This window comes from Pinus tabuliformis, chromosome 4_2, assembly GCF_031772625.1.
Source record: "Pinus tabuliformis cultivar Carrire ecotype Pingquan chromosome 4_2, CPIR1, whole genome shotgun sequence".
In the NCBI taxonomy this organism is placed as follows: Eukaryota; Viridiplantae; Streptophyta; class Pinopsida; order Pinales; family Pinaceae; genus Pinus; species Pinus tabuliformis.
The window spans coordinates 831,119,184-831,191,272 of NC_142304.1; the positions used below are offsets into that span (position 1 = coordinate 831,119,184).

The 72,089-nt window shown below is 38.6% G+C and overlaps 3 protein-coding genes across 3 annotated transcripts; 1 reads left to right on the forward strand and 2 right to left on the reverse strand.

Annotated features, from left to right (window-relative positions):
• Positions 1-37,015: 37,015 nt before the first annotated feature.
• On the reverse strand, positions 37,016-40,335 carry LOC149172256 (uncharacterized). The gene is made up of 2 exons (XM_089426248.1): positions 39,912-40,335; positions 37,016-37,758 (listed from the first exon to the last, which is right to left on the reverse strand). Exons 1-2 carry the CDS (start codon positions 40,333-40,335, stop codon positions 37,016-37,018), a joined length of 1,167 nt encoding a protein of 388 aa, XP_089282374.1.
• Positions 40,336-41,890: 1,555 nt separating this feature from the next.
• On the reverse strand, positions 41,891-42,538 carry LOC149172257 (uncharacterized). The gene has a single exon (XM_089426249.1). It carries the CDS (start codon positions 42,536-42,538, stop codon positions 41,891-41,893), a length of 648 nt encoding a protein of 215 aa, XP_089282375.1.
• Positions 42,539-50,780: 8,242 nt separating this feature from the next.
• Positions 50,781-61,197, forward strand: LOC149172258 (serine carboxypeptidase-like 20). The gene is made up of 14 exons (XM_089424279.1): positions 50,781-51,031; positions 51,202-51,347; positions 51,669-51,742; positions 52,631-52,753; positions 53,005-53,107; positions 53,212-53,249; positions 53,354-53,455; positions 55,416-55,493; positions 55,611-55,826; positions 56,641-56,706; positions 59,182-59,306; positions 60,361-60,474; positions 60,571-60,616; positions 60,766-61,197. Exons 1-14 carry the CDS (start codon positions 50,889-50,891, stop codon positions 60,847-60,849), a joined length of 1,458 nt encoding a protein of 485 aa, XP_089280405.1. The 5' UTR covers positions 50,781-50,888; the 3' UTR covers positions 60,850-61,197.
• Positions 61,198-72,089: the final 10,892 nt, after the last annotated feature.

Here is a 72,089-nt window from a genome sequence, read left to right on the forward strand (position 1 = left end):
AGGACAAAACGGAAGCTCCCATCCTCAGCCCTGAAAATACCCAGCAAGGAGTCTGCAAACCCAAAAAAAAGGAAGCCCTCCGTGTGGTTTTCTCAGATCCAGACATTCAGGCCTACAGAGACCACATGATGGAGCATGCAATCATCTGTAAGTTTATGGGTTTGTGGCCATCAGAAAGAACTCTTTGCCAATGGATCAAACAGCACTGGCGACCAAAAGGTGATGTCAAACTTCATCTCGGAGCTAAGGGTTTTTTTACTGTTGTCTTTTCTAACCTAGAAGATAAGGATAGGATCTTCGATGGAGGGCCTTATTTCCTTTCATCAGCAGGCCTCTACATGAGGCCTTGGAAAGCAAACTTCGTTCCTGAGAAGGAAACTTTCACCCAAGTCCCTGTGTGGATTCGCCTCTTCTCTTTACCTATCGATTACTGGGGCTTAGCTACACTAAAGTGCATAGGAGATCGACTTGGCACCTTCATTAAAGCCTCGGAGGCAACTATGCAAAGGAAGTACACCTCCTGTGCCAGGATCTGCGTTGAAATGGACGTCTCAGGTGCCCTACATGAAGGACTGTGGCTAGAGTTCAGAGATGAAGATTACTTTCAACCTATCGACTACGAACAGATCCCCTTCCGATGTAGGAAATGCCATGAACACGGTCACCTCGTAAGGGAATGCCCATTAATCAAACCTGTTGAAGAAGCCAAGCCTGAGCAGCCGGCCCAGAACCGGGAGGTTTTCAAAAAACCTAAACCACGACAAAGGGCCTACAGGAAAAGAGTAAACAAAGCAGTGACAGACCCCAGCATAACTCTTAACCCCTTCAGCATTCTGGACTCAGAAGCAGACTCAGAAGGAAACAACAAAGAGACAAGGTTACCAGAAGATCCTCAAAAAACTATGACAGACCATCGATCAACGGATGCAGAGGAAACCACCGAAAATGCAGTAATACAAATGCATGAAATAGCAGATGAACGAGATGAAGACACAGACATGTTAACAAGCGATGGGGAAGACCTAGAACTCAATGAAGTTCTAGAAAAAGAAGGGGTAAACCTGACAGAAATGGAAAAACACTGGAGAACACAAGGGCTGGAAAATATCCCGGAGGAAGAAATAAAGAAGATTAGTGACCTCTTGTTTAGTCAATTTAGTGTTATCTAAATTGCTAGTATTTATTGTCAACCCGGGGCTCGTAAGCTGATGAAGTGAAGGTGTACTATATGTACTTAAGTAACCTCTTAGAGTTTTTCTTATCGTTGGGGGTGTTGTTGCGGTTAATTATGTTCCTAGATGGAATGAGAATTTATAAACAAGTGAGTGATGGTGTGTGTGTAAAGTGAATTCTAAATGAGTGGAAGTGTGTGTTGAGTGATTTCTAACTATTTGCTTGAAAGGAAATACTTGGAAAGAATAAATGAAATTGAAATGACTTGAAATAAACTTAAAAGCAAATGACCACTACCAATGGCACTAGACACCGTTCAAGTTGTTGCTAATAAAAGGAAAAAAGAGTCACTTTTAAAACCCAAGAATGAAGATTATCTCTCTCTAACTCAATGCCTCGAAGCACATGTACTGTGTAAAGCACGGAAAGAAAGTAGCTTAAGTGGAATTATAAAAGTGAGAAAAATATGCTTGAAAGACTAATGATAATAATTTGCTATTTCTAATTCTCTACTTCAGCCATATGTACTATGGGAAGCATGATTAGAAAGTAGTGAGGAAATAGTCTAGGAAACACTTTAAAATCAAAACTTCTACTTCAAAGACTAGTGGTAATGATTTACTCTTTCTAACTCAATACTTCAAAGCACATGTACTGTGTAAAGTAAGGAAAGAAAGTAGCTTAAGAACAGTCCAAGAAGCACCCAAACAAGCTGCAAGTTAGTAATATTTTGATCTTAAAAGATATTAGCTTATGATGAAGATCATTCATGTATGTGAACAGCTCTTTGAGAAATAAGATTAAAAACTAACTATAAAGACAAAAGCAACACTTGAATTGTCAACTTCAAATACCATTAGCTGTAAAGCAAACACAACACATATAAAAATAAATCCCGGGCTAAAAGAAACCTGCAAAGAAATAACACTGATCAGCTGAAAATAAAGGAAAACAAGTAAATGAAACTATACATGCTTAAGGAAACAAATAAGAAAATGATGAAATACTGCACATGAAATACTTTACAAAGGCTGAGATGAGCAAGGGCCCTCTGTTCATTCAGCCACAAGAGACTCAAAGATCTGGAAACTTCAAAACAGTGCTATATTGATTCCTCCATTTGCAAAAAGTTTACAAAGTAGAGTGCTGGAATAGCACTAGAAAACAGAGTTCACAAACGCTTCTAAATTCAACACAAGTGCAGCAAAAATACAACTAATCAAAAGTTCCTTGAGCGTACGCAGACGCATCAATTTATAGGAGTTTCTAAGTTATCCTATGCGTACAGCTAGTTAACAGAAAAACGATAACAATCATGCGTATTAAATGGCTCTTTGACACATCACGGCTGCATAAACGAGTGTGGTGGTTCCTGTCGTCATGGATAATAAATCCCTGTTGGATTGCGTCCCCTGCCATCTTTAGAACATGGACAAATCACCATTGGAGATGACGTGACCAAACAGCTTTCAAACACCGTTAAACCACTTTGAGTTGACTGTGGTTAAACCAGCTTTGACCATGGGTGAAAGTGACGTGGATGGTTGGAACAATAGGATAGGATCCTCGACCACACTGATACCTGAGTACCCATGTGGCCCGTCTAGCAAACCGACACGTGGATCATAGTGTTTAACAAAAAGGCTGCAGGATCTTCAGATAGCTGCGGGATCATCAGATAGCTGCGGGATTCCTGCAAGTAAGTCAAAAACTAAACAAATAGTCATCCATTAGCAAAACTTACTTAATCATGCCTATTGACACTGAATGTAATGATCTGAGAGGTTTTATGGTGAAAATGAGGCAAAAGTGAAGGAAAGGTAAGGAAAAATGGAGGAAAATGATAGACAAATAGGTGTAGAATAGAGGTTCTACATACCCCCACTCCGAGGGTATTGCATGTCCTCATGCAATGAAAACACAATTCAGTCCATCTGCTGGGATGCCTCAGCTAGGACATCCAACCTCCTTCTCTTCCTTTGTGTAGAAACATTAACCTTTGGCCTTTTGAACATGCATCTGAATTTCAAATTAATTAAGGCTCTGTTCAGCCTTTTGCATCTCTTCTTCAGTCTGCTGTGTTTCTTCTGCCACATGCTCATGTGAAGATAAGTATTATCTTGGATTGCCTTGGCAATATCAGCTTGCTGCTTCATTTCTTCATTCCTCTGTTTAATGTGACGGTTCAACACTTCAAGTTCATAGATTTCTTGTTTAAGTAAATCTATTTGCTGCTCATGAGGTATAACATTACTTGGGCCAGTAGTGTTTTGCTCCAATGTCTCATAATAGTTGTACACCTCTTGTTGAATTGGGTCAACAATTGGTGACTTCCTTGGACTACATTCTTGTTCAATTTCAGTTTCAAACTCCGGCTGAAATGGACTGTCTTCTCTTGGAGGAGTAGCTGCCTCACGTGATGATGGACTATCCTCAAGGTCTACTTGTGTAGCACCCTTCTCAGGTGTGCTAAGATCAACGAAGAGTGTCCTTGTGGCTTTCCTTTTACTTTGCAATCTACTACTCCTTCTTACAGTGGCAGCACTTTGTATTTCCTTTTGTGCTTTTTCCTTTGGTTTTTGACCTTTTACTTCCTTAGAGAGGGCCGTTTTCTCATGGAGTTTAGCTATCCTCTGTGCTAAAGGCTGGTTATCCTTTTCTTCACCACTAGAATGTTCTGGGGTCTGATCAGTCTCTCGGATTATGAATTTCCCCTTATCTTGTTTTTGTTTCTTTTTGTCCTCTCTTTTCTTTTTGGCAGCTTCCTTGGCAAGTTCAGCGAGGGTTTCTGAGATGGCCTCTTGAGCACTGTCTTCAGTGGGTTCAATCTCAGGTTCAGGATGATGGACTTCTATTTCTTCTACAGTTTGTCCTTCTAAGACATCAGTCTCAGAGATAGAAGACTCTCCAGGCTCTGCAAAATGATTCCTTACAAGGAATTTTTCCCATGTGTCTTGTTTTTCTTTTAACTGTTCTTCTATTAATAGTTTTACAAGACCATGGTGGCAGAGGTAAGCTTCTACATTTCGTGGATTTCGTTGAGCCATGGAACACATCTTCCTAAGGCTTTGAAATAGGAAATAAGGAAGATTTACATCATGTTCTCCTTGAAACTGCATCATAATTTTACCATGATAGACATACAACACTCCAAATCTCCCTTCACAGGTGAAAAACTTTTGTACTAATAACAATAGAGTTTTCCATTCTTCTTTAACATGGGAAATTGGAATGCCTTTGGTGAAAACACTTGTGTCCATACCTGGGTTTTTGAAAATCCGCTTCTATTGTTGATCCTGGACTGCCCGGTTTTTGAACCAACGTTCACCGGTTTGTGGAAGAGAAGTAGCCCTTGCTATGCTTCCTTCGCTGACTGTAACTGTTAAATCTCCCACCTCTGCCTGGCTGTCCTTATCCTTAAATGATCTTGCAAAGGCTTTGGTTACTTCCTTATGGTAGCCCTTAAACTTTCTGATACATTGTAACCAATTGGCTTTTTGTAGTGCCTCCTCAACCTGAGGATATGCCTCCAAGAATTTCGAACCTTCCGGTTCAGCCCTCAGAAGCTTTCCCATCGACTCTTCAGCTCTGTTTAAACACAAATTTGATGGTGACCCTACACGGTAACTCCGTAACTTCACACAGTAATTTCTCGGTCTCTGTTCAGATTCTGTGGAACAGAGGATATACGGTGCATAAACAGTCTCAGACACCGGGAATTCACAGCTTGAATTTAGAGTTAAGCAGTGGAATTAGCGTGGACACGGTAAAAATAGTGACTAACAGTCGTAATACGACTGTATCACAGGTTTACGGGCTATACGGCAGAGGGAAAACAGAGGATGGTAATCGTAGTGAGTGAAAACGAAACAAGGGAGATAATGGCGAGGAATAGGGTGTTATGAACATAGAGGGTTTTGAAATGATGAACGGAACGGCTACCTTCTTCAATTTCGGATATGGAGTGACACATGGCTGTGGAACGAGAGCTGAGAGACGTAATGCGGTAGGTTACGTCATTAGGGTTCAAGACCTTAATGACCGAAACAACCATATGTAATTTCAAAACCCGTAGTTATTATGAACTGGTAGACGTGGAGGATTCGGAGATTTGTAGTCGCATGGGAAAAAGAGAACGGGTAATCATTACGTTTAGTGGCCAATAAAACATAATCCAGAAAGTTCGCATAATGAAATAACCATAGGTTTAGGACTTTGAACATACCTCGGATCACATTTGATTTGGCTTCTGATGATTTACTAACCTTTTGTAAACTTTTATTGCTAGCATATGATCTTTTCTCCTGGTCTTTGATGATTCTGAACTGTAAATATTTTCTTCAGACAAACTGTGTTTCTTGTGCAGGTACAGAAGGCTGCAGGAAAGCTAATCAGCTGCAGGATTGTCAAATGGCTGCAGAAACTGCAATGAAGTCTTCTAGCTGCATAAAATACTTTAGTTGCCTAAAAAAACTTTATTAATGAAGTGAAATGGAATGAATGAATGAATGAGTGAAAAACAGTGAGGTGAAATGAAGATGGTAAGATGAAAGAAAATGGTGAGATGAAATAAATGGAATGGAAATGAAGGAAAGAGAGAGAATTTTTTTTTTTGGAAAACATGAGGTGTCAGGTGACCCTGATTTTCACCTTATGTTTTCTGCATGAGACTGCCAATCAGAGATTGGTTTTCAGGTTCATACATTTATTCATTTTTCTTTTTTTTTCTTCTTCTTTTTTTCTCTTTTTTTTTTTTTTTTTTTATTGAAATTGAAATTGAAAGAAACAGAGATTAGGCTGATGGAGGAGAAGAATTCTTCTCCACCATCTTCATTTCAGAATCGCCTTGGAATAACTTAACAAACTCCTCTCTTGAGAGTGGCTTGTGATAAACTTTTAACCGGTGGCCATTCACAATAAAGGGAGTTTGAAGTTCATCGATAGTCTTCACTCTGACTGCTCCATTATTAAAGACTTCATCAATCTCATATGGCCCAAGCCAATGAGTTTGAAATTTTCCTTTGAAGTCCTTAAATTTTGAATCAAACAAAAGTGTCCAATCACCCTTTTGAAACTTATTTTCTTTGATATGTCGATCATGCCATTTACTTCTTTGGTGCTGAACTAGATCGGTCCTTAGAATTGCATCTTGTCTCATTTCATCTAGTTCATTTAACTGGTCCATTCTGTGCTTCTGGGCTTCTGATAAGCTCATCCCCAATTGAACTGCTGTCTTGAAGGTCTTGATTTGGAACTCAATGGGGAACAGGACTTCCTTCCCATAAACAAGTTCATAGGGAGAATGTCCTGTAGTGTTCCTCCATGTAGTTCTATAGGCCCATAAGGCTTCAGGAAGCCTTTCTGCCCAATCTCTTCTATGAAGATGAACAGTCTTTGTGATGATGCTTTCAAGAACTTTATTTGTGGATTCTACTTGACCATTCGCTTGCGGATGGTATGGAGTAGATGTTCTATGCTTAATCTTATATTCCTCCATCAGCTTTTCCACCATTCTTGATGTAAACTGGCTTCCCTGATCTGTTACAATTTCTCTTGGGACACCAAAACGAGTGAAAATATCCTTGAAAAGAAATTGAACAACTGAATTTTCAGTAGCAGAAGTTAATGCTATAGCTTCTACCCATTTGGTAACATAATCAGTACAAACCAGTATATATCTATTTTGCTTGGAGGGCGGATTAATTGGTCCAACAAAATCTAGAGCCCATTTCTCGAAAGGTTCGATGCATACCTGTGGTTGTAGAGGCATTTCATTTGAAAGAGTTGGTCTCCCAGTTCTCTGACAACTGTCACACCTTTTAACATATTGCTTTGCATCCTTAAAGAGAGAAGGCCAATAATATCCTGATGAAAGGATTTTATAGGCAGTCCTCTTATCAGAAAAATGTCCGCCACAAGGTTCATCATGACATGCCTTAAGGATGTCAGGCATCTCATCCTCTCGTACACATCTTCTGATCATCAAATCTGGCCCTGTTCTGAACAATTCATTAGAAATCCAAGAATAAAGTGAACTATCCTGAATGATTTTCCTTTTCTCATTAGGAAATAAATGTAAAGGTAATTTTCCAGTAACTAAATAATTAGCAATATCAGCATACCAAGGGGTTTTGGTAGTTACTGCAAACAAATACTCATCTGGAAATTTGTCCTCTACCGGAGAGTCCTCATTAGTGTTTTGGATTCTGGACAAGAAGTCAGCTACTGTGTTCTGCTTACCTGGTCGATCTAACACAGTTATGTTGAATTCTTGTAAAAGCAAAAGCCATCTTGTAACTCTACCATTAGTGACTGGTTTGTTCATGAGGTATCTAATGGCAGAGTGATCAGTGTGGACAAAGGTTTCATAGCCGGTTATATAGTGTCTAAATTTGTTTATAGCATGAACAACGGCTAGAAACTCCTTTTCAGTAACAGTATAATTTAACTCAGTAGGAGTCAAATTCTTACTCGTGTAATAAATGGCATAAGGGATCAAATCCTTTTGTCCCAAAACAGCTCCTAAAGCTGTATCTGAAGCATCAGTAGAAATGTGGAAAGGGAGTTTCCAATTTGGACCCCTTAAAATGGGTGCTTCAGATATTCTAGACTTTAAAGCTTCAAAGGCAGATTGACATTCAGGATCCCACTTAAATTCACAATCTTTGGTAAGTAATTTGAAAAGAGGGGATGCTATCTTTGTGAAGTTTTCAATAAACCTTCTGTAATAACCAGTAAACCCAAGAAAACTTCTAACATCTCTTTGGCAATTTGGAACAGGTAACTTAGAGATGACTTCTACTTTAGATCTATCAACTTTGATTCCATCTCCTGAAATATGATGTCCTAAAACAATCCCTTCAGTAAACATCATAAAACACTTTTCATGACTTAAAGAAAGATTTGTTTCCTTACATCTTACCAGTACTTTTTCCAAATTTGCCAAAGCTTCTTCAAATGTATTACCATAGACTGTGAAATCGTCCATGTATACCTCTACACAATCATGAATCAGATCTGAGAAAATTCCTAGTACAGCCCTTTGAAATGTGGCTGGTGCATTGCATAAACCAAAAGGGAGTACTCGATAGGCAAAAGTTCCCCAAGGACAAGTAAAGGTGGTTTTGTCTTGATCTTCAGGTGCTACCTGAATCTGATTGTAACCACTAAAACCATCCAAGAATGAGAAATACTTTTTACCTGCTAAAGTGTCTAAATCCTGATCAATAAAAGGTAGAGGAAAATGATCCTTTAAGGTTGCCTTGTTCAATTCTTGATAGTCAATGCAAACTCTCCATTTACCATTCTTTTTGGGCACTATAACCAAGGGAGAAACCCATTGGCTATCTGAAATGGGGTAAATGAAGTTTACCTTGAGCAATTTCTGAAGTTCTTCTTTCACAATTTCCCTAAGATTTGGATTCATCCGTCTTTGTGGCTGCCTAATAGGTCTGCTGTTTTCTTCAATGTAAATATGATGAATACAAGTCTTAGGGTCGATTCCTTTCATGTCGGTATATTCCCATGCAAAGGCAGTGGAATGTTTTTGCAACAGTTTAGTTAATTCTTCTTGTTGTAGTCTTTCCAAGTTTTTGTTAATGTTTAATGTTTTTCCTGGAAAGATTTCAACTGTAGAACTACCAAACTCTTCCATTGAGAAGAGAGACATTTGTCTAGAGGAGAGATATTCAATATCTGCATCTAACTGGAATTGTGAAGAGTCATATTCTAAAGGTGCCTCAAAATTTTCTAATGTATTTAGAATTTGACTATCCTCACTGATTTCAGAGATGGTTAGAACAGGTTGAAGAGTTTCCTCATCATCAATCCACTCATCTTCTCCTATTTCTGTTATTGCCTTTGTGGGAGGATACAAGTTGAATTTCTTGGTAGAATTACCATCTGATATGTACATGTCTCCCGACCTACAACTTATGAAAGCATCAGCTGTGGCCAGCCAAGGTCTTCCTAGAATAAGAGGATGTCCTCCTAGATTGTTCTTGGGAGTCAAAATCATAAAATCAACTGGATACTCCCAAGAGTCTAGTGAGACTGGAATGTCTTCCAATACACCATCAGGTTTAATGATTGATCTGTCTGCAAGTTGCAGCAAAGTAGGTGTAAAGAGAAGATTAGAAAGTTTTAACTGATCCATGGTCTGTCTACTCATAATGTTGATGGCGGCTCCTAAGTCAATCAAAGTATTTGGGATTTCAACCCCATTAATATGGGTTTTAACAATAGGGCTACCGGGATCTACATATTTTTGCATGGTAATTTTACCCATCATAATGTCTGCAATTTTTCCAACTAGATGTATCCTTTTTGTGTCTCTGGTTCTTTTTATTGTTTTTTTCAAACTCATCTCCTTTATTGTCTTTGCTAGAATGGGAATCTCCTTAATGGCTGTTAACAAGGGGATCTTGATACAGACATTTTTCAATTCATCTAGAAAGCTATAGTCAGGCAACCAAATCTGCTTCTCCACTCCTTTATCAATTTGCAATCTTTCAGGAAAAGGAGGAATAGATGAAGATGTGGGTTGCTCTACTAAGGGAGTTGATTCTTTTTCTTTTTCTTTAATGCTTGGGTTTTGAAGGGATACTTCAGAACCTTTATTGGCTTTGAGAGATTCTTCCTCAGAAATGCTTGGTTGTTGAGCACTTGTAGAAGGTTGGTCTAAGATTCTACCTGATCTAAGTTGGACCTCATTGAGAGGGACAACCATATAGGTAGGGAATGGTTGACCTTCCATAAGTGGTTGACCTTCCATCACATAAGCATTTTGAGGATTCCTATTATTGGGGTTTGGTTGAGGTTGAGAGGGAAGTTGATTTGGCCTCTGCTGAGATTGTAACAAGAGTTGAGAATTTTGATTTTGTGGAAGAGGTTGTTGTTGTTGAGGGAGTGGTAATGACAATTGTTGACCTTGATTTGGAAATTGGGGAGCTTGCTGATTCTGAAAGGATTGAGGATATTGATAGAATTGGGCAAATCTCCCATAAGGATTTTGCATTTGCATGCTTTGCAACCATGCTTGAAAAGGGTTTTGTGGTTGTGACCAAGGTTGTTGCCAAGGATTCCAATTTGGTGGGGGCTAGAAATTCATAGAGTTGTTAAACCCTTGATTTTGCTGCCCCTGCCAAGGTCTCCTTGCAACAAAACAAAGAGATTCAAGCATACTTGGATCTTCTTGAAAGACTGCTTTGAGGCCAGGGATTGAAGGACATTCCTTGGTCTCATGAGTTTCTGAGCAAATTACACAGGTTTCTACAACTTGTGCTTCCAAGGGACATTCCCTTAAAGCATGCTTCTTTCTACACTTCGGGCAAAAAATGGTCATAGCCTCAGCTTCTGCCTTTTGTTTATTCTGAATCTTAAGGGTATCAATTTGTTCACTAAGACTCCCTAAGATGTCAGTTTTAAATTCATCTAGCATATTACCGATTTCAGCCCTACTTACTGATCCTGTTGCAGATTTATTTGCCCTAAGGAGAGAAGGATCTCTAGGCCCTTTTTGAGTTTTTGATTTGCCTCTTGAGAGATGGGTACATAGTTCTGCTATATCACTAAGAGGAAGTTGAGAAATATCCCCTTTCCCCATCATGTTTAAGATATCTATCCACTCATCCCTAATGGCTTTTAATAAGAGGGCTTTTAAGGTCTCTTCATCCAGGGTGCTCATTTTTGCTCTTTTTAAATTATATTGAAATCTCTCAAGTAAATCTTCTAAGCTCTCATCTTCTTTTTGCATCATTTTAAAAACCTCATCCTTATGATTAGTAGGCATACAATAGTCCAAATACCTATCCAAAAAGGTTTGTTTCATTTCATCCCAGGTCCTAATTGACTGAGTAAGTAACCCCATGAACCATTTCAAAGCTTGATCTTTTAATGTTGATGGGAACAGTTTGAGTTTCTGGGTATCATCCAGATAGTCATAAGTTTGACACACAACTTCAAATTCAAACAAGAATGTTTCAGGGTCCTCAGTTCTTAATCCATGAAAATTTGGGAGAACGGATGGTGATATGTTTTTCATGGTGGCTCGGGAGTCCTCATCAACAATGGGAAACCCAAATGTGTTATCCCCATCTCTATTTCCACCAATGGGACCTCTACCTCCTCCATTGTTATTGTTATTTCCTCCTCCTCCTCTACCTCTACCTCCTCCTTCTTCTTCTGCCATGATGATTCTCCTAGGGATTTCAAAATCTTCTGGTTCTTCTACAAAGGGTGAATGAGAAGAGATTTCTCCTTCCTCTTCAGGTGAGTCTATTTCTTCAATTACAATTGGTTGTCTAGTGGGAGAAAGAGAAAAGTCTCTCCCTAGTTCAAACTCAATAGAAGGTATAGGAGAGTCAACTCTTGGCTCTTGAATTTCAGGACTAGGAGTTTCGGTTGGAGATAAGGGAGGTATATCTTGTCTATCTCTTGAAGCAGATGGACTTGTAAAAATTGAACTTCGAGCTCTAGCTAAAAACCTTCCCCTAGAATCTCTAGCTCTATGCATGTCATTTTTTATTTTACCTTCAAGTCAAGTTAAATAGTTCCTTTTCTGATCTTCCAGTTCACTCTAGGTGCAAGAAGAGAGCATACTTAAGAAACTATTAGATTAATAACTTTCTCCTTTCTGATCCTCCAGATCACTTCAAAGTGCAAGAGGAGAGCATACTTAGATAGGTTATTATCTTCTTTTCTTGAAGTTTTTTTTTTTTTATTTTTTATTTTTTTTTCTAAGAATATGGCTACTTAATTTCACTTCCCCGGCAACGGCGCCAAAATGTTTAGTCAATTTAGTGTTATCTAAATTGCTAGTATTTATTGTCAACCCGGGGCTCGTAAGCTGATGAAGTGAAGGTGTACTATATGTACTTAAGTAACCTATTAGAGTTTTTCTTATCGTTGGGGGTGTTGTTGCGGTTAATTATGTTCCTAGATGGAATGAGAATTTATAAACAAGTGAGTGATGGTGTGTGTGTAAAGTGAATTCTAAATGAGTGGAAGTGTGTGTTGAGTGATTTCTAACTATTTGCTTGAAAGGAAATACTTGGAAAGAATAAATGAAATTGAAATGACTTGAAATAAACTTAAAAGCAAATGACCACTACCAATGGCACTAGACACCGTTCAAGTTGTTGCTAATAAAAGGAAAAAAGAGTCACTTTTAAAACCCAAGAATGAAGATTATCTCTCTCTAACTCAATGCCTCGAAGCACATGTACTGTGTAAAGCACGGAAAGAAAGTAGCTTAAGTGGAATTATAAAATTGAGAAAAATATGCTTGAAAGACTAATGATAATAATTTGCTATTTCTAATTCTCTACTTCAGCCATATGTACTATGGGAAGCATGATTAGAAAGTAGTGAGGAAATAGTCTAGGAAACACTTTAAAATCAAAACTTCTACTTCAAAGACTAGTGGTAATGATTTACTCTTTCTAACTCAATACTTCAAAGCACATGTACTGTGTAAAGTAAGGAAAGAAAGTAGCTTAAGAACAGTCCAAGAAGCACCCAAACAAGCTGCAAGTTAGTAATATTTTGATCTTAAAAGATATTAGCTTATGATGAAGATCATTCATGTATGTGAACAGCTCTTTGAGAAATAAGATTAAAAACTAACTATAAAGACAAAAGCAACACTTGAATTGTCAACTTCAAATACCATTAGCTGTAAAGCAAACACAACACATATAAAAATAAATCCCGGGCTAAAAGAAACCTGCAAAGAAATAACACTGATCAGCTGAAAATAAAGGAAAACAAGTAAATGAAACTATACATGCTTAAGGAAACAAATAAGAAAATGATGAAATACTGCACATGAAATACTTTACAAAGGCTGAGATGAGCAGGGGCCCTTTGTTCATTCAGCCACAAGAGACTCAAAGATCTGGAAACTTCAAAACAGTGCTATATTGATTCCTCCATTTGCAAAAAGTTTACAAAGTAGAGTGCTGGAATAGCACTAGAAAACAGAGTTCACAAACGCTTCTAAATTCAACACAAGTGCAGCAAAAATACAACTAATCAAAAGTTCCTTGAGCGTACGCAGACGCATCAATTTATAGGAGTTTCTAAGTTATCCTATGCGTACAGCTAGTTAACAAAAAAACGATAACAATCATGCGTATTAAATGGCTCTTTGACACATCACGGCTGCATAAACGAGTGTGGTGGTTCCTGTCGTCATGGATAATAAATCCCTGTTGGATTGCGTCCCCTGCCATCTTTAGAACATGGACAAATCACCATTGGAGATGACGTGACCAAACAGCTTTCAAACACCGTTAAACCACTTTGAGTTGACCGTGGTTAAACCAGCTTTGACCATGGGTGAAAGTGACGTGGATGGTTGGAACAATAGGATAGGATCCTCGACCACACTGATACCTGAGTGCCCATGTGGCCCGTCTAGCAAACCGACACGTGGATCATAGTGTTTAACAAAAAGGCTGCAAGATCTTCAGATAGCTGCGGGATCATCAGATAGCTGCGGGATTCTTGCAAGTAAGTCAAAAACTAAACAAATAGTCATCCATTAGCAAAACTTACTTAATCATGCCTATTGACACTGAATGTAATGATCTGAGAGGTTTTATGGTGAAAATGAGGCAAAAGTGAAGGAAAGGTAAGGAAAAATGGAGGAAAATGATAGACAAATAGGTGTAGAATAGAGGTTCTACACCTCTTCATAGCAAGACAACAAGCAGCGCTAGACAAGCAAAAGAAGAGATTAGGAATCATGAAAAGCACAGGTAACCAATCCAAAAGTCTTTTTCTTCATTCATTAGGACGGAAGCAAAACAAAAAAAGAGGCAGAAGGACGAATGGAGAGGTTCTTCATGATTTGGGTATCTTTATGATCAATTCAGGCAAAATGAAGGATTTACATGCCTTCCTGTCCTACCAATAACCTCATCATCATCAATGAAAATCATCTCCTGGAATACAAGAGGGCTCAACAGCCTAGTCAAACAACGACTTCTCAAGAGGAAGTTACAACAGGAAAAACCAGATATTATGCTCATTCAGGAAACAAAATGTGCCACTGATCAGCTGGAGAACATCACCAAAAAGCTAGGAAAATCTATCAAATACATAGAATCAGCCAGTCACGGATGGGAAGGAGGCATTGCAACCCTCTGGGATTCCAGAGTCATTGAAATCACCTCTATGGAAGCTACCAGATCTTACATTGCCACAGAATTCCAACTCACAGGTAACTCTGAAACCTACCTCTGCATAAATGTCTATGGGCCTCAGCGTTTAGAAGATAAAACTTCGTTCCTCAACTCCTTAATGAAGTTAAAGCTAAGACACCAACATTCAAAGATCATAATGGGAGGGGATTTCAACATGATTACCACCCTCCTGGAAAAAAAAGGAGGCCTCCGGCGACTAAACAGAGACTCTGAACTCTTTGTTGACTTCATGGAATCAGCCCAACTGGTCGACATCCCCCCAAAAAATGGGCTCTTCACATGGAACAACCGAAGAGGAGGGGAGCACCGGATAGCCTCTCGTCTTGACCGCTTTTTGATCTCAGAAAACATCTTGCTGGAAGGAACAACAGTTGACTCTGATATCCTCCCCTGTGGGGGATCAGACCACTGGCCCATCGCCCTGGAAGCTGCTTTTCTTGAGACCCCCAAAAACAGGCCATTCAGATTTGAGAAATTCTGGCTAATGCACCCAAACTTTTCTGATCTGGTGAAGAAATGGTGGGAAGAACCCAGAAATATAAGGGGAACCAAAATGTTTAGACTCCAATCCAAACTAAAACACATCAAACTCAAAATCAAGGAATGGAATGCTTCCGAGTTTGGTAATATTTTTCAGGAAAAGCACAAGATAGAAGACAGCCTAAGTCAAATTCATAAGGATTGGGCTTCCGGGATTAATAGGGAGAACTCAGATGAACAGGAAAAGATATTAATGCAGAAATGGCAGCTCCGCTGCCAACAGGAAGAAATCCTTTGGAAACAAAAGTCTCGTATCCAATGGTTGAAGGAGGGAGAGCAAAATACAAAGTTCTTCCATAGATCAACGATGGATTACAGGGGGGCTAACAAAATCCTGAAGCTGACCAATGCTTCTGGAGAGGTCATCCAAAATCATAATGAGATTTCAACTTTGCTCACTAGTCATTTTAAGCAAATTGCCCAGGAATCCCAAGAAGATCGATCGGAAGCGAGAGAGGAAATAATTCAGGCCATTCCCCAAATCATCACTCCAGCACAAAATGCCTCTCTGTTACGAAAAATCTCAATGGAGGAGGTGGAGGAGGCTGTTAAAGGCATGCCAAATGATAAAGCTCCGGGCCCTGATGGTTTTACTATAAACTTCTACAAAGCCTGTTGGCAAACAGTCAAAACAGAGGTCTGGGAAGTAGTTGAAGATTCACGACGATCAGGCTCAATACTTAAAGGCTTAAATTCTACTTTCCTAGCCCTTATTCCCAAAGAAGAAGAAGCCCTGACTCCAGAAAAGTTCAGGCCCATAGCTCTGTGCAACGTGATTTATAAAATCATCTCCAAAGTCATCGCTAACAGGCTAAAACCTATCCTCCCTGACATCATCTCGGAGGAGCAGTCAGGATTCGTGGAAGGCAGACAAATTCTGGACAATATCCTCTTGGCGCAGGAGATGATACATACTTTGCAGTCCAGGAAAGTCCCCGGCATGATGATCCAGCTCGATCTTTCAAAAGCCTTCGACAAAGTGAATTGGAACTATCTGGAGGCCACTTTAATGGCTTTTGGTTTTGATAACAGGTGGACCAAATGGATTCTCGCTCTTATCAAGTCAACAAATTTCTCTATTTTAGTTAATGGCTCCCCCTCGGCCACCTTCTCTCCTTCCAGAGGCATAAGGCAAGGAGACCCACTGTCCCCCTTCCTTTTTGTGATCCTCATGGAAGGGCTTAGCAGATATATTCACAGAGCCAAAGCAGAAGGGAAAATCAATGGTTTGCGCCCTTTCCCCTCCACCCCTGCAACTACTCACCAGCAATTCGCAGATGATACTATGCTGCATGGATCTCCAACTGTCAAAGAAGCCAAGGCTTACAAGTCTATCTTATCTCTTTTCAGTAAGGCATCAGGTATGGACATAAACCATTCCAAATCGACAATTTTTTTCTTTAACACCCATGTATCTATTCAAAGTCATCTCACCAGCATCCTAGGCTTTAGAAATGGCTCTTTGCCCTCGAAATATCTGGGAGCCCCGCTCACCACCAAGCCCTGGCAAAAGGTCCATTGGGAAAGGCTCATAGCAAACATGGAAAAACGATGCAACCATTGGACCCTCAGGGCACTCAACTTTGCAGGGCGCCTTGTTTTAACTAAAGCCATCCTGCAGGCCATACCTCAGTATATGCTTTCAATCCTCCCGGCGCCAAAAGCCATCCTACAGAAAATTTGATCCATCCAAAGATCCTTTTTATGGAGTGGCAGCGTAGAGAAGAGGAAATGGGCTCTTGTGGCCTGGGAAAAGATCTGCAAATCGAAACCTGCTGGAGGGTTAAACCTAATAGACCCTGATACTAGCAACAAAACTGGGGGAGCCAAACTATGGTGGCGCTGGCTGAAAGAGACAAACCTCCCATGGGCCAGACACTGGAAGGCGAAATATACTCCTCACTGTAGAAACCAAGACCTCATAAGACTCCAAGAATTACCGGAAGGCTCTCCAATCTGGAACCTAGCAAAAAGAAACCGTAACATAATTCAGGACCACAGCTTCTGGGAGATCCGAAATGGGGAATCAGCCCTCTTCTGGGAAGATGCCTGGCAACAACATCCAAAGCTTGAAAGCCCAGACCTTGCAGATTACAAAGCAAACTGTCATAACAGAGGCAAATCCATTGTTCATCATTACTGGACCCCAAATGGCACTGACCAAGATTGGAGAGAATGGACCCTTCGAGATACTGAAAACTCTAATGAGGAAAATAACAACATACAAGACCTGATTAAAGTCCTCCACAAACGGAAAATTAGGATAACCACGGAGGCGGACAAGCTAAGGTGGGGTATGAAGGGCAATGGCAATTTCACTCTTAAAGAAGCCAGAGAGCAGATGGAACTCACGGAGCAGGGGGAGACTGTCCCTTGGTACACCCAGGTCTGGGATCCCTTATTCTGGCCAAAAATTCAAACTTTTCTATGGCTCCTTATGAGGCGCAAGACGCTCACATGGGAGAACCTGCGAAAAAAAGGCTTTGAAGGCCCCTCCTTTTGCCCTATGTGTAATCAAGCAGAAGAGACTATGAATCATTTGTTCAATACATGCGATTGGGCTAACCACATCTGGCAAGGGATTGAAAACATCATGCAGCAAAACAGAAGAGACATGGACTCCATCCAAAACACAATCACCAATTGGCCAAGTAACTACTCGGAGAACCCTCAAATCAACAGCATATGGAAAGTTCTGCCTGGTTTTATCACTTGGACAATATGGAAAGAAAGGAACAGAAGAATTTTCCAAAGTGAACACAGGAATATAGAACACCTGAGAATTACCTTAATGGAGAATATCCGCCAATTGATTCTGGTGAAAAGCAAAGTAGACCCTTCCATCCAAATTTCTGCGGATGACCAGAGAATCCTGAAGGCCTTCAATATCAGCTACGACCAAAGCCAAAAGACCCAAGCGAAACAGCAGAACATCAACAGCACTCCTACGGATTGGACTCGGCCACCTGAGGGCTTCCTGAAATTGAATTTTGATGGCGCTTCGCGAGGTAACCCGGGACCAGCTGGCATAGGAGGCCTCATTCGAAACCAGAGAGGTGAAATAATACATATCTACAGTCAAGCGCTGGGCGAGGCCACTAACAATGAAATGGAATTCGCTGCAATGGAAAAAGGCTTAAAAATTCTTCAAAGAAACCAGACAGAAAATGCAGTAATTGAGGGCGACTCTGAGGTTGCCATTTTGATGGCAAGGAAAATCTATGGGGGAACGCCGGCAAGCAAGGCTACCAAGCACTGGCGCCTAGCTATGGTCACAGAGAGCATAGGGAAACTGCTCGGGAAAATGAAAGGTCTTGTCTTCCAGTCGGTAAGAAGGCAGGCTAATTCGGTTGCCGACCACTTGGCAAACCATGGGATCGAGAACCCAAACGGAACGGTGGACAGCTGTTGGCATCAAGTTGAGAGTAATCAATTGAAAGAACGGTGCTCTCACCTCGCACGAATAGATTTGGTGGCAGCTGACAAGGCAGAATGCCAGACCGTCTAATTCTCCACCATAAAAGCATGGATTGGTCGACGGGACGAGAGACATCAATACACAGCAAGCTCAGAAGGACAACAGGCCTGAGGGGAATTATGTGCACCGCAGGACACAGTAAATTGTACACTAACTTGATCTGGAGTGACATAAGCCGGCGCAGTTTCACAGGACAGAGGGACACTTGGCACTTCCAGATCCGTGCAGGAGGAGGTGATCGAAAACATTCTCAATCATCTCAATTCCCCTCCACTCCTCCGAATCGCAGCATTTATGTTGATCGGACATGCAATTTGCATGTCACGATCCGCTCCACCGCCCAAAATCTTCCCGCTATCAACTATATATCAACCCTTGTAATCCCTTGGAGCATCAACTTTTCGGTGCTCAACAGCCAGAGACCTTTGAATTGTATTCTCTCTCAGGCAAGCAAGGCAAGCAACAATCAAGAGAGTGCTCCCATGGCAGGAGAAGGATGCCGCAACCAGTCTGCAAACAACGACCTGCGGCTTGCAAAGGAAATGTACGAGCGGAGAACGTCTGAAAGGAACAAACGGAAGATTATAGACCTGGAGGCCTCTGCTCAGGAGGAAGAGAGTAAACTCTCTGACCATCAGTTAGGCCAGGAAGTTAACTGGTTGCAAGATCCGGGGACGACCAGCACCCGGGCGACCCAATTCGTCCGCACCCAAGCTGAAGCGTGGAGAATGAAGACCATCCTGGCTAAGGCCATGGATGTTCAAGCGGAGCAGGCCGAGCAATTGAGAACTCTTCAGCAGTTCGCAGCTACAATGACAAAGCAGCATATGGCGGTGGTCCAAAGCAGTGAATTCAAACTCACTGCTCTGCACGAGGAGGTAGACACCATAAGCAGGAAGCTCACTGTCCTGATCAAGTTGCTCAGGAAAAACATCGAGCCAGACAGTAAGCCTCCAGAACCTCATCGGGGTGGTCCGTCAACGGGTAATCAGGCCAGTGCCATCAACTGCAAAGAGGTGCACCTGGTGCCAGACTCCTCAAACAATTTCTGATCAGCCTTCCCGGTCCCTCAGTTGGACTTTGTCATGTTTGTTCTGTTTTTATTCCCTCAGTTATGTGCTCGCAATTTTTGGCCTAAGTCGCCCTGCGCGGTGTACCTTTCGGCAGCACTCTGTTTCTCTGTTTCTATCGTTTTCAAACCGTTATCAGCTGGTAAGGCCTGCTTCATAGCGGCCAGTCATCTGCCTCGGCAGAATTTTTGTAATATATGTTTCTTCTGTTAATATCAAAGCTTATTTACACAAAAAAACACATATGAACAGGCTATTGGGGATTGAGCCAACCATCCCACCACCTCAAGTGGCAATTAAGAGGGGAGTGGTGTGGCCTACTCCGTACATGCAATTTGCATGATCCAAAATGGATCTAACATAGACTTCTAAGTCTATGAATTTTCCTCACAGAGGAAAAATGAAAGTCATTGGATGATTTTGAAAGTCATTGGATGATTGTTTCATTCTGAATCCAACGCAATTTGAATGGGTCAAAACGGACTTCGGACGAAGGAGTTATTGTAAAAAGAAGATTTGCCCAATGTCCTTAGAAAAGGAGGAATTTCTTATTAAATTTGGCCTAAGGGTTAATATTAGCCTTGTGCGATAAAAAACTTTGTTAAGCGCTAAAACCTTTATAAAGCGCGTTTTACATTGAAAAGCACATGGGCAGTCTCGGCCAGGCGAATCCGAAGAATTTATATAAAACGAGCTAAAACCTTTTGAGTTCCGATAGAAAGGCGGTAAACGGTATTCCGGGTAGGCTCCAGGTGGTAAATGGTATTGAAAGGGTTGAACCCCATTCCATACACTAGCCGACAAGTAGCAGGCCGAATGAGAGAGAAAACCGCTTTTCGGGCGGGTAATCTCCGCACAAGTGGGCCACCCGAAAAGACTGTCAGCTGTCGGATTAGAGATTGCAAATCAACGGTCAGGATCTGATCAACGATCGCCGATCGGGAAAAGTTAAGGACCATGGAACCAGCGATATGCCGACCGCCGATATGCCGACTTGCCGATGGGTCGATTGCAGTGAAAGATTTTTAGCCGTCGGACTGGAAAAGGAATGGACGTCCGAGATGCGATCGCTGATCGCTAATTGGGGGAGCTTAAGGGTCGCGTACCATGGAAGCAGCGACCGCCGATACTCCAATACACTGATATGTGATAGCGCCGATCGGAGCGATTGGGGATCAAAGATCGGAGGAAATCCAAGCCAAAAGAGAGCATTGGGTCGTTAGACCAAGTGATTGTGATTTGCAATGAAGGAACGAACCCGATAGGATTAAAGGGATGATTGAATTCTGTTTGAAATCTGGCTTTGCGATTTTTCATTGGATTTCTTTGTATTTCCCGTGTATTCCATTATTTGGGTTTTGTTCGGGTTTAGTTGTGGGAAATGCCCAAAGCGACTTGCGATATGCGATGAAAGGACGGACCCGAGAGGATTATAGATGTGATTGAATTCTATTTGAGTTCTGGCTAAAAGGCTCATGATGTGTTTTTGTGAGTTTTGCCTGTGTATTCCGTTATGTGTCTATTCTGGGATTAAGGCAGAAGGAAGGCCAAACGATTGGGTTGCCTGCGCATGCCAGTTCCTTTTCAATTATGAAACCGTTTCTAATTCAAACATCATTGTTCCCCACCGTAAGGAAATGATGAACAGAACGTGTCATGAAAACACGAATTAAAACGCAGAAGGAGGCGAAGAGACGGACAATCGGTTTCCACGCTTTAAGTGATTGTTGTAATAGAACGTGTTATAAAACACGATGAACCTAGAGATGTTGGGAACAGAAGATGGCCACCAAAGCCACAAAGCTAGAGTGCTTGACAGAGGCAGAGCCACCAGAGGTTGGAGGCAGAGCCGCAGAGCCAAAGAGCTCAAAGCAAACTTCTAAGAGCCATGATGTTGTAGTGAAGTTGCAGAACAACAAAGAGATCAAATGATCAAGCTATTGCTGATGTCCAAAGTGTGTTGAAGATAGAAGAAGGAGTTCCAGAGACAGTTAAGAGAGTTCTGAGGGAGTTGGTGCAAGCTAGAGCTCAAGATAGCTTAGAGCACTAATTGAAGGAGTCCAGTCCAGAGAAGCCTAGATCTGTCTGCAGAGTAAGGACAACCAAGGTTAAGATGGTATTCTAAACCCATAGGTGCAATTGTAACCCAATAGAGTTGAGTGTAGCAGTTGTAAAGGAATTGAAGCCATAATCCCAAAGAGCTTAATCGAGTTGATTAGGGCTCAAGGAGACGTAGCCCAAGATATCAGGGTGAACTCCATATTATATTGTTGCCTTTTGTGATTGCTTATTGTTGCATTGCATTTACTGTTATATGTTTAAATATCAGTTTAAGCAAATGAACTCAAGCACTTGAACAATTAAAGGCAAACAAAGCATACACCTACTTCAAGTTCTTTTAATTCCGCAAATTATCAATCATAAGCATAGATCTTGGGAATATATAAGCTTTGGAGTGGGAGAGGTTCTTGTAAGCATGACAAGAAGCCTTTAGTGCCCCATTTCAGATCAGGTGGTATCAGAGCTGGTTATATCAGAGCATCAGGTTGATTAACCCCACCTTCAAATAAGGTGATATCGGAGTTAAGTTATACCAGAGCAGGTTGTATCATGATGCAAGTGGTATCAAATCAGAATGCTTGATTGACAGAGCAATCTATATGCTTGTTTGACTTGAAAGGTGTTCAAATAGTCAAATTCTTCTGTTTGATTGTTTGTAAACTGACTATTGTTTGAGTTGCAAAGGTTCAGGGAAAGCTATTGATATCTAAGTCCAGGAGAGGACAAAAAGGAAGAAGGGCTGAAGGCATTCTTCTTATCCCAAAGGACCTCAAAGCAATCATTGAGGCACAAGAGGTTTGTTGCAAAAGGTTGCTTGAATAAGCTCTTTGTTAATCTTGTTTGAAGTTCTTTTGTTCATTTTGATAATGACTACTTCTACAAGTGAGTCCTCAAATCCTTCCTTCATCACAAGATTCTTTGATGAAGACATGAAGCAAGACTTGTTCATCATGATGGATATGGTGAGAGAAATGAGTGTTGGACTTCGAGAGCAGTTGAATTCCATGAAGGAAGAGCAGCAGTTGCTTTCTAACAAATTGTAGGAAGTGGAAGGCCAACTTCATATTGCAAATATGAACCTGGAAAGGGTGCATGAGTTGGAGACACAGCTCCTTGTTGCCAAAGAAGCCTTAGTCAAGTATCATCTTGAAGAAGAGGTAAATAATTCCAGTTTGTCTTCAATTTCCTCTAAGAATGTTTATATTGGTTCTTTTGAAAAACATACCAGAGGCATAGGTTCCAAGTTAATGTCCAAGATGGGCTATGAAGGAAAAGGCTTGGGAAAACATGCATAGGGTATTGTTGAGCCAATAATAGTTGAGGAAAGGCCTAAGTATTTGGGTCTTGGCTATGGAAAATCTTATGGAGAAAGTTCCAAAGCTGCCATGAAGACAATTGAAACAGTTCCAAGAAGGAGTTTCATTTCAGGTCTTCTACCTGGTGGGCTCCAGTATTGTAGCAAGAATGATACAACTCCTAGAGCTTCCTTCTCTAATTTTATCAACCCGGTAGTTCGTAACAAACTTGGAAGCGACAGTGATGTATGCCCAAGTACTAGCTCTTGCCGCAGCTGTCACTTGGTCAGCTGGCACAAGTCCGCTAGGGGCTCAAGCCAACTTCTGTGAGCTCTTAGAAGAAGCTTTTTAACCGATGAACGAAAGCTAGCTCAAAGGAAATTAACCTACTGTAGGAAGGAACTGAAAGCCAACAAGAATCACAAACCCTAGCAAACCCTAATTCTACCAACTAGTCCTACTAATGCAAAGGTGGGAATGCAAACTACTGAAAGAGATGCCATTACTTCTAGGAAGGTGAGATGCATGTGTCTAGACTACTTTGATCTGAAGAAAACATATTTTTGTATTTTTGTTCAAGTTGTTGGAATTATTATGCGTGTGCTTCTAACTGGGTCTTGACTGTGCAGGGGTAGGTCAAGGGGAGAAATGCTTGGAAGAGGTCAGGAAGGCTCAGAGAGGGTCTAAGGGGTCCCTAACATCCTTTCAGAGAGTTTCACAAAGTTTGGATGCCAAGCAACCGTGTTTATGAGCTTCTACAGGAAGTCTGCAGGGGTTCTACAGGATGTTCAGAATTTCTACAGGAAGTTCAGTAATTCCTACAGGATGTCCTATAATCGGATTTTTGGGTGATGGGTGAGTGGAAGAGGCTGCATGGATGGATAGGGAGGTAGGGGAGGAGTTTGTAGTGACTTAGTGACAGAGAGATGAGATGAAGAGGGGGTGTGCAAAGCTGGTTGGTCTAAAGGAGGGTAGAGGGAATGGAAGGCCGAAAAGGTAGAATAACGTGGGTAATAGAAGAGTTGGGAGGCAAGTGGTCTAACTGGGAGATGAGTAGATGGCCTAGGCATGACTTAGAAGGATAAGGGAGTGAGGGAGTAGCACTGCACAGTGTAAACGAAACAAATCATCCACGTCCTGCACATAACCGAAATATCATGATCCTATTCTAACTGTTTAGTAAAACCAAAGAACAACAACGTTATTGCTAAGGAAAATCATGCATGGTACTGAAGCAAAGAATCATTCCACAAGATCTGAACGCATGGACAACTATTACAGCGAAAACATTGTATCAAAGATTGCATGAACATGTAAAACACTGTTTTTGGTGGGTGGCACTGTCTGCAATTCCAGCCCCTAAACAGAGGTGAAAAGGAGTGTGCAATCAACCCTTTTTTGGAACTCTTATTAACTCCAATCTCCTTACTCTATTCTAAACTACTGAAGCAACTCTGTTCATAAAACTAACCTACTTAACCACACCAAGAAATTCAACTCAGTAAACTGTGTTTCCAAATGCATGTAAAGGAAAAGAAATACAATGTTGAAAGAAAGGTAACGATACAAAGGAAGGAGGCCTTAGGCTCTCAGGTTGGGCCCAACCCCGAGAGCTATGGCTCCTTTAAGAACTCAGAACTGAACTCAAATCTGCCTGCTTTCCATTAAAAGATAATAATCATAAGTCAAATAACATGCCAAAAATGGCTTACAAAAGAGCAAAACAGAGCTAACAGCTCATAATCTAGAATGTGCAACAAGGTTTCAAAAGTCCTTTTCGAAGGCTACAGCCTCATCATTTATACATTACGAGGGCCAAGCTGGCCTCCTAAATTAGTGGGATTTGGCTGACCAAACTAAGAGTGATCTGTTGCTTCCTCAAAATCCGTTTGGCTGCCTTCTAACTCGATGGTGGTGGCTGTTGGAGCTCGGAGTTGGGGGTGAAGATCACGAGGAAGGCCATTCAATGCTGTGGACAACCTTCCTACAAAATCTCAATCCCATATTGGCTGTCTCCTAGCCCTCATCTGTGTGGTTTTGCTCCATTAAATGTCAAAAAACCTGAAATAAGCACGTGTTAGCCACCTAGGAATAGTGACTGCCCTCATTCGTACAAATGACATAAATATACTAAAAAAATGATGCATAAGTTATGAAAAATGAAGGGTTGAGCAAGGGTAGTTAGGCCAAATGAGCCCAAAATGTTACCAAATTTGGGGCTCATCACTACCTCAAGAGTGTGAAGATTGTATTCTTGGGGAATGCAATAGTGTGAAGCATACTTTGCAGAAAGAAGGTGTATATCAACATGCACTTGAACCAGAGAGTTGTGGAAACTCTGAAAGCAATGAAGAGATCAATGGTGTTCAAAAGGGAGCTACTTCTTCATTCAATTCGCCTCCTCATGAAGGAAATAAAGGTGAAAGAGAAAGGTATAAATATGGTTTTAACCATATTCCTTTTGATTATGTTCAGCATGATAAATTTCCATATAAGTATGGGAAAAGAATTGCATGTTCCTTTTGTGGTTTGGATAACCATAATGTTTGTAGATGTTGGAAGAGAATGGCCACATACAAGAAACTTTTGGAGGAAAGGAAGCAAGAAGCCAAAGGTCCATTGGACAAGGAAAATCATGATGTCAAGAGGATGCACATGTGTTGCACTTACTGCCATAAGCAAGGGCATATTGCTACAAAATGATGGACTCTGAATCCAACAATGCTTCCACGAAACTTGAAGAAGGTGGAAAGAGAGAATGGCAGGAATGGAAAACAAGATTCCATGAATGATGTGTTTCAAGATGATTCACATGTTTATGCTGATGTGCAGATAAAGGTAGCACCTTTGAAATTGATTGGTAAGAAATGGTTAGAGTTCTTATCCAATTAAGGTTGCATGTCTTTTGAAAATGCATCAAATCAATAGAATGCATTTCTTTGTTAATGAGATGCAAGTTGCAGGTTTTTACCAAGAAGGTGAATGGAAAAAGTTGAGTAGGAGACTCACTCTGTTGTTGCAACATTATGTTCATTTCAGCTTCGAAAGTATAGTGTACTTAAGCGAAAGTTGAAGGATGAAATGCATTCATGAGAATGATGTGCATGAATACAGGGATGTAGATGATTTCCTTGTATTTGAACATGTATGTGTGATTAACTTGAAGAGTTGATTACTTTGTTGTAAACATGCCTGTAATGTAATATTGACCGATGAAAAGTTGATTTGGTCTCCAAGATGGAGATAATGATGAAGTGTTTCATCTTTGAAAAATAACTGTAGAATTCTTTTTCTACATGCTTGACTTGAAGGGTCAATTGTTTTAAAGGCATGTTTTGTTGGCTTGTTATCTAGTCAATCATTTGTATGCAGATGTAAAGACATGGAGGTGTTCACAAGATGTGAAATCTGTTTCTTTTGTTGAAGCAGGAGTTTAGGCCATCCAGTTGTTGTCTGTAATCCTGTTGTTGTTAACAATTGTTGTTGACAGTATGTCAAACAGGTACAAATGAAAATTTTGTGAAGCAGATGTAACTTCACATTTGTTTGAGCCACCTTGGATCAATGATCAAGGCAGAGAAGTTCAAACTACCTTCTGTGACCTTCTCAGTAGGAGTTCTACAGGAAGTCAAGGAGGAAGACAGTTCTTCCCAGGAAGACAAGCACATCTAGAAAGGGAGTGTTCAAAGGCTTTGGTTCAGAGGCACTATGCAAGGCAAGTGTATGGAGGCTGAAAGAAGAGGGTGAGGTACTCTCATTTATTGTTAAGATCAATATATCAGTCCTTTGGAGTCCAAAAGCTTTTTAGTGGGAAGGCGTGATCCAAAATAGATCTAACATAGACTTCTAAGTCTATGAGTTTTCCTCACAGTGGAAAAATGAAAGTCATTGGATGATTTTGAAAATAGTCTCATTTTGTAGATTGTTTCATTCTAAATCCAACGCAACTTGAACGGGCCAAAACGGACTCCAGACGAAGGAGTTATTATAAAAAGAAGATTTGCCCAATGTCCTTAGAAAAGGAGGCATTTCTTATTAAATTTGGCCTAAGTGTTAATATTAGCCTTATGTGCTAAAAAACTTTGTTAAGCGCTAAAACCTTTATAAAGTGCGTTTTACATTGAAAAGCACGTGGGCAGTCTCAGCCAAGCGGATCCGAAGAATTTATATAAAACGAGCTAAAACCTTTTGAGTTCTGGAAGGAAGGCGGTAAACGGTATTTCGGGAAGGCTCCAGGCGGTAAATGGTATTGAAAGGGTTGAACCCGATTCTATACACTGGCCGACACGTAGCAAGCTGCAGGAGAGAGAAAACCTCTTTTCGGGCAGGTAATCTCTGCACAAGTGGGCCACCCGAAAAGACTGTCAGCCGTTGGATTAGATATCTCGAATCAATGGTCAGGATTTGATTGGCGATCGACAATCGGGAAAAGTTAAGGACCATGGAACCAACAATATGTTGACCGTCGATATTCCAACTTGCTGATGGGCCGATTGCGATGAAAGATTTTTAGCCGTCGGACCGGAAAAGGAATGGACGACCGAGATGCGATCGGTGATCGTTGATCGGGGGAACTTAAGGGATGCGGACCATGGAAGCAACGATTGTCGATACTTCGATACGCCGATATGTGATAGCGCCGATCGAAGCAATCGGGGATCGGAGATTGGAGGAAAGCAAAGCCAAAAGAGAGCATTGGGCCATTAGACCAAGCGATTGCAATTTGCGATGAAGGCACGGACCCGATAGGATTAAAGGGGCGATTGAATTCCGTTTGAAATCCGGCTTTGCAGATTTTCATTGGATTTCTTTGTATTTCCCGTGTATTCCATTATTTGGGTTTTGTTCGAGTTTAGCCGTGGGCAATGCGCAAAGCGACTTGCGATATGCGATGAAAGGATGGACCCGAGAGGATTATAGATGCGATTGAATTCTATTTGAGTTTCGGCTTAAAGGCTCATGATGTGTTTTTGTGAGTTTTGCCTGTGTATTTTGTTATGTGTCTATTCCAGGATTAAGGCAGAAGGAAGGCCAAATGATCGAGTTGCCTACGCCCGCCGGTTCCTTTTCAATTATGAAACCATTTCTAATTCAAACATCATTGTTCCCCACTATAAGGAAATGATGAACAAAACGTGTCATGAAAACACGAATTAAAACGCAGGAGGAGGCGAAGAGACGGACAGTCGGTTTCTACGTTTTAAGCGATTGTTGTAACATAACGTGTTATAAAACACGATGAACCAAGAGATGCTGGGAACAGAGGACAGCCACTAGAGCCGCAGAGCCAGAGTTCTTGACAGAGGTAGAGCCACCGGAGGTTGGAGGCAGAGCCGCAGAGCTAGAGAGCTCAAAGTAGACTTCTAAGAGCCATGATGTTTTAGTGAAGTTGCAGAACAACAAAGAGATCAAATGATCAAGCTATTGCTGATGTCCTATGTTAAAGACGGAAGAAGGATTTCCAAAGACAGTTAAGAGACTTTTGAGGAAGTTGGTGCAAGCTAGAGCTCAAGATAGCTCAGAGCACTAATTGAAGGAGTCCAGTCCAGAGAAGCCTAGATTTGTCTGTAGAGTAAGGACAGCCAGGGGTAAGATGGTATTCTAAACCCATAGGTGCAGTCGTAACCCAATGAGGTTGAGTGTAGCAGTTGTAAAAGAATTGAATCCATAATCCCAAAGAGCCTAATAGAGTTGATTAGGGCTCAAGGAGACGTAGCCCAAGATATCAGGCTGAACTCCATATTATATTGTTGTCTTTTGTGATTGCTTATTGTTGCATTGCATTTACTGTTATATGTTTAAATATAAGTTTAAGCAAATGAACTCAAGCACTTGAACAGTTAAAGGAAAACACAGCATACACTTACTTCAAGTTCTTTTAATTCTGCAAATTATCAATCATAAGCATAGATCTTGGGAATATATAAGCTTTGGAGTGGGGGAGGTTCTTGTAAGCATGACAAGAAGCCTTTAGTGCCCCATTTCAGATCATTGCATGTGATGTATCATGCATGATGAGATGATAATTACTACTTTTGTTTTGGTTAATGTTGTCAAATGGCCAGGATGAATTAGGTTGTTAGGGGAAGGTTTTCATCTTCGGCGCAAAGGAGTCTATAGCTAGAAATTTTCCTTGCCATGATTCTAGGGAAAGCTTTTTACTCTGCAAATTATGTTAATACTATTGCTACATTACTAGAATAAGTAACAGAAAATATTTGGGAAAATGTTACAATCTCAATAAACATACATTTTATCGTCTCTAACATTGGTCTCCTTGGGATGCTTGCTTCTTGAAACAAGTGGCATCTAGGGTGCAACACTGTAGGAAGGCTTTGTCTTGTTGCGTGGTGTAGACAAGATTGTTTTGTTCTCCACTTCATTCATTGTGATGTCCTATGTTACCTGTCCCAATTCAACTTATGAGCTTGGCACAACGCTTTTATGTGTCACTTTCTCTATGCTTCTTGCTTTATCTACTTTTATTCTAGACATGACTATTAGAGGTCTACTTGTGGCTAGTGTTTTCATTTTCGGATATAGCCAAATAGTTTGGCTTGTGGTCTCTATCTATAATTTTCATCTGAATATTCCTCTCCATATTTCTAGTTTGCCTCATTTTCTTCCCTTGATCTGTAACCATTTCTTTACCCTTCACTGGCTTGGAGCCTTGCCCATCTTTGGTTTCTACTCTTGTATTTATGGTATTCAGTCCACAACTCTTTTCTTTAGGGGTGCGTACGGTATGAGTTCCCATCCTTGACAGTGCAGGCGCATCCGCCGAGGTAGGTGTGTGACCACAGAGAATAATGTAGTCAGGTTTGTCACACCAGATCTAGAGCCTAGGCTTAGACATGTGAGGTTGCAAACATTAATCATGCCATTGTTACCCCTAAAATGAGAGGTGAAATCCAATGACTTGAGACACTTCCTAATGATGAATTCCTTTCTTTTTCAAATTTTAATATTATTGGATAGGTTTCCAATTGTGTTCTTGGCCCTGGGAATACCAAGGGAAGAATCAGATAGTATTTAAACTCAATTACCCTCCACTAGCAACTTAAAACTCTTTGTGGTAGATTGTTAAACGAAAAACAAGAGGATTAATACAATATGTTCTCAACATTTAATGATATCAAACATGGACAAAGATTCCAATGTGCATGCTTGGAAAGCCTCAATGCTCAACTAACACAGTTAGAGGGCCACCTCCAATGTGAGCTTAAGCCACCAACACCACTTGGTTCTAGCACTAAAGACCCACCACCCATGACTTCTTCAAGTACTTGAGTTCATGATCTCCGAAGGGATTTCTATTTTCAGTTCTTTTTTTGCGAGATTGGTGGACCTTAAATTATTTTTGTACTGGTATGACTGGTATTTAGAAGGTGGACTACATATCTGGTTTCCCTAGTGGCAGGCTGAGGTTTCTTTCTTTGACTATAGCTAAGCATGGATAGAGGATAGATGTATGAAAACGTTTTTAGTTTTGAGGCAATGCAATCTTCAACTTACAAAAAAAATATTTAACGTTTATATTTTATTGAAATATTACGCTTCTACTATAACTATTTATAAATATATAAATTGATAATTTAAGTATGCATGGTATAAATAAAAAATTAACACACACACAAACACACATATTTTCAAAAATAATAAATGAACACAAAATTTAAAGATATATGACTAACTATATATAAATTTTATATTATATTGAAATATTACTCTTATATTATAAGTCTTTTTAAATATATAAATTTATATAATTTAAATGTATATGGTATAAATAAAAATTAATGTACATTATATTAAAAAATAAAATAATAACAAAATTTAAAGATTAAAATAGTTTTCTAATTGAGATATCTTTCTTTTATATATTTAACTTGTCTTTTTAAGTCTAACAATTGTATTGGTCCATCAACAATTAATTACATCACATCACAATACATCAATCTTTCCCTAAACATTACATTTTTCCTTCTCGGGCTTAGGCTCCATAATTGTACGTTGGCTTATCTTTCTTTCCTTTCCTCTTCCGAACGTTTATCCAACCCAAGGGATTGTCTACGACAACCACTTCCTTTCCTTGAGATGTTTCCATTGTCGAGTGCTCCAACATATTTGTTGGCTCCTTGTCACTATCTGAATGGCTTGATTCATGGGTACACTTTTTCCCACTTTTTGCGGATGCCAAAGTTATGGATAAATTTTGTGTCATAATAATTGATAGGTGAGCTTCCTCCCTTAATGGTTGAGATGACATGTCATGAGTCTGAGGTGGGGTTGCAGGAGAAATGTTGGCATAAGGAGTCTTTTGATTATGAGAATTACTCGACTCATGAGTCCTCGTCGACTTATAACGATTGGGTCATTTTGTATCTTGCCATCCACAATTTTTCTTCTTGGCTTCAGGGTGCAAAGAGGTGCCTTGTGAATATGGGAAAACATTATGTAGGTGTCTAGGCTACTGGAAATATCTAAAATGAAAAAACGTATTTTCATAATCAACTGGTTGGTAATAAACCCTATTTCCCCATTTAATGAGGATTTTATTCGACAATCCTTTACTAAGGTCCACTTCAACACAAATGCGAATAAATGTGTGAATTCCTTTCATAATATTGTTTAAGTCAATTTTGATGAAGTGACTTAACAAATTTCCCAAATATTCTAAGATGTCGGGATGTGTCATATGGATGGGAAAATTTGGAGACCTCACCCATACTAGAGTTGCAAAAATTGACACAAATAGAGGATTAAAATCTGAAAACCAGGGTTGAAGGGAGAGACCAAGTTGGCCCCAAAACCAGGGACCTTAATCAAAAACCTTCTGTCGATACTCTAACTTCTGAAAATTAACAATAAAAAATCCTTTTGAGCATAAATGTATCGTGACATTTGAAGACCAATTTTGGTGAACCCGTTGTCTGAGAGCCAATGAAGAAGGCCAAAAACCATTAAAACAGTAGATAAGTGCTTTATATTCATAATTTGCAACTAAGAAACCACATGCAATATTTTTCACCTCAAGAGAAGGAGTTTAAGCTAATTGTTCCACCAAAAATGTAGATCAAGAAAGATATTTAGGGTTTCGTGAAGGAGGCCATGGTTTTAGAACAACTTTAAACGATCTTGGTGGGTCTGAGGTGGATGCAGATCCACCTTTGGCTCCACCTCAAATTCTTGCTACTATGTAAATCATGGCATCCTTGGTAACGCTATATTCACTAAGGAGCTTTTGATCCTAATGCTTTCGTCCTTCATGAATGAGCTGAAAACATTCATGAGGAATGTGCATTTTCACCTGTAACCTTTTCACAAACGAGAAAACAAGATCTGAGTACGAAACCTGCAAAGAAAAGGGTTCCCTTGAGATTGGTTTCAACAAGATTGGGAAACTCGCCAGATCTGAACTCCAGATCGCTACAAATCCTACATTTCCAAACCCTTTAGCATCGACCATTCTTGAAACCCTGAGAAATATATTTCCAAAATTCTACTATAATTTTTATATTTAATTTGTTGAAATGTTACACTTTTATTATAAACGTCGATAAATATATAAATTTATATAATTTAAATGTGTATGGTGTAAACAAAAAATTTAATAAACACATATTCAAAAATAATAAATGACAATTATATAGCCCCAAGGGTTAGCTCAGTTGGTCAAAATCAGTGCCTCGCCATCGAGAGGTCACAGGGTCCAATCTCCCCGAAGCCCTTGGGGTCAGGCCTTGCTAGTGGGCCACGGGGCTAGATTGCCTTCGGGGTCAATCAACTCAGATTTTTCCATGGACATAGCGCCATCCATTGACCAGGGTGTTCGTGAACCATAGCATAAAAAAATGACATTAATATTTAAAAATCAAAATATTGTTTTTGGATTTAAGAGATTTGTGGCTTGTGTCTTTTGAATCAGTGATCAGAGAATCCACAGTTTGAACATCTTTATACCAACGTTTCAAATCCCAAGTGGGATCCATCATCAGGGTGGAAGAATGATGGATCCCACTTGGGATTTGAAACGTTGGTATAAAGATGTTCAAACTGTGGATTCTCCAATCACTGATTCAAAATATTGTTTTTTAGATACATATTTTTTTATATATTCAATTGTTTTTCACTTCTACTATAGTTGTTTATAAATATATAAATACATATAATTTAAATGTGTGTAGTATAAATTAAAAATTAACAAATACATATTTTCAAAATTAATAAATATAACAAAATTTAAGGTATAAAATACTTTTATATATGTTTCTTTTTTATATTTTATGAAAATATTATAATTCTATTATAAGCCTTTATAAATACGTAAATTATATAATTTAAATGTATATGAAATAAATAAAATATCAATGTATCAAAATTGTGAAAATAAAAATAAACAAATAGAAATGAAACATATTATTAAAATATAAATGAAAAATACTATTTAAAAAGAAAAGTCATGTTTTATGTAAATTAACAACACTACTACTAACATTCTTCTAACGCTAATTTAATTTATATTGAACTCTCCCTAATTGTTAAGTTTGACATTGAGACAACATTCCATTCATGTAGGCAATCTTATTTTTATTATAGTCTATAGAATTTCATTGCTTTTTTTTATTAATTTTTATCACTAACCTCTTTTGAATTTTCTATCATTTCATAACAAATTTGAAAAATAATCAATAAAATTTTAACAAATTTACTAAAATGATTGGACTTTGTCATTGGCTTGTTAGCTTCAAATTTGTGAACTTCATTGAATGTACTAACTTCTAAATTAATCAATTTTGTTCCCCTGTGATTTAAAACACAAGTAATAAATTTATTATGCTAATTATATCAATATTTAGAATTTTTTTAATAAAATATTTATTTATATTTTTAATCTAAATAAGAATATAAGAAATGAATTGATACATTAATTTCTTTAGAGTTGTTATGTTAAGACACTCTATGGTGAAAAAGTTACTAGTTCCAAACCTTATGGGTAAAATCCAACCATGTTAAGGGTTGGTCGAGTGCAATCCTTGGTGTTTTTTATGGCTTAGATGCCCTTGGGTCAAGGCTTCTAAAACCACAAGTTAGGTACATTACCTAAAGAACAAAAAACCATTTGTTTAATAACATGTTACTTGATATCATAAAGAATAGTCTAAGTGTTTTTTATGGCTTAGATGCCCTTGGGTCAAGGCTTCTAAAACCACAAGTTAAGTACATTACCTAAAAAACAAAAAACCATTTGTTTAATAACATATTACTTGATATCATAAAGAATAATCTAAGTGATAATTTCTTCACCCTGGAAATATAAATCTAGTTGAAATATTTGGAAATCTAGTTGAAAGTTTTGGAAATACAAATTAAAGTTGTCAAACAATAGAATTGTGGGGGGCGGGGGCCTAAGGATTTTGAGGGCAGTGAATCTATTTCTACCTTATGAATAATAATTTTATGGAAAATTTGTGTTAATGATCCATGAAATGTGTTTGGGAACCCTCCACCCATCATCAAGGACATGAAGCAAGAGAAAAAATGAAGAGAAATACATACCAATCGTTTTTAAAGAGCAATAGTGCTCGGAGAAACATTAAGGATTAGACATTATAATTTATTAAAAAGTGTATATATATATATATATATATATATATATATATATTAAAATAGGGCCATAATTAAGATTTAAGTTAATAAATAATAATAATAATAATTTGAATTATAAACAATAAATTATTAAAGTATTAATATCCAATAAGACTAAGTATATTATTAAATTATTAAATATTAATATATTACTAAAAAAAGGAGTGAATTATAAATAATAAACTATTAAAAATATTAATATCTAACAAGACCAATTAATATTAATAAGCTATTGAAATTTTTATAATAATTAAAAATGAATATTAACCTATATAAATATTAATATTAAATAACTAAGACTAATAAGACTTATAATTGTTAAATTTGATTTATTAATAATTGATAAAATAATAAATTATTAACTAGTTAATAAGAAAAATTATTAATAATGATAATTAATAATTAATTAAGAAGACGAAAATTGAAAAATTATTATTACGCTGTAAGGTGTTTCCCTCTGAAATGAACTCCCCCAAATGTATTTTTGTCCTAATCTTAGCCGTCAGATCTATTGTTAGACGATTGAACCATTTTCAGCCGTCTAATTTAATAAAAAATCTTATAAAACGTTAAAAAAACCTTTAAAAAATTGAACGTATTAGTTAATTCCCCAACCGTTTACCCTAATGACCCTAATCAACGGAACCGTCTGTACCCACCCAGTTCGTCCTGCGCGCGGATAGCCACGTTTGATGCAGAGGAGGGCGGGGGTGCACAGGAGTGCGGAGGCGGAGGATTGTTGCAGAGGAGGGCGGGGGACCTGCAGAGGAGGGTTTGGGCAGAGGATTGCAAGAGGATGACGAGGCCCGCAGAGCACGACGGGCCTTCTTCTTGGCCGCATAGGCCATTTTTTCTACAGGAGGAGGACCGAGTTTGATGCAAAGGAGGGCGAGGATGCACAGGAGTGCGGAGGCGGAGGATTGCTATAAAGGAGGGCAGGGGACCTGCAAAGGAGGGTTTGGGCAGAGGATTGCAAGAGGATGACGAGTCCCGCAGAGCACGAGGGGCCTTCTTCTTGGCCGCGTAGGCCGTTTTTTCTGCAGGAGGAGGAGGGCCTGAGGATTAGTTGGTTGTTTGCCCTCCATCCGAATATGGTGCCTTCTGCATCACAAATCTGTTTCGACGATATAGGAATCAATGAAGGAGGTAAAGATGTTAGAGAGATTTGTGAAAATTACATTGCTGAAATGAAAACTTTTTTTTTTAACGAGATCGAGTACTTATATATTATAAAAAACTACGAGGAGCCAAGTCCTGTTACATATGTAAGGAGAAATAGAGAAGGAGAAGTCCAAAAAGGGTTCGCAGACCCTGACTTCTTGTAGGAAAACTTGAGAAGAACATATTGAAAAAGAAAACGGCTATATAGCCGTACAAACAGACCTGCGATAAGACAAAATTTACAAGTCATAAGGCAGATTGCTAAAGCTGATTGACAGAGTCATCAATCTGAGGTTCTTTCTTTACACTAGCTCTAGTTGAGGTCTCAGCTTGCATACTCTGAGTGATAGATTTGATGTGAGCGATTGCTTCCTCCATGTGGTTACATTTTTCCTTTAGGCTTTCTATCTCTGCTTTTTGTTTTTCCAACTTCTTTCTCTTTGATCTGCTATCTGCTTGAAAATCCTCTTTGAGCTCATTGAAATGCTTGACGAACCTTGCTATCATAAAGCAATGGGCTTTACATAACGTGCAGCTGCTGTTTGCAATCACTCTGTCCAGAGGATTCTCAGCTTGCTCTCTGTTTTCCGGATTCTCAGCTTGCTCTCTGTTTTCCAGAATCTCAGCCATATTAGGAGAGCTTTTGGGGGAGGGGATGCAATACAGGAACTAGGGGAGTAAAGAAGGAGAGGGAGACCGGAAGAAAATGAGGAGAATGCCAAGAGGAGGGCACAGACTAGAGAAGAAACCACGCAGATGAAGAAAGACCGAGCTCTGTAGTTTACCAAACGGCCGAGCAGATGAAGAGCAACCGAGCAGATGAAGAACGACCAAGCCTGGAGATTGCTGAAGATACCTCTGGAAGCTTTTGGAGGCGGTATCACGACTGTGCTGGACTGATGGCGGCCACGCTTGTTGCAGAACTTCTGGAGCTGATTACCAAAGACAGGACCTTTACTCTCCTGCGAGTATAAGAGTGAGATTCTGATATGCGCATAGAGGGAGAGGTTCATGGATATATAAAGCGGAGAGGTAGGTTGAGCAAGCAGAGAGGACGACGTATACTCGATGATCTGGCCGGGCTTGGGATCATACTTAGAATCTTTGTAGCAGTCTATGGAGATTTTGAAAAGACTCCTACCTAAATTCTGCGTGAGAGAGTCACGAGAAGTCTGGGAGGTCAAGATCCTGTGATCGATCCAGATTGATTGAGTGGCAAACGAGGAGAAGGGAGGATAGAAGTCTGAGATATGACAGACTGCGTGCGGCTTGTCTGAATTTGGCCAGAGAGCACAAGAAGAAATATGGAGAATGATGAGACATGAGATCGAGGACATACTAATATGACTAGTCAGAGGATTTGAAAGGTAGCTAAGCCAACTACGGGATTGGTTTTTCATAGATGGAGTCATTTTCCCTAACTTGACCGTTCTGTCTGTTGGAGGCCTTGGTTGCATAGTGATCCGCTTCTGTGTTGTTGTCTCTTAGGACATGTTTAAAGGTCGTGTCCCCCATATTTCTGATGTTGTCCGCCATCTTGAGATTTACATTATTGAGGGCCGCTTTTTTAAATTCTGTCCCCGACACCATAGCTGCAATAACGATGGCCGAGTCTCCCAGTATGATTGGATTCCTAATTCTCAACCGATTCAGGATGATGGTGCCTAGGTAAAGGCTGTAAGCTTCTGCCATATTATTGGACATTTGGCCCAATCCCCATTCATAGCTTACAAGAATTTTGCCTTGTTTTTCCTTTATAATGCCCCCTGCTCCAGCTTCCCCCGGGTTATTTTTAGAGGCTCCGTCAAAATGCAGAGTGGGGCGATTCTGATCTAAAATCCATTGACTTACTTCTTCCTTGGTGCCTCTGAGCTTCCAGTGAATTCTTCTCGTGCATGCTTTGGGGTGAGCTAGATGGTTATTGCTATAATTGATGCAGAATTTGTTGTACCAATCAATCTCTTCTTTGTTCCAACTTGATTGATCTGGGGGAGCAACCAAGTTAGCACTTATTGTTTCAGAGATGAGCGTTGTAGTTTTTGCCAGTATGTGGGCTGGGTTAGGCTTCTTGTTATTGAAAATACAGTTATTCCTAGCTAGCCAGATTTGCCAACTGAGAGTAGCTGGGATGCATTTCCACAAACGAATGATGTTATTTTTGCCTTTCTTAGGAAAAGGATGAAATTTCGCCCAGTTTTTTTGGAGAGAGGAGAGCTGGTCAAAAGTCTCTCCAATTTCCATTGGTCTGATACTCTGAGTCCAGCAACTTTGGGCGAGAGGACAGTGAAAGAAAAGATGATGAATACTCTCCTCCTCGGCACGACAGAAGCAGCATATTGAGGGGCTCGAGATCCCTCTTTTCCTAAGGTTCTTAGCTGTGAGAACCTTACCTTTAAGGAGAGTCCAATTGAAGTGTTTGATCTTTGGTATGCACTCTGATTTCCAAACAGTTGTGTAGAGGTTCCATTTGACTGTTGAAGTGGATGCCTGAAGAAATTTGTAACCCTCTTTGACAGTGAATTTTCCTCCGCTTGGCTCCCAGATGTACCTATCTTCAGCCCCTATATTGGTGGGGGCGGAGCCTATGAGAGAGACCTTAAGATTGGACCATTGATCTCTGAGTTCATTGGGAATTTGAAGGTCCTTCCAGTCCTGCCAGATGTTGTGGTCCCATATTGAAATATCATACAAGGAGATTAAATTTTTAGCTTCCATCCAAATTTGCAGAGGTCTGAGGTTTTGGAGGAGGTTTCTTGGTTTGGCGCCCATGATTCTATCAGTCCAAATATTAACCTCCTTACCATTTCCAGGCACTTTGGAAATGTTCTCTCTGAATTGTGGGAGAACTTTTTTAATGAGCTTCCAAACAGGGGTGCAAGGTCTTTCAGCTATTGTTTCGAAGAGGAGATTAGAGTTCGGTCCATTAAGATATTTCCTTTTCAAGACCTCCACCCACCAAGAGCCTTTGCCAATGAGGATTCTCCAAATCAGCTTAAAGCCCATAGCACGGTTGGAGAGGCTCGGGATTTTAATGGCTAGGCCTCCCTTTTCGTAAGGAAGAATTACTTGATCCCATTTGACAAGGCTGAATTTTTTAGACTCTTGCTTTCCTCCCTGCCAGAGGAAGCTTCTCATTAATAGTTCCATATGCTTATGAATACTGGCGGGAGCCAAGGTGACCGCATACTGGTAGATGGGGAGAGCAGAGAGGATAGCCTTTATAAGGGTCGATCTACCAGCCAGATTTAGCCAAGATACTCCCCAGCTTTGAAGGAGACCTCTCATCTTTTCTATATGTTTGGCCCAAATCTCAGCCTTGACTGTTTCTTTGGCTAAAGGCAGACCTAGATAAGAGAAGTAACTCCAATTCCTTTGCACTGGGATGTCCAGTATCAAGGAGATTCTTTGCCTAATTTGATCAGAGACATTCCAGGTATAAATCTTGCATTTTTTGTTATTCAGCATCCCTCCTGAGGCTGCTAGGAAGGCATCCAAGACTTTCTTGAATCTTTTTGCCATTAGACTTGAGGCTCCCCCAATGAGTAGGGTATCATCCGCAAAGAGTGAATGGTTAATTTCTTTAGTCCCTCTTTCTATACCAATTCCAGTGATCTCTTTTTGCTTGCGGAGATTTTCTAAGTGAATGCTCAAAGTTTCCGCCATAATGATGTATAAGAAGGGAGAGAGAGGGCAGCCTTGCCTCAGTCCCCTAGTGCTTCTAAAGTACCTGCTTGGATGGCCATTAATCAGGGGAGCAGTCCAGGGATTGGAGATACATCCAGTGATGATGCTTGTAAAAATTTTTGAAACCCGAATTTTTTGAGGACTACTGTTAGGAAGTGGTGATCAACTCTGTCAAATGCGTTTGCCATGTCTAGTTTGATTATCATGCCTCGTTCCTTCCTGTTGATGCTGTTGTGGATTGCTTCTTGTATCAGTATGACGTTATCTGTGATTTTCCTGTGAGGAACAAATCCCCCTTGGTTCTCTGAGATTAGATGAGGAAGGAGCTTTTTGAGCCTATTGGCTAGAATTTTGGTGACGATCTTGTAAGAGACATTACAAAGGGAGATTGGCCGGAAGCGGTCAAAGGAAAGGGGGTTAACATCCTTAGGGATGAGAGCGAGGTGTGAGGATTTGGTGTTTTCTCCCATCTTGTGATTTTTGAAGACATTTTTAACTATCTGCACAAAGTCCTTTTTGATTGTATCCCAATGATTTCGGTATAAGGCAACCGTGAAACCATCAGGGCTCGGGGCCTTATCTTGTTGCATACTGAAAGTTGCCGATTTGATTTCCTCTTCTGAGATATCCTGGTCCAGATCTCTATTTTGAGAGTCTGAGATTTTACTCTCAACAGCACTGAGAAAGTCAGAGTTGTCCGACTGCTGAGGGACTGCAGTAAGAAGAGACTTAAAATGATTGAAAGCTGCCTCTTTAATTCCTTCTTGGTCATTGATCTCTTTCCCTTCTGCCACTATTTTATCTATCTGATTTCCGGCGCGCCTGAGCTTTATGTTGTTATGGAAGAAAGAGGTATTTTTGTCTCCAGCCCTCAACCACAGGCACCTCGATTTCTGCCTTTGTTCCTCTTCCTCAGCTCTATTTTGTCTATATAGTTCCTTATACATTTCATTTTCGTGGATTATATCTTCATTTGTGAGTTGGTTGTTCTCCTTTTCCTGATTCCACTGCTCCATCTGCGTATAAAGATCCACTTTTTTCCTCTTTTCCGTAGCTGCATTTTCCTTTGCCCACTGTTTGATGACTGCTCTTAGAGATTTTAATTTGGTTTCCCAGATGTAATGGGGCGATCCAAATACTTCCTTGGCCCATTGTTTTTGTATGAGGGTGCGGAAATCTTCTTTAAAATCCCAGATTTTATTGTATTTGAAGGGGAGAGGCCCCAAGTTTCTCCCTTTATCCAAATTCATCACCACAGGTTTGTGATCAGAAGCCGAAGCTTGAATAATTTTGCTCTTAATTGATGAGAAGCTTGTTGCGATTCTTTCCTGCACAAGAAATCTATATAACTTCTCTTTGATATTGTGGCAGTCGGTTCTTTTGTTACTCCATGTATATTTCCCGTTGAAGGGGGGAATGTCAATGAGATTATAGGTCTGGATTATGGCCTCCAGCGAGTCTCTTGAAGGATCCGCGTGAAAGTTTCCTCCAAGCTTTTCATCCACATTTCTTATTAGATTCAAGTCTCCTCCCAGAATTATGCTCCTATCATGTGAGGACTGCAAATCTAAGGATAAAGAGTCCCAGCAGATTGCTTTATCCCGATAATGTTTTGGAGCGTAGATGTTGTATATGGTGAAGACTTCTTGAGAGACTTTGTTTTTGAGTTCTGTTCTTATCCACCAATTGCAAGATTGGAGGTTGATGTGATCCCATTTATTCTTGTTCCAAAGTGTTCCTATGCCTCCTGAGGCACCTTCTGAACCTGTTGAGTAACCTTCAAAAAAATTTAATTTTTTGGCTTGTTTTTGAAAATCTTGTTCTGAGATTTTGGTCTCCTGGATGAGGACGAAGTCTGGCTGCTCCTGATTTATTAAGTCATGGACTGCATTTATTTTTGAGGAGCCCATCCCCCTACAGTTCCAAGAGACCAGATTCATCATTTACCAGTTTTTGGATGAGTCCCGCTCCTCTCCTTTGTTTTTTCCCTGCTTCCTTTTTGCCTGTCTAGATAGGAATCCATTGGTTACTGTGCTCCAGTGGCCATCTCTTTCGCTGCTGCTTCATCTCTGATTTCTTTATTTGACTTTCTACCTGCCTTTCTCGGGGGATCAGAGGGAAGGCTGGTTTCTTTCAATTTATTTCTGGTGAGTATTCTCTCTATAGTTGGTGGAGGAGAGGGCAGAGGGATCGAGGGGGAGGAGATGACAGCTAATGAGTTGTCGCGGGGGGAAGGGGGAGGGGTCTTCAACTTCCAGAGATTCAAAGGGGTTGGAGGAGGGAAAGGAGGGAACTGAGCTAGTGGGAGGAGGAGGGAAAGGAGGGAGCTGAGCTAGTGGGAGGAGGAGGGGGAGGAGGGTGGATTTCCGGGGAGGGCTTAGAGCTAGGCCCTTGAGAGGAGGAAGGTTTTTTCTTTTTTACTTGTTCCCAGGGGCCATTCAGAGATTCTTCATTTTCAATGGGTTCGTTTAATTTTGACTTGCTACATCTATTTGCGAAATGTCCATATTCGCGACATACCTTGCATTTGAAGGGTAGTTTCTCATAGTCCAGCTGTTGGATGTGCGTCCATTAATCGACCTTGATCTTGATAGCTTCCGGCAGGCCTTTCCCGAGATCTACTTCTACGCAAATCCTGGTGCACGCATGCATGTTCTCCCTTGGCTCAGATCTGTCAATGTATTTGCCGACTGCGTTCCCTATTGCCTTTACTGATTCATCTCCCCAGCAATGGAGCGACAGATGTGGGAGGCGGACCCAAACCGGAACTGCATTTGGGATTTCCATTTCGGGATCGAAGTCTGGTGTCCATCTATTTAGATAGAGGCCTCTTGAATCCATAAAATAAGGGTCGTTTCTGAATATGAGATTCCTGTCCTCTTTTGTTTCAAAAAGAAATGTGTAATAGCCCCTTCCACAAAATATGATGGCTATTTTCCCTTGTGTCATTGCGTTCCAGTTGTGTTCCACCCATTTTTGAACTGATCTTGGAGAAGGCCAAAGACCAGTGAACTGTCCTATGAGACCTCTTTCAGTGAGGGTGATTGCTGACTTCCTTGGCAGGGATGGAGGGAGAGAAACCTCGGTGATTTCATCCAATTTCTTGACAAACTTAGAGACTGAAGGACGAGTTCTTGATGTAGCATTGTCAGGGATCAACGAAGCAAACAGTTCCTCATAGTTCTCTGGATCTGGAGGGGGGGGGTCGTTCCCAGCCATTCAAGACTAAGAAGCCAACGCAGGAGGCCGTAGGGACAAGAGCAGAGGTATGGGCCCCAACGCGAGACCGGGCAGGAGGCCTGAGGGTGAAAGAAATGCGTGCGGGAGAGAGAGGGGCAACGGGGCTGGCGGCAGCCCTGCCAGGCAGGGCCTGGAGAGCAGAACCAGACAAGCGCGGGAGAATTTTTTTAAATCGCCTCCAGAGCTCCGCCGATCTAACCACCTACTGAAATGAAAACTTTAAAGGGTGAAAGGGACAACCGCAGTTCAGAGTAGTAAGGGCACTGTCTTTCATATTCTCAGCGGGTATGAGGTTTTTGGGTGTTCAGTTTTATATCAATTTTTGTTAAATGGGTCTTTTGGCATAGATCTTGAAAGCTAATGGAGCACACCCAAGTTTGAAGAAGCACTGCCTTTTGATGTTTTCAGCCAGTATGAGGTTTTCGGGTGTTTAGTTTTATCATCAATTTTTTATCAATGGGTCTTTCAAGATAGTAAATTTTGAAAATCGATGTAGCACACCCAAGTTCGAAACTCTTTTGTTGTCTGTCATGGAATTTTTTGATGTGCATGTACCCTCCTCAATGGTAAGATACTTTTTGTATGCTGGAGATATCATCTATTCGAGGCATATATCTATGAATGAAAAACAAAAATGAAATTTGAGCTTTAATATAATTTCGAATATGGGTTCAAAACGAGGGGTGTTATCAAATGTGTATTTTTAAATGTGTTATGGTTAATGCAAATGTTTTAGTGATTTGTTGTAACAATATGCAAATATTTCCTTCTTTGTTATGTTTTATTAAAATCGACTTGCAGTATGATCTGAGTGGTTACAATAGCAGCATCAAATTAGTGGTGAATTTATATAGATATCTGTTTTTTCATTAAGAGCATTGTGTCATCAAATTAATGGTAAATTTATATAATCGATTTGCAATATGATTTGAGTGGTGACAATAGCATTGCATCTTCAAATTAGTGGTAAATTTATATAGACATCTGTGTCTTCATCAAGAGCATTGCAGCATCAAATTAGTCTTAAATTTATATAGACATTTGTGTTTTCATTAAGAACATTGCAGCATTATATAAGTGGTTAATTTATAAATGCAATTGTGCTTTAGTTAATAGCATTCCTATTAAACTAGAACATTAGTGATTAATTTATAAACACATGCTTTTGTTAATAACATTAGCATTCCAGCATCAAATTAATGATTAATCTATAAACACGTCATTGCTTTCGTTAAGCATTTTTCACTAATTGTATTGGATAATTCGTGGTGAGTAAGCGGATTCTGTTGTAGGATTTGATACGTAGAAATTTTATTTGTGCACATGGAAATAATGTTAAGAGATTCAAGCATTTTTCATTAATTGTATTGGATAACAAGTACACAAGGATCAATAATACCATGTCAAAAAGATGAATCATCATCATACTACGTCTCCAGGACAATACGTTTAGATTAAGATCTCAACAAATATCAAAGTCTCTGAACAGTCCTCAGTTGATATAAGAAAATCTTGACGAAACTAACGAGTGTCAAAGAGATCATGTTACTAAATCACCTTAATAAACTGGGATCATTTACAGTGTCAAGGTTGCTCCTTTAAATTCCTCCATTTCAAATCCGATATTATCTATCACATTACCATTGCCAGCCTTGCCATTCCACAGGTCATTAATCATATAGATTATTGCATTCATGTTATATATATATATATATATATATATATATATGAGAGGTAGGGGGGCTATGTGGGGGTATATTTCTGTTTTTTTATCACATTGTATGATTGATGCAGGGTATAAGCTACCAAAAACTTTGGCTTCTCTGCTTCGGTACGAGAGATACATATGTCGTGAAGGCATTATAGTATATTCACATTCACTCAGACCATGTTAGATGTTTCTTAATGTTTTTGATTCATCTGATCTCGGCTTCAAATGAAAATGGTAAACAACTCATAATACATACAAAATCAATGGGATGATACTGCATAGAATTTATAGAAATAAACTGTAAATTTCATTCAAACTCTAGCTTTTTACCGCATGTTAAAAACTCTTCCTCTACAATTAACCAGAGCTCTGGCTTGAAACACATTGGAGGAAAATTCAGTTACATTATTGTCCACATATAATCTATGATTGTCCTTCTAGCTACCAAAGAGCTAGAGAAACCATCCACTTCGAAACAACCAAAAGGTTGAGTAAGACTTTCATGAACCTTGCCACTTCTAATCCTTGTCTGAATCATCTTCTCTGGGCCATGTGATCGTCCAGGGCATATAAATCCACAACAGTCCTCTAGATTAGTTATCTTTAGACCTGAAAGATGTGATCAACGTCTTTGTCCAATCACCTTGGCTTGCATTTCAGAATACATTTTATCTCACTCTACATACACAGATTTTTGTAGTGACTGCTACAGATTTTAAAGGAAGGAATTGCAGTAGGATGGAGTTCACATCTCCAGAGTAAGTCTTCCTCTTATCAAACTTGTAATGGGAACAATCACGTTAACAATTTTTAAAGAGTGTGTCTGCTTTCATGTTATGTTTACCTTTGCATATAGAGTGGGTTTTCTGTTGCTTCTGTTAAATCTGTGGCTAATCAAGTAAGAGTCTATCTTGTTGTACCAAGCCCTTGGACAAACATAAATAAAGAATAAGATGTCAGATTTTCTATTTTCTAAAAAGGGAATGTTGAATGTGGAACTTAATCAAGGCAAAAGTTGAATTGACTATAAAAATAAAAATAGATGTAAACTATTGGCACCATGTCCACCAAGGGACTGTGAAGTTATGGTGGGTTCAATTGAGATGTTATAGTGATTTCACAAAATAATATTATTGCCCAGAATAGTGGTTACATTCATTTCCCGTTAGCAACCTTAAATCAATCCTTTTTTATGCTATCTAGCTACACTTCACCATATGCATTTTCATTTTTATATAATTAAATAGTAACTATGCCCCAACTGTTGTATCAATACAACGATTATTGACAATTTATTTCTAAGAAAACCAAAAGGCAATGAGAGAAGCATAAGAAGGATTGCATACTACAAGGGTAAAAAAAATCATGAGCTTGGATATCAGTTGGAGCAAAACCACATCACAAAAAACACACTGTACATTGAACGGACAAACAATAAGTTGCTTTCTTCCAATTTTTTACATTTTGCATTAAAGTAAACAATATCCAAGCCACTTACAAATATGTTTGCATCTGAGCATCTACAAGTCACATTTACAAATTTGTTAGCATCTAAGCATCGAACATTCAAACATAGTGAGCAGCTATAGCCAAACTAGATGCTCAAATAGACTTTATATGAGACAAAGAGTAGACAGACATGGTTGCTATCATTTTGGAGTTTAGGATTTCCTCATCTATCGCTTTTTTAGACTTTATATCCTCATGTTAGGGCTTATTTATTTCTTTCTGAGTTTTCCAATGTATTGCATATTCCTTTGCTTGGTTTCAAGAGTTGGCCTTTCGATGATTGGAATAACTTAATAGTTCTATGTATGATGATATTGGCCCAACCTCTGTAGCTCTTTTCCTCTACATTATATTCATTTGAATGATGATTCTAAAATGTATGAAGGCTTTTATGGGAATGTTTAACCAAGGATCAAAGGCAATGACGACATATGGGCTAATAAGGGAATGAGGACCTATGGGCTAATATTTGTACTGTTTTGAGCATGGTTTCATCAATACTTCACAATATAATATGATTATATTATTCCTAAACTGTCACTGTCCACTTATTCTTCATAATTATTTTTTGTCTGTAAATTTCAGATATCAACGAGAAGAAAAAAGAATTGACGCTTGGATAAATTTGCAAACTTCAAAAGCTGAAGCTGAAACCAAAAAACTTGAGGTATAAGGAGTGTGCCTATAAATATTTGTACGCATTTTTCCTGTTAAAATATTCAATGATATTTCGTCGAGGAAATATCCTTGTCTGCTACATAATAATTGGCAAATTGTCTTGGTTTATGTCTTTACAACATATTTTTTTAACAAAAACAATTTACTTTAATGAATATAATACATGTTTTAAATATATCTTGATATTAATTAAATTTTTCATTTAAATAAAATTTCGTACATATCCCTATCCAAATCGATATGGATACCCACTTGTTGCTCGCATGGATTCATTTACTTACCTTCACCTTCAACTAGGCAAGCTTTATCCAGATACAAAGGTGTGTAAACAACTTCAATGGCTATTTATGACTATTTTTATTCCATTTTATAGCCACTTTAACCCCCGAATAGGGTTTTAGGCATGGCTTCCTCAATTGAAACTCATTATCATCGACCCTTGCTTTCAAAAATGCCCATTCACATTTCAATATTCTTCCACACTCTATGCCTTACGACGTTTCCTTTGCAACATTAGGTGCAAATGCTAGTAATAATGTTAATAACAAGATTATTTGATTCCAAGTAGTGCAAGTGGTTGAGAAAGAATTGTGTTATCAAGATGACTTGTGATCAAACTTCACTAGGTTGCTAAGCATGCACTCTAGGGGAGACATCTAACTTAAAAAAATAATGTTAATAACAACATTAACTTTATACACATTATTATAATTATATTAATATTAAATTTAATATTAAAGCCAATTAGTAAATAATTAATATTCTAATTATTAAAAGTTGATTAAAAAATAATGATTAAAATATTTATATTATTATTATATTAATATTAATATTAAAACCATTTTGTAAATATATAATATTAGAATTATTAGAATTAGTTAAAAATATATTGATTAAATATTATTAAGATTTAAATTTGATAGAATACAAAGTTAAAAGAATGATGGAATAATATTATTAATCTTAACCATTAAAATTTATATAAAATTAAAATCAATCAATATTATTAATACTGAAGTTAATTAAAAAAATTTAATAAAAATAATTTCAAAGTTTTGGTTTAAGATAGTTCTAAATTAAGATTCAATAAAATAAAAGACATCAAAATTCAATAAAAAAATTACTCTCCAGGTGAAATATTTCTTTAGAGGGCTTTACTTTTACTTGAGTAGGCCTAATGGTTAAGAGCATGTGTTTCCTCCTAAAAAGTCACAAGTTTAAAACTAGAGGGGTAGAGTATGTATGTTTTAGTAAACTTAGCATTCAAATCGCTGCACGGAAGTGGGCCCCTTGTCCCACAAATAAAAAAATCTCATACACCAATTTGATGTCGAAAACCTTAAAAATTAAATAATAATAATAATTGTGCTCAATAACAAAAACTAGATATTGTCAATATTCACTCCTTGAAATATGTGATATTGGACTTTTATTTTTATTTCTTGTCTTGAAATAGGAAAAGTAGATATTGATCTTGACTGGACCCCACACTCTTGGGCTATATAGTTATATTATATCCATCCAAAACAGAAATGTACAGCAATGTAGATATAGGGATCAACTGATATGAAAAGTGGAGTGTGGGTCAAAACCACGAGGAGAGAAAGGATAAATGTTTCCATATCAGATCTGTAACATAGAGGGTATGAGGAAAATATTGCATACTGTACATATACATATATGATTCCAAAATCAATCCCTTGAGCCGAGTTTATGTATGAGAAGAAGACAGAAATATGAGTCAAAAGTTGGGAAACAGAAAATCATACCAGATTTGACTTTACAAAGTAGAGAAATATGTACCCGCCATGGAAAAGTCTTGGATCTGGCGGGAGATGTTGTCCACTGTAATCTGCACCCTCCATATACCCTGTGGCGATGTTAGCCCTTGCTTTGACAAAGCATCTGCTCTCTGATTTTTATCCCTGGCGATATGGGAGATTGAGTAGTCCTTCCTGTTGTGCCACAAAGCCTCAAGCCTGTTCAACCAGCCAGAGAGATGTATATTTTTTATGCTGTTTTTAGACAACACATGTTCGATGGTGACTTTCGAGTCTCCAAAAATATGGAGGTTTTTGAGACCAAGGAAGTCAAAGAAACAAATGAGACCAGCCAAGGCCATAATTTCTGCTTTGTTGTTAGTTCCAGGTCCTCTGTTCCAATATATGTCAAAAGCTTGTCCTTCTTCTGGAATTATATAAACTCCACAGGCGCATGAGTCATGCTGAGCAGCGCCATCAAAAAAAGCACAGGGGAATTCATATACATCGATGGGTTGTTGGTCCTTTCCTGGTCTGACTTTGGGAAGTCGAGGTCGAGCTAGTGCTTCATATAAACAAAGGATAGATTCAAAGACTTTATAAAATGGTTCCCTTTTGGAATCGAAAATCATTCGGTTCCGCCATTTCCAAATGGCCCAGATTGCTAACAAAGGGATCGGCCTCCATTTACAGCACATGTTGCTCCATGTCTTGAAAGCCTCATAGATGGAAGGAGCATTGACAATGGCGAAGCCAAAGTGTGCAGATAAGTGTTGCCAAATCAACAGGGATTGAGGACACTGTAGGAAAATATGCAAATTATTTTCAGTATTCGATCTGCAGAGGTAGCATATAGCAGGCCCACACCATTTGCGTTTCTGGAGATTCTCCCAAGTGAGATTCCTGTCATGAAAAACCAGCCAGGCAAAAATAATGATTTTTAAAGGGCATCTAGATTTCCAGAACGCTGGCGGAAAGATATTATCACAAGAATCGAATTCTGATATTAAGATCTGAAGATATATATGCCTTGCACATACAACCGCAGAGCCACCGAGACCTTTCCAAATGAGGCAATCCCTATCCGACGAGCGATATAGACCACGCAATTGCAGGGAAGAGGTGATAGCATTCCATTGAGATTCCAGAGCGCCGGTTAATTTCATATCAGAAGCAGTTTTCCAGATTGGGATGGCACCGTCCCATTTTTTAATAACACTGGCCCAAAAGAAATATCCCCTGCTATATAAAAGTCTCAGAAGTTGAGGGGAGATATGGATCTTTTCTCCCGCACCTGTGAATTCATCGATACCAATGATAATATTGGAACCTTTTTGGAATTTCCAAATCAAATTCTTTCTGAAAAACGGCTCCAATCTTTTAAATCCCCTCCATATGAATGAGCCGTTGGCAGAGCCAGTGGAACGCTGCCTATACCAATAAGTTATGTCTAGATCATCCATATACTTAGCTCTAATAGTTTTGCTCGAGTTGGATTTTCCCATAATCGCTTTCCACATTGATTTACATAGAAGGGCTCTTCTGAAGAAGTGTAAATCCATTATGCCTCAACCTCCCAAATTTTTTGGCCAAGTCAACTTCGAAAGCTTGCTGAGATGATATTTAATCTTCTCCTTCTATCCCCCCATATGAAATTGGCTATCATTCTGTTTAGACTGTTAATAATAGATGAAGGGATATAAAAAAGTAAAGCCCAATAAACCATGATTTGTATCAGCACTGATTGGATAAGAATTGCATGGCCTCCAATTGTTAAGCATCTGTATTCCCATATTGATATTATTTTCTTATAAAACCTGTCCGGGATCCATGACCAGTCAGCCAATTTGTAACACACAGCCAATTTGTGTAGTTCAATGCAATAGCTGAGGAGCGTGCTTAATGCGTTCAGGACAGGAATCTAAATATTCACGCGTATATGTTTCACCTGATGGGAATATATCACAACAAACCCATCAAAATCTAAATGTGAAGTCACTGAAAAGTTGCAGGCAGATAACTATTATCTATCACAAAAAGTTAATGAAAAATAATCATAGGTTCATGTTTGGTAGAGTTGTTTGGGCCAGAAATATATATCACTTTAGCATATTTATTTAATTTTAGAATTTAATTATAAAATTAATAAATAGTTTGTGTGTAAATTAATTTATTAATAATTTATTATATATTTTTGTGGTATAAAATATTTTAAAGTTAATTTTAATCGAATTTTCGTAAAGATTTTAGAAAAATTGAGTTTAAGTCCTTAAATTTTAATGTTTTATGATATTTTTCAAAGTGCTAAATTTATTTATAGATTTAAAAATACATTTTAAACAACAAAAAATTATACTCTTTCTTGAAATTATTTTATGGAATTCCAAAAACAGAAACTAAAAAACTATTCCATCGTTATTTTTATTTTATAAATAAACATATTTCTTTGACTTCAACTTTATCTCTTAATTATAAAATTAATAAAAATGTCGGGAAAGTAATTAAAAAATATGTTTTTACACATTTTTATTACATAAAATATAAAAAGAATTCGAGGTTGATTGCATAAAATTTATGGCATATGGCGTGAACTTCTGATGGGCAAAGGCCAAATTTTCTATGTTGCAACAGGATTTCCGTATTAGGAGTAAATATTGAAGCCACTTTCACAATGGATTTTGGTAAAGTTGTCTGGACATGCTACCTTCTTGTATTGGTCGCTTTGCAGTCTTATACAGAAGCAGCCCCTGCCAATGCACGGATCACATCTGTGCCTGGCTACAGCGGTACTCTTCCTTCAGATCATTATGGAGGGTAGGGATATTTGTTTCATTGTCAGCTCGTTTGAAGTGCGTTGACGTTAAAAATCCAGTGACTGATTTGTCTCTGAATATGATCTCAACGGTGACCACGAAATTTCTTGTACAATCATTCTAATGTGTTTAGAATGATGTTACTTATTTATTTATATTTGTGATGTATAGATATGTAAAGATTGATAAGACTAGTGGAAAGTACCTCTATTACTATTTTATTACTTCAGAAAGAAATGCAACAACAGATCCTGTTGTTCTTTGGCTGAACGGCGGTCCTGGTGGCTCAAGTTTCGATGGCTTTGTATACGAACATGGTTAGTTAGGATTTAATTTTCCAGATTTACGATACGATTTGTTTATAACTCTAGAAATCTAAGCTATATAAGTTCACATAATTATATGCAGCTTGCTAACATTAGTTTTTCTTGACATTTGAGTCATATCATTGACATTTATGTCCCTTTAAAATTTGTCATAAAACTTAACATCTGATCAATGAAACAATAGCGTTTGTGTTTAATTTTTCGAGCTGCATATTTCATCAAATGATTCAGAGTTCCGTTCACTGGTTTACAGAAGAAAACGGCTTACATCCTAATTCAGATTGTGTCACTTTTAACAGTAGTATCGTGCAGGTCCCTTTAACTTTGAAGCCGGAGAGAATGGAAGTTTGCCGAGACTAAAACTGAATCCATACTCTTGGTCAAAGGTATTTTTCAGTGTCTATGGATGAAGTTAGTAAGTGTAATTGATTCATTCATTTAAAAAAATTGAATATATATATATATATATTAATTAGATTTCAATTGTATTTTAATAAGTGAATTTTTATTTTTTTTCCCTTGGAAAAATCTGGGTAGATCAATCTGAAGAAATCTTTTAAAGTCTGTGGCCAGGGCCTAATCTCAAGGGCGTCGATTAGTTGAGCTAACCCTTGGGCTTCAATAAGTGAAAACTTGTAAACATAAAGTTTTCTTTAATACATAAAGTTATTTATATGAGATATAGATTGCTTAATTTGTGTGAGTATAGACTAATTAATTCCTGTGGAGTTTAGTTCCCTTTAAATTTTATGAAAAAAGGTTGAAAATGAAAGCTATTTTGAAAAAATAAACTATAAAACTATTCTAAGAGAAGTTCAAACTCAACCTAACTTTGCAAGATTGTGATAATAACATCCTTGTAAATGGACTCAAAAAAAAAATACCCTGTCAACACAAAGTTTCGTTTAGTGATCAGAGAAGTAAAAAGATTGTGATAATAACATCCTTGTAAATGGATTCAAAAAAAAAATACCCTGTCAACACAAAGTTTCGTTTAGTGATCAGAGAAGTAAAATCATAGGAAGAGAACATTGAGTTAAACCACTCATTAAACTTACTCTTTTTTATATTGATTAAGTGCTAGGATGGATTCAACGGCGAACATTGAGTTAAAGCACTCATTAAACTTACTCTTTTTATATTGATTAAAGTGCTGGGATGGATTCAATGGCGAAGAGTTCTAGAAGTTAGGGAACAATGAAATGGCTAGATTTTCTGGTCAATCCATTTAGAACTCAAATTCTAACGATTATATTATTTTTTTATAAACCCAGGTATCAAATATTATCTATCTGGATTCACCATGTGGAGTTGGTTATTCATACTCTGAAAACGTTAGTGATTATGATACTGGTGATCTGCAGACAGCTTCAGATACGCATAATTTTCTTTTGAAGGTCTTCAGCTTTTCCTTGAAAATCAATTATATTATTATTTCCAAATTCACTGGTATTGGAGGTGGTTAATATGCTTTGCATCGCTTGGAGATTTTTGATTGAAAAGAATTAGCAATCAAGAATTATACAGTAAAGATGTGTAAGTATATTTGGTAATTCTGCAGACACCATGTAGTTTTTTTTACAAATGCAGATCTGTTCTTGTTGGTTCTGCGATGGAAAGAAAATTCATTTCGTTTATATTCAAGCAGTGGTTTGAAGAATATCCAGAGTTCATTTCAAATCCATTCTACATTACCGGAGAATCATATGCAGGAATCTATGTTCCAACACTAGCATCAGAAGTGGTTAAGGGTACGGCAATATGGTTTCTATTTAACAAGGCATTCGATATACGTTTCTAATGGAGGAAGCATTCACTCACCTTTTGGACCTTTTGTGATTATGTTACGCCACAGGGATTGAAGCTGGGGTAAAACCTGTTCTGAATTTGAAGGTAAATTGGTTTCCATTGTTTAGCATTAAAATTGCTAACAATCTTGCATTCTGTATATGTGTTCTATAAAGCTAATTTGGGTTTTATCGATGCTGAGTTTTCAGGGTTACGCAATAGGAAATGCCTACACAGACCCAAAATTTGATGACAATTCGTTTGTACCATTTGCTCATGGAATGGGCCTTATATCAGATGATCAATATCAAGTAATTTCCTAATTTATGCTTTTAATTTCTTTTTTAAAAAAAGGAATGCATACAACGTGAGTCTATGCATAGCCAAATGATTGTTGCGAGTTATTGAAAAGTTAACCATATGATTGTCTTTATGGCTTAGCCCTTTTGTAATTCGGAGCTACAATTTAAATATGCTAAGGTTTTATACGGCGGATAAACCTTAAACAATGAAGGTTTTATACAGTGGATAAACCCTAAACAATTCGTTTGCATTTAAAAGCCGTGAAAAGAGTAACGCAAAGTCAACGAGAAGAGAAGAGGGGTTCTTCATAGCCATATAGATTATTTGGAAAAATTAAGCGACTATCAGCTACGAAGTAAATATCTTTAATTCCATATGGAATGTAATTTGCCTCTGCCAACGAACCAAAACCTTTTGCAGCAAATCATTAAACATAGGAGCACTATTCATCGCCATTAATCTTTGAATGAATGTGATCCTTTTGCAGCAAATCATAAAACATATGAGCACTATTCATTGCCATTAATCTTTGAATGAATGGGATCACATTAGAGAGGTTGCCATTTACAAAAATCCATCCAAAGCAATAGAGAAGACATACACATCCATCCATGTAGACATCTTATTTTTCGTAATTAAAATAAACTTTGAACACCTCCTTTGCATCCCAGGTGGCTCCTTTGTACCCTATCCAAGAACATGTGGTTTCTTTGCTAAGTTGCCCATGCTTACATACTTCCGTCAACGAACCAGTATGTGTTCAGTCCATTTCTCTGATTTTAACAAATGAACCAATAATTTTTTGTAAGGTTGGTTGACATATCAAATGCCAACTTGATCTCCTTCCTCTCTATCTCTAAGATAATGAAATTATTTTCGAATGTCCATTCTTTTATCATGAGAATTAATTTAACCCATTCGAATGTCTGCTAAAGATTGCCAAACTACATCGTTAGGGATCTAGACTGAAAACGAAAACTTCACCGTGCCAACGAAAAGAAATGCCGCCATCCAACATATTGTTAAACGGTCCTTTCGCTTGTCATGTTTAACGTGGTTAAGCAAGGAAGCATGGATAACCAATGGAAGCATAACGCAACCTGAAATTCCATCCTTCCTCATTTAGAGTGTGGCAGCAATGAGGCTGCCCAATCTTGCCCATAGGTGAACAAAGTCAGAAGTGGGTAGCCTTTAGTTATGGTAGAGAAATGACGATAGTCTCAAGCGTTGGATGTACTTAATAAGAAATATCTTTCTTCAATGAAGGTGTCCCTCAAATTGTAGGAAATCCTCCCGAAGTCCTTTAGCATAGCAAATGTATCTTGGTTATGGTTTTGAAAAATATTGGTGTGGGAACGTACATCTGTGCTTAGGTCGAATATATGTTTGGACCATTATGGCCAATGTGTCTCCTACCCTTTGGTTATCTATAGATAATCTTCTTTCTTTCCTTTTGATATCGCATGTGTTGTACTTGTAACCTAGCCCTTCGGATCCCCTGCATTCTTATCTTGGTTTTGATGATTTGCTCAATTTTGGAGTTCAGCTACATGTTTGTTGTATATTTTAGGAACATTTTAGAATTTTGGGCAAAGAGCTAGGTTAAACAATTGCTTTAGCTCCTGTCAATCATATTTTGAAATATTTCCCAAATCTGCAATGCAGATAAGTTCACCTGTTGAGACTCAATGAGTTTTCATCCAATTACAGGAAAACGTAAGCATGTGAGTTGTAAAAAATGCATTTTACAGATTTATCCAAGTTTTAAACTGTTGAATTTGTGAGACGCCGCTTTGAACCTCTACCCCCAATCAACTAATAGTAATAATTTGAATTAGTCTTGTAAAATTTACTTTAAGGTGCAGAATCAAGCACTAATAATTTGTAGTTAAATTGGTATTTGGGTTTCAATGATGTCTATGTTGTTCTCTACTACTGTCCTGATGATCGATTGTATACATATTGTAGGAAGCGTTCCATGCTTGTAAGGGGAACTATTATGACGTCCAAGATGATTGTGAAAAAATTCTAGATGTAATACTCGAGGTAGCGTCTTTTTCTTTCTTTCACTTTTCTTTATTCCGTAAGCCGTTCCATTGTCGCGAGAAATTTTTCATGATTTGCATACATGCTAAAACTCTAATTTTGTCATTGAATGTGTAGACGGTTTCAAGACTTCATGTTTATAACATTCTTGAGCCATGCTACCTTGGAACTGAAATGCAAGAGGTTCGTGGCAGTAAAGAAAACTTGCCTGAAAGCTTTAAGCTATTAGGCCAGACTCACCAGAGCCTTCCAGTAAGAAGAAGTATGTTTGGTAGTCCTTGGGAGGACAGCATACAGATGTTTGGTCGTCCTTGGCAGGATATCAAATGTATGGTAAGGATTTGTGGGGCATCTTTATGTCGATGGTAGATTTAGGGAATATCTGGTAAGGATTTGTGGGGTATCTTTATGTCGATGGTAGATTTAGGCAATATCCCGTCAGGAAAAAGGTCAAACAATTAACCGATACACAAAAACAATTAAACTTATATAGAGTGCAGATTCAGAAAATAACCATATGAAGTAGAATCCGTTTGCCAAAGTAAATGATAAAAACAAACACAACTGAATGCGATAAAAAATACTGCGGATGTAGATTGATTAATCGGGTGGCTACACCAAATGCCATAGACTCATTGCTACCTGACAAAATGCAATAATACTCATGAAAGGGCATTGCAATGCACATTTTCATCAAATTTTATATCTTGATTGTGTGAATTTAGTAGTGGTTTTTGTGGCATCTACTTGTCGTGCTTTGAATTGATGAAATTTAATCTGTATGCCAAGTTCTTTACGGTCCCAACCTTCGTATTGTCTCAATATTAAACACATCAATTTTGCTACACTATTCTGGTTTTAGATGGTAGTGCTTGATTGGTATTGTACAAATTCCAAGTTGGTAGAACATTATGGTTATTGGCAGTCTTAATGAGGTAGCATGGTTTAGGTTTTACATTTCTAGAACAGACACCGTAGTTGCAGAAGTGATGCTATAAATCACCTATTAGCTATCAAATTGTACAATTTTCAGCATACTTATATGTATTTCTAACATTTTTTTTCCCGTTGGTATTTATAAATTTCCACCACTTATTAATTCGGGTTTGCGTTCTCTAAAACGGCTCTGTTGATTTTGTCAAATCAGGACATGAGAATTGCTACTATTTGGTGTAATGACGAGTCTGTGAGGAAGGCTATTCATGCACAAACGGTATGCTCCTTTCACTAAAAATGGCTCCTTTCACATTTATAGCTCCTTTTTCTACCCCCGTTATGTCCTTGTATGTGTGCCTTGGTCTGGGTATTTATTCTTCTTACTAGCAAAGTCAAGGAGTTAACTTTCGTGTGTATGCGCGAAGGGATATATCAATTTATCTATACCCCTGTAGAGCAAATGGCGTGAGAACCGAGCAATTGACATAACCTATTCGGCATAGATATATTCTCCTTTGCTACTGTGCATCATGTACATTTCTTCATTCGATGTTTGAATGTAAGTACATATCTGGAATTCAACATATAACAGACGTTCGGCTGGCCTTACTTTCAACATATAACAGACGTTCGGCTAGCCTTACTCTTTTTTTTTCCAAAGAAAAAATGTGCTTTTGCTATTCTCACAGAAATCAAAAAGTATAATCTCATGGCTATTAGGAAGCACATTTGTTAAAGCTTAGAATGGGTGCTTACATAAAACCTTCTATCTTCTTAATGGATTGGGAGAATAAAAAATATTAAACGAAAATTCAGAAACTAAAACGTCAGTATAAGATTCTGCATAAGAACAAAATCCATCATCCCGCAACAAAGCTTGTTTTGAGAGCATATATGCTACAACATTGTTCTCCCTATAAGTGCCGTTGATAAATCTTCGTCTGCCCTGATTCTAAATGGAAAATTCTGAGTTCAATCCTCCCATTAAACCAATCTACTATTTGAGAGCATATATGCTACAAGCCTACAACATTGTTCTCCCTATAAGTGCAGTTGACAAATCTTCCTCTACCAGGATTCTAAATGGAGAATTCTGAGTTCAATCCTGCCATTAAACCAATCTACTAAGACTTTGGAATCCCCTACCAACTTGAATGCCTTTACTTATTTCCAATTCACATTACCATTAGTTCTTGGACTATTCCATGTTTTCCCTTGATCATCACATCCTCAAACAAGAACAAAACAGCTCCTGCTCCACACCTTCAAAGGACACCTTCCTCTTTGACTGACTCCGTCGAAAAAGCCCCACACCCCTACACCAGAAATTCCAGCTCGCTCACATTCTTCTCTTTTTTTCTTTCACAGGCTTCACCTGTTCAAGGTAACAAACCCTTATGTTATGAGCAATTAAACCAGAAAAGAAAACTGAATTTTGAAAGAGAGCTCCATTCCACCCTAACCAAATTCCCCCAAAAACAAATGCTGGAAGAAACCTTAGAGATGAAGAATTGAATCTCTGAATTCGCAAAGAAACTCTTCCAGAGAAGAGCCAATCCACCAACTATTTAAATTAAAGGCTGAAATCACATTATTCCAAACAGACTTCACATTTATTTTCCTTCTATGACTTGTATACTTATGGAAAAATTTTGAATTACGATGTCCTTCTGCAACCCATGTAGCTCTACCCTTTAGCTTCCTATGAATCTCTTGCTCTCTGAGAGTCTCATCTTCTTTTTCTCTCTAGTCAAAAGCCACTCTCCTCTGAAAACCAGATTTGAGATCTGCCTTTCCATACAATCTAAGAGTCCAATAGACTCTTCCCTTTTCTGCTTTGGCCACCTGCACACTGCATCTTTCAACTTCTTCAAGTTTATGGAGAATTGTTGCATTGGACACAATCTACTAATCTGTCTCTATATGATAATTGATTCCAAGAAGTAAGGACCAAATTCTTGAAGCTTTCATCTAAAATCCATGCTCTATTAAATCGAATAGGATAATGATGATTTTCAGCCTCTCCAATTTTTTTGGCTAGATTCACAGCTTACCGGAGAACAAAACAGAGAAAACCTTTGAATTAAAGTTTCCTTCACTAACCGGTCTAATCTCTCTTTCCATAGCCTGATCACCTTTTCGACTGTTCGACCATGTAGGAATTAACAGAACTTTGGATGGGGAAAAATAAGTTAAAAGAAGCCAATGATAATCATCCTTACTAACAAAGATTAAATAGTAGAATAAACCAAAACATAAAACTAGAACCTTACACAGAGGACCAAAATTTCCCCAAACATAAAACGTTTTCCCAAAACATTGAAAGTGAAACCCTGGATAAAGGACCAAAGTCGCCCTAAACATACAAAATCCTCTAATTGATATGACGAGACAGCTTCAGTCAAGTCACACTTCATGGTGCAGTAATAAGACTCTGTCCTTATATTCTAAAACCCATTAATGATATTTGTTGCTCTCATGAATTGCTTTACCAGCTTTACTTTTGATTCTCCTCTTCACCTTTTTAACTAGGGCGGTTTAACACAAGGTTAGCATTTGGCATGGTAATAACATAGCCAAGACATGAATCTTTTAGGTTGTTCTGCACCTATATTGTCATTTTGTATATGTCTGAGAATAATGTACTCGTGTCTGCAGCAATGTCATTTAGTTTGTTCAGCTACATTTCTGACAACCATTACGTTTCAATGAAGCATTGATGGCTATTACACTTATGCAATTTTACTCGCAGGAAGAAATTGCTGGAATATGGCGGATGGCTAGTCACCGTCTTCATTACCACTTTTTTGGTGCTGGAAGCATGATCGTCTACCATAAAAATCTGACAAGTAAAGGCTACCGTGCATTAATTTACAGGTCGATTTCTACTTGTGCCCACTTTGTTCATAGATATATCTAAATTTTGTGATCATAGATTTTAAAACCTCGGAACTTCTTTATTAGGAAAAGGATTTAGGATTATTTCTTAAAATCCTTTATTAGATTATGACATACCATTCGTTACACATCCATGCAATGAATTGGTTAGTTTTATAATTATCATAAATCCTTTTCAGCGTCTAATTTATTAAATGCTTAGGATTAAAAATATCTATATATTATTTAATAGAAATAAATTTGAAACAGATTTATATCATTTAATTTTTATTTTATTTTCTTTTGCACTAGGATCTTCATTGGTTAACAAAATCACTCTTTTGCTTAAAAGATCATTTGGGAGAAATGTAAATAATGCAGATTTCATACTTGTCTTTTTTTGTTTTGGGTAGGTAAGTATCCACGGGGATTTGAACCAGTGACTTATCGCAAGGAGTGCCTTAACAGTGCACCCATTCACCGTCAATCCAAAGTCCCCTGGGCATAGATTTCATGCTTATCATTGTCCAACATTTATACTCTTTTACAAAATCCTAAAATATTATATTCAAGATACTGTTTAATAAGTTTTTTTTCCCTGATTCTTTAATGACTTTTCATATTTGTCATTGCCTACCTCTCCATACTCTACCTACTTAATGAGAGTTTAAGAAATCCTAAAATATTACATTCAACATATTCTGTTTACTATTTTTTCCCAGCGTATATAATGATTTTTTATATATTTAGAGTATTTTATATATTGATTTAACATTTTTGTTTTTCTAGGTTTATAATTTAAAAATTCAAAAAAAATTAAAATATATACACTTTTATAAACTTTAATAATTGAATGATGATTTCATACACAGTAAAATCAAAGCGTAACCTTAAAATTAAATTATTATTAATAATAATTTTATATTACTTTCCAAATTTATTTCATGTGATGACAGTGGCGACCATGATATACTATAATCTTCACGTTTGCATATATGATGACAGTGGCGACCATGATATTCTCTAATCTTCACGTTTGCATTTATGATGACAGTGGTGACCATGATATGGAGGTACCTTTCACTGGAACACAGGCTTGGATAAGGTCCTTGGGTTATGCGATAATTGATAAATGGCACCCCTGGATCGTGGATGATCAAGTTGCTGGGTAAGCGTATGGTCACCGCTTCGACTCTGCTACACCGTGTTAATTCAAACAAATTTAAATAAAATATTGTGCTTTCTGAATTGTTGATGTGCACAGATATACTCAAGGATATGATCACAACTTGACCTTTGCAACTATAAAGGTGAGTTGTCTGTTTTTTCTTTTTATGATTTTGGGAAGAAGCAAGATATAATGTGAAATATAAAAATTTCCTCCTAAACATTATTTTTCGTTCCAACTAACTACAACGGTTTTTTTTCATTAAAACTAATTACAATGTATTCTTTGCAGGGATCTGGACATACAGTTCCACAATACAAACCTAAGGAAGCGTTGGCATTTTATACGCGGTGGTTAGCTGGAAAGTCATTGTGAAACACCACATGTTTCCAAATTTTCTGTTGCCCTTAATTAAATCCAACTGCTTTTAGACTATCTATAATTTAAGTTTGAAATATATTTATGTAGCTTGTTATTGTCCTGGTTTGCTCTTTATTAGCTTGTGAGGTGCAAGCTCTTCTATTGAAACATTTTAGGCCTTAGCAATTTTCTTCAATTGGATTGGATAATTATTCCTCGCGGAAAAATTGACCCGTCTAAGAAAGAGGAAAATAATTAGAGAACGATGAATGCCTATCTTGTATGCTAGGTTTGTTTTTTTCAAAAAGAAAAAACACATTCTTTCATTAAAAAAGAAAGTTACATGGTCATAGATTTCTCTTCTGTTACATCTTATCACTACCAGTTTTCATTAGTCTTATACATTCCTGGCTATGGTCTATCTCGTATCCCAGGATCGTAACTCTGTCTATTTTCTTGTAAATAGCAAAAACTATTCCTGCAGTATAGCTCATGTATACTGAGAAATCTCCAATCTTTACAATATATCGCTGTAGGTCATAGATAATTTATAAAACAAAAACAAAAAATTCACTTGGGATATCTGACATTCTGATCCTTCATATTGTGCCATTCACAAAAACAGAGTATGAGGTCAGGCCCGGATCGATGTTGCAACCCTGCTTAGACAGTCCATCTGCCACATTGTTCTGATCTCTAAAAATGTGGGAAATTGTAATTCTCTTGATTGATCTAATTAGTAATCTAGTCCTCTGCTTCCAATTCGACAGTAGGAAAGACTCCAGAGCAGCTCTCATATTAGCCCATTCAATGACCACTTTTGAGTCTCCGAAGATGTCAGTCCTCCAATTCGAGCCATCTCGCACAGAATGTTATGCCCCAAAGAGCAATTAGCTTGACTTTGTTATTTGAGCCTTCAGCACTGAACCAGCAAAAATGGAAGGTATCTCCAAGCTCGATGGCAATAACTGCCCCACTGCAACATACTTTTGATGTAGAAGACCCGTCAAAAAATCCAACTAGATATTTAACCCATATATCCTTCGGCTGACAAGCATCGATTAGAGAGAGACTCCTTGGAAGGGCCAATTTCCTAGGTAACCTGAGACTATCAAGCAAGTATACCTCACATCTTGCATAACGTGTTCAAAGATCCAAGCATTGCAGGTTCTCCAAATGCCCCATATGATATAAAAGGGCAGAGTTCTGTAATCTTTGAACTCCTTGAAAACCACAGAATGGGCATTCCTCCATTAAGGACTGATCCTAGAAGGCTCTTATGTTGAGCAATTGAAAGACACCAGTCCAGATTGAGACCACAAAAGGACATGCAAGAAAGAGATGTATCACATCTTTGTGGTTGTTACAACATAAAACGCATCTACCCGGTCTATGATAGCCTCTTTCCAGCAGGTTATCCCATGTAAGTATCTTGATGTGAACTACCAACCAGAGGAAACACTTAAGTTTCAGAGGGATTTGCCATTTCCATGTTTTTTTAAACCAAAGTGCACAAGAAACCCTGTTGTTCCCCCGAGCTATATGAGAGAGTATGCTTCCTTGACTTGTATCCGCCATTTGCTGAAACTGCCATTCCAAGACAACACATTCTCCCTTGCTGACAGCGTGATCCCAGCAAGCCGTAACTGAAGAGTGTAGATTTCCCACTCTTCTGCTAGAGGGCCCGCAAGTCCAATCTGCCTGGCTTCAATCCAGGAAGTGGCTGCCATATTCGGACCTCCCATGACACAAATATGATTAAGGAAAAATAAACCAGTACTATGCAAATGTCTGAGCAGAGGAACAGAGAGGGTGTGGTTACCTGTCAATCCTTTAATGTGTGCTAGCCTAATCTTCACACGCAATCTGGTGCCGACCTCCCATCTCAAGTTTCCCAGAAGCCAATGTTTAGATTTCATCAAACTCCTCCCTGCGTAAGACACTACCCTTTTCTCCGGAGCCCCTTATCCAATCCAGTTTATCATTTAATTGTTATTTAGGTACTTCACTTTGATGATCTGTTGCCATAAGCCTTCATCCTTTAGAGCCCTCCAAACATTCTTGACAGGTAAGGACACGTTGAAGCACTTGATATCTTTGAAGCCCCAACCTCCTTTGTCCGCCAGTCTCATGAGCTCATCAAAGCGAACAAGATGGATTCTTTTAGCATTGCCAGGACCAGCCCACAAAAATCTAGCCATAATTGAATTGACTCTTTTAATAGTATCCTTAGGCAATTTGTAATTGTGCATCCAATATATAGATATATTCTGAAGCACTACTTTTATCAAAACTAAACGCCCTCTCATTGTTAACCATTTGTAGGACCACTGAAGCAACTTTTTTTCAAATTTACTAACGATCCAATCCCAATCTTTTGACTCATAGCAATTTGGCTTCAAGGTGAATCCTAGGTATTTAAACCCTGCATCCAATGGGGTCGACAACACATCAAATTTTTTGGCAATCTCCAAAATCTCTACGTCCTCGTCATTTGATGAAATCAGGGCAGATTTCCCTTTACTCGTGATTAAGCTCGAGGCCTCCCCGAATGAATTTGATGGAAGACCAACCATTCTGATCTAGAAACCATCCCAATCAACAAAGTATCGTGAACGAACATAAGATGTGAAAGTAAAAGATTTCTAAACATCCTGCATTCAGAAATATTACCCCTGGATCGTTCCTCTTTGATCATTTTGCTTAAACCATCAATGGCAATAAAAAATAATAGAGGAGAAAGTGCACAACCCTGTCTAAGGATGTTGAAGAATGTAACTAGTGTCAGTCTTCATATTTATATTTGAAATGTATTTATCAAAAGAAAGAAAAAGAAATTTTATTATTAAATAAATTGACTTATTATATTTGAAATGTATTTATCAAAAGAAAGAAAAAGAAATTTTATTATTAAATAAATTGACTTATTAAAGCATGGGTTTCATGCTTGGGTCAATTGTTTTTAGGTCAAGGTTTCCATTGAAGACCTCTAGGGTTTATGTCAAGTGTCCTTGTCTATGTCATATTGTAAAGAACCCTTCTTGAGATTTATTTGTCAAAGAAAAATTTTATTTTATTGTAAAATAGGTCATTTAGGCCTCCTCAAACTAGACAAATCGACCTAAACTGAGCAGCAGAATCACTATATAAAGGCAACAACTCGACCTCATTTGTCACTCACTCACAACAAGTTCGATTTGAAACTTCTGGGGCCAAAAAAGGTGTGAATTTCAAGGAAGAAGGATAGCGAAGGTCTCTCACAAGCATAAGTAGTTGAAATTCTCTCTCTTTTTCCCACACGTGTGGAAGATGCTGAAGGGGCCAAAATTTTGCAGTGGTTGGGGAGGCCAAAATTCTGAAGTTGCTGGTGAGGTTGGGACAAAATTTTTGGGTTGATGCTGGGTTGAAGCTGCTAGACAAGAAGAGACTATTGAAGGTTGTTGTTGTATCTCATTGAAAGGCTGACTAGGTGGAGGAGGAAAGTCTAGGTCTTGGTTGTCTCGTTTTCATATGAATCTACTAAAGGAAGAGTTCTTCACTGGGTTTTCCCCTATATAGGGGTCTTGCCCTGGATGTGCGCCTACATCTGGTGTCCTTGATCTTCACATTTTGGTTTTGGTAATTGCTTGATGAACTAAGATAAAATAACATAAGAAAGATAATAATAACTTAAAGAAAGCACAAGTAATTATCAACAAAGAGAAAAGATTTCTTCCTTTCCGATTTTCCAACATGGTATCAAAGCTAAGGTGAAGAAGAAGAAAAAAGGCAGCCTAAATATCTACTGAAAGGAGAATAAGGAGTCTTAAAGAAGTTGAATAAGGATCATCAAGAAAAAGGAATCATATAAGAAGATAAGCCTACTATCTACAAGAACTATGTCTAACTCAATGAAGGAAGAAAACAAACTAGAAGGAGCCTCCAACTACAGGGCATGGAAAAAGAGGATAGATCTCATCCTCGAGAAGAATAAAGTTTTGGATCTAGTTTGTGCTGATTTTTGTAGCATCGGATGTGCTCTAGCCTCGAGATTTTGCAGAGAGGCTAAGACACATGCATTCTCCAAGACCCAGAAATCGTTTGGGAAAATTCCACCTAGAGATGGTTTAATTAAAATAATTAATCATTTTTAATGTATTCCTAAGTCTAAACTTAGGAAATGTGATTAATTAAAGGGTATTGATTAAATCCGGTATGAATCTTCTAGATAAAGACGAGGATCAACTCCCAATTAATTTTAGCCCTTGATTATGTTTTAATCTTGGTCGTTGATGCTCCAACAAGAGATTATAAGAAGGAGCTTGATGGGCACTTGGAGAACACACCGAGATAGTGAGATCTAGAGATCGAATTCTCAAGAGTAGTGGCGTTGAGTTGCCGAGAGAGATCGAGTGATCTTCTTGTAGTGAGGGGCAGGGATAGTAGACCGGAGAGGATTTTCCAGTCCTGGTGAGTGCAAGGCAAAGAAGGCATCTAGAGGTCCAGAGAGGCAGTGCAGTGCTTCAGAGGGAGTCCCCAATTTTGTTGAGGAGCAGTCGAGATCCGGTGCCAGAAGTTGGGGTGTGAGTCCGGAAGGCCAGGGAGTCTAGTTTCCAATGGGCAGAAGATCAGGAGAGGGTGATGCAGTCCCTTGAGCTGTGACGCAGTGACTGCATGAGCCCACATAGAGATAGCGTAGGGCAACTCATCCAGAGCCCGACTCAGTGTCGGATCCCCAATGATAGTGTGAGATATTTTCTCACTACCTCTTTGCCAGTTTATTCTCTGTATCGGATAGCCAATTTGGGCATCCAATGATTTGTACTCAAATTACTACTGCATAATAATCAAACCCTTGGCTGCTGCACCTGTTTTCCCACATTGGGTTTTTCGGGGGCGTTTGTCCAAAAACAACGATGTATTTGTGAGTGTGTTTATTTCTCTCTTGTGCAGTATTTTTATGTTGTGAAGGCTACAGTATATTTTATTTCAATGTTTACTGCGTAACACTGTAAATAACTTGGATCATAAATTAACAAGTAGGAGAAATTTAATCAATTGTTGCAATAGGGATTCGAGTCAACCGAATTTTCACATGGTATCAGAACACAGTTCGTAAGCCGGAGAGTTCAGAGCAGAAAGGGAGAAGGAGGTTCAAATTTCTGCGTAGGTAGCAATTTGAAACCCCAGGGGCACCATATTTCCTTGGCCAGGACAATCAGTTTTTCGTGGAAATTTTACTTCTCTGAGTGAATAGACAGAGAATAAAATTTTCCAGATCGAAGAGCACCAAAGGCAGAGGGAGTATCAACAATTTCCTTGCAAAGAAAATCTTCAGCTAGGACGCAGATTTTGCAACATTTTGCTAGTGCAAATAGTGCCAGGAGGCAGGAAGAGCACACACTAAGGGAATTGTTTCCTCAAGCGTCTTTTAGCCAAGAAGTTCGAATTTTCCTAACAGAGCAGTAGTAGTTGTGTGCAGAGTTTCTCACTCCAGAAGGGAGTGCGAATAGTTGGGCAGCAGTTGCACAGAGGAGAAGAGGAGTTCGACATTTTCAAAGAGATGGCATCAGCAGGGTTGAGATATCAAGATCAGTTGGTCGGAGCCTCCAACTATGTGATCTAGAAGGCTAGAATTTTCTGCCTTCTAGATGAACATGATCTCAAGACTTACATCAATAGTGTGGTAGTTGTACCCGCAGATGCAGATCCGCTTAAGAAATACAAAAAGGAGATGGCGAAAGCTAAGAGGTTGATCCTTGATGGGGTTCGATATCACGTGGTATCTCACATAGTTGGCAAAGATACTGCCCGACAGATGTGAGAACCACTAGCTATGCTATATGAAGGATCTTCCGGGCAATGGAAGATGTATCTTGAGAAAAACTGAGATGAACGAGCATGCAGGAAGGGGAGTGTATATACCCCTTCCTTACTAGGCTTCAAGATGTCCAGGACCAGCTATCTTTAGTAGGGTCAGTGCCCCAGCCTACAAAGTTGGTGCGATTAGCTCTGAATAATGTTTCCGAAGAATGGAAAGTTTTTGTCCAAAGTATCCTGGGCAGAGAAAAACTGCCAGAATGGGATCCTACGTGGGCTGACTTGCAGCAGGAGGAGATGAGGCGAGATCTGGTGAAGAACACCATCAATGGTGGTAGCAGCAGTAGTGGGACAAAGCAAGTAAAGGAAGAGGAAGATGTGGCCCTCGCATCTAAGGGGCAGCAGGAGCAGCGCAGGAGGAAGAAGGACATTTCCAAGATCAAGTGCTTCAGGTGTGGTGAGCTTGGCCACTACAACACTCAATGTCCTCTCAGAAAGAAGGACAAGGAGGAGAAGCAGGATCAGCAGGTTGTATCTGCTAAGATCAACAGGTCGTCCTCCAGATTGGAGGAAGAGTTTGCCATGATCACCGAGTTACCTCCGAGGGTGAGGTGGGGTGATCTGGAGTTGTAACCCTAGAGAGCTACAGGATGGGCAGGATTCTTGAGGAGGTCCACCTCATGAATCAATACCTTGCTACGGGAGCCCATAGCATGCAGTAGCAGGATGGACCAGTGGCAGTTGGTGTAGTCAGGTGCCAGAGTGACAGATGCAGTAGCTAGTAGCAGTCAGATACTAGGCAGCACAGTGCAGAGTTGGCAACAGTGCAGTTGGCTCAAAGCAGAGTCAGCAGCAGCGCAAAGGTTTCAATGACAACGCAAAGTCTAGCAACAGTAAGGAATCAGGTGACAGATGCATCATACTGACCACAATTGGTTCAGTATTTTGGATGCTTTTCTGTTGCAGTTGCAACAAATACAGTGGGAGAGGGTTACAATGCAGATGCAGTGTTGGTAGCAGTTCAGCAGGGCCAGCGGCAGCATGGATGCAGCAATCAGAGTTGCGCAATAGTTGATGGGCAGCAGAGCTAGACATTAGCAGTGCAACAGGAGATGGTGCAGAGACAGAGTGATGCTTCAATGGGTTGCAACACTAGAGCACATTCCTCGCTAAGAGGGAGTGTTGATTTTTGTAGCATCAGATGTGCTTTAGCCTCGAGATTTTGCAGAGAGGCTAAAACACATGAATTCTCCAAGACCTAGAAATCGTTTGGGAAAATTTCACCTAGAGATGGTTTAATTAAAATAAATAATCATTTTTAATGTATTCCTAAGTCTAAACTTAGGAAATGTGATTAATTAAAGGGTATTAATTAAATCTGGTGTGAATCTTCTAGATAAAGACGAGAATCAACTCCGAGTTAATCTTAGCCCTTGATTATGTTTTAATCTTGGTCGTTGGCGTTCCAACGAGAGATTATAAGAAGGAGTTTGATGGGCACTTGGAGAACACACTAAGATAGTGAGATCTAGAGATCGAATTCTCAAGAGTAACAACGCTGAGTTCCAGAGAGAGATCGAGTGATCTTCTTGCAGTGAGGGGTAGGGATAGTAGACCAGAGAGGATTTTCTTGTCCTGGTGAGTGCAAGGCAGGGAAGGCATCAAGAGGTCTAGAGAGGCAGCGCAATGCCACGCAGAGGCAGTGCAGTGCTTCAGAGGGAGTCCGCAATTTTGTTGAGGAACAATCGAGATCCAATGCCAGAAGTCAAGGTGTGAGTCCGGAAGGCCAAGGAGTCGATTTTCCAGTGGGCAGTAGATCAGAAGGAGCGGGTGACGCAGTCCCTTGAACTGTGACGCAGTGACCGCGTGAACCCACGCAGAGACTACACAGAGATAGCATATGGAAGCTCATCTAGAGCCCGGATCACTGTCAGATCTCCAGTGACAGTGTGAGATATTTTCTCACTACCTCTTTGACAGTGTGAGATATTTTCTCACTACATTGCCTCCTCCCTTCCCCTTGGTGCTTGTCCCATCCTCTCTTGTGACATATTTCCACAAGTGATATTTCTCAATGTTGTCTTTAGGTCCTCCTCTTCCTTCAACATTACTTGCAGCAGACTCTGATGATATTGACGGAGGATGGGCATCTCCAATGGAGACATTCTTCCCCTTCCTTTGCCCTCTAACTGTTGCCTTTGATTGAGCCATGAATACTGTAAAAAAAATGAACAAAACATGCACAAATTTGAAAAAAAAAATCATATACAAACTGCTGTAATAGAATAAGAAATGCAAAAAAATGGAGCTGAAATGCACTTACCTGGTGCTTGAATCTCCTTGCCGAACGCTCTACTCCCTTAGCTCCTTGCTCCAAACCCTTAGCTCCTTGCCCACAGCTCAAACTATGCAAAAGTGAATGAGAAATAAGGTGAAAACAAAAAAGAACAGCGCGTTTTTAAGTCCGCGAAAGGCATATTTAGGGGATTCGAATCCCAGAATCGGGATTCGATGTGTCCGTACGGGATTCGTACGAATCCCGTACGGACACGTCGAATCCTGTTCTAGGATTCGAATTCCTAGCGAATCGTATCCGATTCGCAGGATTCGGATTCGCAGAGGGGTTTGGACGAATCCGGTTACTTAGCTAGAGATTTATATAATAACTCCCAAATAGATGAATTAATTTCAGCCCTTGATCCACCACCTCTTAATCCAATGTTCCACATTAAAACCCTAAAAATGAGCCAATAGGCTCCTAGAAAACCCACCCCCGCTTTTCCTTTTGTCACATCAACATGCTTGCTACGAGTCACTTAAGACGTGCTAACTTACAATAACTTAAGTTCACTTATAATATCTTAAGTTCACTTAAGTTGCATAAAAAGATGTGCACACAACTTAATAATAGAATTCAGAACAAGCTAAAGACTCCAAAACTCACTCAATGCTGCTCTATGTCCTCTTCCTCTTGGGTAATCCAAGGAAAGAACGGCCAATCTGCTGCTAATCTTCATGATTGGAGTTGGAGACATTACATAGCATGCAGTAATTATCATCAAAAGAGGGTGCAGATCCCTTGGATGGCTAAGGTGATTACATGGAATTTTTTATTCATGGATGAGGGCGCAGATATGGAGGAGGCATCAGCAGGTTTGCATGATGCAGTAATCTCCAGTTGGAGGCACACTTTTCTTGGCACATATTTTTCCATGTAAGAGAGTGCACTAGTTAAGATGATTAGGTGTTAGTTTTGACTCTGTCAACTAGGGATGTTTCATGCATCTGTTCAGATATATTGTAGGTTTTCCTAATCTATAGAGAAGATAAGGGGAACACCACTGTGTTGGTCAACATAAGTGAGTTTTGAGCTATAGTAATGCAATTGTCTTCTTTCATTAAATAGAAGATAGATGCAATATTCATTGTTCCACACTGTGTACTTGTCGCTCTTAATTTCCAGTGGTATGTGCTTGTAAATTATAGTTTTCAAAAGTTCTTTTTATTGGAGTTTTCCAGTTTCTAGCTACCTAATGTTTGCATAGTTTCTCCAAATGCAGAATCTGCTTACCATGTTTTTAAATTTAACAATGACTTGGTGACAATCCTATGTTCATCAACATCATACTATTATGGATCAAAATGTCAACCAACAATGGGACTAATTTAAAATAAAATACAAAAGAAAATTTAACCTCTAGGGTAAAAAGAAGATTTGTTGAAGTAGTAGTTGCATCTTCAACAAACAATTGGATAGAGAGTTCAACAATGTATTGACCAATTCAATAAGCATTCTATTAAATTAGAATTATGTCAAAACTGAGAATCTCAAGCTGAAATTTATTGGAGTACTATTAATAATCTTCTGAAGGAAATGGATATTATTATTATTTCATCCAATTGAGCATTCTAGTTTGCCTTGAAGACAGGGGAAAAGCCACAAAATCATTCTCAAAAAAACCAATACTTCTGAATTGTTTGTTTCACTTTGGCTCCCATGGCAACTTACAAGAATGGCTAGTAGAATGGACATGAGGGCAAATAATAACATACCAAACCTTGAAATAAGAGATGATATAAGTATTATCAATATCACAAGACTTGTGGTCATTTCAATCAAGAGTGTCTCAAACAAATGCCAACAAACCCAACATTTTGATCACGGAGCAACACCTACAGAAAGGAGGAAAAAATTGCAGTCTCCTACCATTTCTAATTCTCAATTGGTGGTCATGATTACAAATTGTTCCACCACCAATAGAGAAGTTCTCTTCATACACTATTGCCAAATTGAAGATCAATGGGCTTACTTAATTGTAATTGTAAAAAGTACCTTACCTCAAAAGTTCATTGAGTCTCTCAAACTTCCTACACAAGCACATCATCCATGCCCTTATCGCCTTGGCTAGGATAGGACTAGTGTGTGATCTACTTTTTTAGGTCACCAGTGCCATGTTACTCTTGCTATTGAGCCTTTTGTTAACATTGTTGAAAGTGATATTGTCCTTAGGAATTGTTGTGATTTGGTCCTTGGCATACCATATCAATGTGATCCAAAACTGGAACCAATGACCAAACCGGTCCACCTATCAAACCGGTTTTTGAACCATAACTGGAAAAACCAGACTGGTCAGATCTCAATGAATCGATCTTTAAAAAATACATGAGAATCAATTTTTAATGAAAAAAACTATTTTTAAGATTTAAAACCTTGATTCCAAACTAATAGAAACAAAATATGCAAAGTTTGTTCATCTATATACCATGTAAAGGTTAATATATCAAAATGGCACCGAGCGCAATACATATCAGCGACAAAATACATAATCAATGAGGCTCTAAACTGCCTCTAGAGTCCAAAAACAATACTACAAGCTATGGGGCCATTGGCATACTACAAGTCTACATATCAGTGATCAACATGATCACTCCTCATCATGATCAAACTCATCACCACTACTAGACATGGGATCATCAACATGAGCTACATAAACATCATCAGCCTTAGAGTTTGAGGACTCCTCAAACTCCTTTACAACCTTAGTAGTAGTAGTAGCAACAAAACTAGACACCAAACTACAAATCACCGATCAACATGATCGCTCATCAAACTCATCATTGATTCAACACTACTAGAAATGGGATCATCAACAAGAGCTACATAAACATCATCTAGCTCAAAGTCTTCAGACTTGGATTGCTCAACCTTATAATATGGTAAAAATTGAAAAGTTTAACATGCCTAACCAATTATTTTGGTTTGAATGAAGGGTTCATCTCCTCAACCTTATAATATGGTAGAAAAAGCTTAGCATGCCTAACCAATTGTTTTCCTTTGAGTAAAGGGTACATTTTTGTTAAGGCCACGATAAAGGAGTTCAACAATCAATACCACCAACATCAACAAAGTTCAACAATCAATCCCACCACTAACATTATGGTACTTAACGGGCTTC

Excerpts from the sequence above, each read along its gene's own strand:
- LOC149172256 (XM_089426248.1), bottom strand. The coding sequence starts at position 40,335 with ATGGAGCAGTGGAATCAGGAAAAGGAGAACAACCAACTCACAAATGAA. Across the intron at positions 37,759-39,911 it reads AATCAAATCGGCAACTTTCA|CTACTCTCAGTTGGCAAATC; the intron begins GTATGCAACAAG and ends AATGCATCCCAG.
- LOC149172258 (XM_089424279.1), top strand. The coding sequence starts at position 50,889 with ATGGATTTTGGTAAAGTTGTCTGGACATGCTACCTTCTTGTATTGGTC. Across the intron at positions 51,348-51,668 it reads TGGCTTTGTATACGAACATG|GTCCCTTTAACTTTGAAGCC; the intron begins GTTAGTTAGGAT and ends AGTATCGTGCAG. Across the intron at positions 53,250-53,353 it reads AACCTGTTCTGAATTTGAAG|GGTTACGCAATAGGAAATGC; the intron begins GTAAATTGGTTT and ends CTGAGTTTTCAG.
- LOC149172257 (XM_089426249.1), bottom strand. The coding sequence starts at position 42,538 with ATGGCTGGGAACGACCCCCCCCCTCCAGATCCAGAGAACTATGAGGAA.